The sequence below is a fragment of the Ranitomeya variabilis genome, chromosome 1, assembly GCF_051348905.1.
Source record: "Ranitomeya variabilis isolate aRanVar5 chromosome 1, aRanVar5.hap1, whole genome shotgun sequence".
Classification (NCBI taxonomy): Eukaryota; Metazoa; Chordata; class Amphibia; order Anura; family Dendrobatidae; genus Ranitomeya; species Ranitomeya variabilis.
The window spans coordinates 322,587,518-322,648,465 of NC_135232.1; the positions used below are offsets into that span (position 1 = coordinate 322,587,518).

The 60,948-nt window shown below is 44.4% G+C and overlaps 1 protein-coding gene across 1 annotated transcript; it reads right to left on the bottom strand.

Moving 5' to 3' along the window:
- Positions 1-15,708: 15,708 nt before the first annotated feature.
- LOC143817073 (protein KHNYN-like) lies at positions 15,709-52,621 on the bottom strand. The gene is made up of 8 exons (XM_077298172.1): positions 52,505-52,621; positions 50,729-50,992; positions 39,661-41,282; positions 25,775-25,905; positions 16,900-16,996; positions 16,559-16,666; positions 16,345-16,452; positions 15,709-16,269 (listed from the first exon to the last, which is right to left on the bottom strand). Exons 2-8 carry the CDS (start codon positions 50,969-50,971, stop codon positions 15,984-15,986), a joined length of 2,595 nt encoding a protein of 864 aa, XP_077154287.1. The 5' UTR covers positions 50,972-50,992; positions 52,505-52,621; the 3' UTR covers positions 15,709-15,983.
- Between the last annotated feature and the right edge of the window lie 8,327 nt (positions 52,622-60,948).

The window sequence follows — 60,948 nt, forward strand, 5'->3', positions numbered from 1 at the left end:
GCACTGCGGGGCTGGGATTCATGGTCATCGCGAACCGCACCGGCCGACATTAAATGATGTCAGGAGACGGGCAGCGCTAACAGCACAAGGCCAAGGGATAACACGACAGCGCAGACTCCTGTACAGCAAATAACAACGCTCAGGAGGCTGCGCCCAGTACCAAGGTGGGATTTTTGACATCTGTGCTGCATCTCATTACGAAGGGAACTCTCGCCTCCAACACAGTTTGACTGTATAAAGGGCTAAATGTTATACGTGTTTCATTCAGCGTGTGCAAGGAGAAAAATTAAAAGAGCAACCTTTGACTTGTGCAGCACTACTGCTGCATAAGGCGTGGCTCTTCTAGTTTGTAACCCCTGAGGGGGGGTTAAAGGTTACCTTTAAAATTGGTTCAATTAGGCTTCGGCCTACACTCTGCTCCCCTTGCAGATCCTGGGCTGTAACACCGCCAGTTGGTGCCCCGAAGTGCTGGCTGCACAGAGAAAAACACCTGGCCAATGTGTCAGTGGGGTTCAGCACCGCCAGCTGTTCCCCTGCTGTGTAGCCGGCAACGTGTCCTGCAACAGCCACGCAGACACAAAGCTGCCGCCAGTGCAGGCTTCGGCCTACACTCTGCTCCCTCTCCTCCTCCTGCTGACCCTGGGCTCTAACACCGCCAGTTGGTGCCCGGTACTGCTAGCTGCACAGAGAAAAACACCAGCCAATGTGTCAGTGGGGTTCAGCACCGCCAGCTGTTCCCCTGCTGTGTAGCCGGCATCGTGTCCTGCAAAAGCCACGCAGACACAAGAACTGTAATTGAAGGGATCCTGTCGCCCCACCCCCAGGTGTTTGTATGTTTTACAGCCACCTTGTACAGCAGTAATGCTGCATGTGTGCAAGGTGGCTCATACACTTATTCTCCTTGCACCCGTGGAACAGAACACGTCTACAATGTGTCCCCTGAGACCATTAAAACGTCCCTAAGGTGTGACTTTCCTTTGTAATGACACGCAACGACCCCCTTGGTAGCACAGCCCTTCTTCTGACATCATTGTTTGGCTGGCTGCGCCTCTGCGGCCGCCCTGCCCGACACAACGCCCCTCGGTGTCTTATTTATTTTGACTGCGAGGGTGTGATTGACGGGCATGAGCAGTGCATATCTTCGCCAGGCTGTCACTCAGCTCCTTCCGCCTTCTTCAGACGGTGCGGCTTCATGGCCGCGGCATGCGATAAGGGATCAGCTGACGCCGCACAGTCTATAGCAGGTGTAAGGACCCGAGCGAGAAGCGAACCTATGTACTGCGCCAGGCCATGAATCCCAGCCCCGCAGTGTGAAACACTGTAAAGACACTGCGGGGCTGGGATTCATGGGCATCGCGAACCGCACCAGCCGACATGAAATGATGTCAGAAGATGGGCAGCGCATGGCCAAGGGATAACGCAACAACGCAGACTCCTGTACATCAAAATGCGATGCTCAGGAGGCCGCGCCAAGAACCAAGGTGGTATTTTTGCCAGCTGTGCTGCGTCTCATTACGAAGGGAACTCCCGCCTCCAAGACAGATTGACTGTATAAGGGCCAAAATGTTGTACGTGTTTCATTCAGCTTGTGCAAGGAACAAAATTAAAAGAGCAACCTTTGACTTGTGCAGCACTACTGCTGCATAAGGCGTGGCTCTTCTAGTTTGTAACACCTGAGGGGGGGTTAAAGGTTACCTTTAAAATTGGTTCAATTAGGCTTCGGCCTACACTCTGCTCCCTCTCCTCCTGCTGACCCTGGGCTCTAACACCGCCAGTTGGGGCCCGGTACTGCTAGCTGCATAGAGAAAAACACCAGCCAATGTGTCAGTGGGGTTCAGCACCGCCAGCTGTTCCCCTGCTGTGTAGCCGGCAACGTGTCCTGCAAATGCCATGCAGACACAACAGACCTACAAATGCCTCCAGTGCAGGCTTCGGCCTACACTCTGCTCCCCCTGCTGACCCTTTGCTCCAACACCGCTAGTTGGGGCTCTAGGAAGACAAGCTTGAATAGGTCCCCATCCTGGTTCCAGCACCGTCAGCTGTTTCCGGGCAGAGCCTTTGGCTTAGGTGCCTCCCTCTGGGTATCCGAGTTCCACCAACTTCAGGTGGTCCTTGGTAGTGCTTTCAGGCACGGGTACCTCCTGCTTAGTAACCGGGTTCCAGTAACGTCAGCTGGTCCTCGGTAGTTCCATTGGCTCTTGGACCTTCGGCTACCCATCCGGGTTCCAGTACCGTCAGCTGGTTCTCGGCAGTGTCTTTTGCTCTTGTACCTTCTGCTCCCCATCCTGGTTCCAGTACTGTCAGCTGGTTCCGGGCAGAGCCTTTGGCTTAGGTGCCTCCCTCTGGGTATCTGAGTTCCACCAACGTCAGGTGGTCCTTGGTAGTGCTTTCAGCACGGGTACCTCCTGCTTAGTAACCGGGTTCCAGTAACGTCAGCTGGTCCTCGGTAGTTCCTTTGGCTCTTGGACCTTCGGCTACCCATCCGGGTTCCAGTACCGTCAGCTGGTTCTCAGCAGTGTCTTTTGCTCTTGTACCTTCTGCTCCCCATCCTGGTTCCAGTACCGTCAGCTGGTTCCGGGCAGAGCCTTTGGCTTAGGTGCCTCCCTCTGGGTATCTGAGTTCCACCAACGTCAGGTGGTCCTTGGTAGTGCTTTCAGCACGGGTACCTCCTGCTTAGTAACCGGGTTCCAGTAACGTCAGCTGGTCCTCGGTAGTTCCATTGGCTCTTGGACCTTCGGGTAGCCATCCGAGTTCCAGTTCCATCAGCTGTTTCTCGGCATTTTCTCAGCCTACTTGTACCTTCTGCTACATTTCCAAGTTCAAGACCCTAAAGACGACGACCCGGAAGACCACCCCTAAGATGACGACGACACCAGAGACGACAACCACTGAGATGATGACGACCCTGGAGACGATGACCCTGAAGACCACCCCGATGACGATGACCCCGGAGACGACGACCCTGGAGACGACGACGACCTGGAAGACCGAGAAGCAGAAGAACAAGAGGCTGCAGAACAAAGAGCAGAAGAACATTAAGCATAAGACTAAATATCAGAGCAAAAGATATTATCTAAATTATAAGCAGAAGAAGACTAAGCAGTGTATGGGGGTGAGTCCGTTCCTCCTCGTGGTGCCCCTGGATAAAGCCTGATGCTGCAGGCCAAACTGAACGCGGACAAATGTAACTGTTTTGTGACAGGCAGAACGGAAGGTGTAATCTTCAAACTTTTATAGATAACAACTACGGGAATGCCTGTCACAAATAAGAATATGATGAAGAAGTTGAATATGAAGAAGATAATAGTAAAATAAAAAGAATATGAACAATGTAACAAAAAAAATAATAGGTAGAAGATGAAGAAGATGAATAAGGTGAAGAAGTTGATGTCAAAGAAGCTGATGATGAGGATAATGAAGAAGAAAGTGTGGGAGAAGTTAAAAAGAAGGTGAAGGGCGTGGAAGTAGTGAAACATCAATATCTGACAAAAAAAAAAAAAAAAAAAATAACAGTCAAAATCTTTCTAACGCCGAACGTCATAAAAAAAAATAAAAATCCTGCTATTCTATTTGATTGGGCTAAACCTCTGTGCCTTTAATGTCTCCGCCACCTCCCCCAATACATCCTACATTATTCTTAGTTGTTTTCCTTCATGTAGAATTAACCTACAAGGAAAGAAAGGGTTTATTTTAATTCCAATATTTTCGTCCCATTGACTTGCATTGGGATCGGGTATCGGTATCGGATTAGATCCGATACTTTGACGGTATCGGCCGATACTTTCCGATACCGATACTTTCCGATATCGGAAGGTATCGCTCAACACTATTGACAGTGCCAAGATGTGACCGTCCAGGCTGAGAACCACTGGTGAATGAGCAGTGTCAGTGAATAGCGCTGATGTAGAGTGACTGGGCATGCTTCCAGCCATCGCTCGTAACTTAGTGAGTGATACAGTGAGTCATGACTGTAGTCATTCTATAGAGCTACTAGGTAAGCATGCACTATCTTTCAATTGGTGCAATGTGGTCACAATACTTGTCAGAGTATATGGCATAGGTTATAGCCAGTTAGGCTATGTTCACATATTGCGTTTTTTTGCTGCAATTTTTTTAATGCAAAGTTTAAAAGCTGCTTAGAAAAAAAACGGTTTTTCGTAGTTTTTGCAGCATTTTTTGCTTAGCATTTGCTGTGTTTTTGCTGTTTGTATTACATTTTTATCAGGATACATTTGTCTCTTGTGCATGCTGATAAAGTTTAGAGCATAAAAAAAATGATCTGATTCAACTTCATCAGGATTTGGCACCAAAAATGCAGCAAAACCTGATACCTGTGTTTTTTTGCACTAAAAACATGTGTGCATGAGATTTCTGAAATCTCATAAACTCTGCTGTTACAGTGAAACACAGCTGAAAATTTGCATTAAAAAATGCAGCAAAAAAACACTGCAAAAAGGCAACATGTGAACATAGCCTAAGGGAATAGACTGTGAAATGTGACTGATGCAGACCTAGTCGCATCAAGAGTTAGCTTCCAGGCAGGCTTGGACTGGCCCACAGAAGAACAGGAGAATCCTCCAGTGGGCCCCTGTCCGGGAGTGGGAAACCACCCTCTTATATGAGCAGTACTTGGCACAATACACTTAGATCATAATGTGTCAGTGTAGCTATCATTGTTGAGAGAACCATCATCCTCTTATTATGGTATCAAGGAAATTAATGCTGTGATCATCATGATGAATGGTAAAAGTCAAGATAGGTTAATATCATGTGTTAATGTCATAAAAGCATTGTCAAAGGGAGTCGGAATCACCCTGCCAAATAAGAAAAATGTCGTCGATATATCTTTTCAATGTAACCGCATGTTGTTTATATAGGAGATGGTTATAGATATAGATTCTTTCGAAACCGTCCATGAAAATATTGGCGTTGGATGATGCCACATTTTAGCCCATTGCAGTGCCCTTACTTTGCATGTAGAATTGGTCCTCAAATATGAAGTAATTTCTGGTAAGAATAAGTCCCAACCGATCTAGGTAAAAATATTTTTGTTCTAAAGAGATTGTTGTCCTATCATTAACTGTTCACATCCAAAGTAGCTAGCATGCTGCGTCGGGGGGATGGGTCCTATGAATCGTAAATGAGATTAAATATGACCAGCATCTTTGAGATAATAGGTAATCTGTCGTATCAGTATGGCTCAGAATGTAGCCATTGTGTGCACATCCCCATGACTGAAAACCAATGGTTCCTGGGAGGAAATAAATTAATTATCTCCCAGAAGCCGCAGTTTCAGTAAGGGTACCGTCACACAGTGCAATTTTGATCGCTACGACGGTACGATTCGTGACGTTCTAGCGATATCGTTACGATATCGCAGTGTCTGACACGCAGCAGCGATCAGGGATCCTGCTGAGAATCGTACGTCGTAGCAGATCGTTTGGAACTTTCTTTCGTCGCTTGATCACCCGCTGACATCGCTGGATCGTTGTGTGTGACAGCGATCCAGCGATGCGTTCGCTGGTAACCAGGGTAAACATCGGGTAACTAAGCGCAGGGCCGCGCTTAGTAACCCGATGTTTACCGTGGTTACCAGCGTAAAAGTAAAAAAAACCAAACCGTACATGCTCACCATCTGATGTCCGTCCGGTCCCTTGCCGTCCGCTTCCCGCTCTGACTGTCTGCCGGACGGAAAGTGAGAGCAGATCACAGCGGTGACGTCACCGCTGCACTCTGCTCCCACTGTACGGCCGGATCTGTCAGAGCAGGAAGCGGACGGCAAGGGACCGGACGGACATCAGATGGTGAGCATGTACGGTTTGTTTTTTTTTACTTTTACGCTGGTAACCACGGTAAACATCGGGTTACTAAGCGCGGCCCTGCGCTTAGTTACCCGATGTTTACCCTGGTTACCCGGGGACTTCGGCATCGCTCCAGCGCCGTGATTGCAACGTGTGACCGCAGTCTACGATGCTGGAGCGATACTCATACGATCGCTGCGACGTCACGGATCGTGCCGTCGTAGCGATCAAAATTGCACTGTGTGACGGTACCCTAAAGCAACTTGTCAGCACTGTAACGTTATTTACCTGTAGATTAACCCTTTATCTACAGGTAAATAGCATTTTCCGAGGTGATGCATTCCCTATAAGGCACCCCACAGAACAGACCTCGGGCAGTCCAAGGTGCGAGTTGACAGCAAAAATCTCTAATAGAGCGATTTAGGATAATGATTATACTTCAAACTCCTGCTCTATAATTGTTTTTTCTTTTGAAAGTAGATGTATGCTTCATTGTTGCAGGACTGGATATTTTGCCCTATCTCCTGTGTTTAAATGACCTAGACCACTACATGTAGAAAGTGATCACAGTTTCCCATAGAGATATTTTAGAACATTTCCTAGAACTGCACCTGTTTTATGACTTTCTGCCGAATGTGACCTTGGTAGAAAGATTCTGTAGGCAGCTGCAAAGGTTTTATCATTCCTGTATTCCGATACTCCTGTATATTGTAAGAGCCGACTTTGGGAAACCTTAATTATAGTGTCATTTTTGTTTTCAGATGCAATTTATTGTTTTTTTGTTCCCATTATATTACATATCACAGAATCAAAAGTATCAAAACCAACAATACCCTTTTATCCACTATCCCCTCCCCCACCCATCTTTTTCCTCATTCCTGTATACATAAAATCGTAGTTTATCATTTACATCTAGAAAAGTCATATATTAACATGGACAAGTAACATATCATGGTTCAAAATACAACTTCTCATAATACATGGTGCAATCTCTCATATACAAATCCAAGCACAGCACAGGAACATGATGCACCTCTAGTGATATATATAGTTGTGCAATAAAGAGGACTTGTCACTACGTCAGACGTAGACAGTTTTTGCTCTTTTTTTACTTCTGTTGCTACACTGAGTATCTTTTTTTTTTTATATCCACTATATCGTTATAGAGATATGGGCCTTTTTTAGTGCAAACTTTTCTGGTTTTACAAGGGGGCGTTGCTCAGAGGATATTCGGGGAGGGGGGTGTCTTTAATCTGCTCTACATTATTGCGCCGTGAGCACTGCCCCCTTGGTAAACATAATAAACATTAGCACTTGGCAACAAGGACCATATCTCTGAAACCATATGGCAGATTAAAAAAAAACCAACAACTCGGAATACTCAGTAGCAGAGAGAATTAAATAAGAGCTAAAACGGTCCACTTTTGACCCAGTCACAGGTCCTCTTCAAGAAGTATCGCAACTGGTTTAGCATCTATCTTGCAATAAATCTCTGGTAACTAAATCAAGTGCATCTAGCCACCATAACTACACTGTGTTCCAAATTATTATGCACAAAGAGTTTAGGAGTGATAAGGTTAGAATTTTGTTGTTTGTCATTTAAACTCATTGATGGTGATGTGTGTCAGGGCTCTTTATATCACTGAAAGCAATTGCAGATACCTGTGCAAATTAGTTTGGCAGGTGTGTCCAAATAAAGGCAAGACTACTTAAGAAGGCTGTTCCACATTATTAAGCAGCCTACATTTTTTGCCAAAATGGGAAAGAAAAAGGATGTGTCGGCTGCTGAGAAGCAACAAATTGTGGAGTATTTAGGTCAAGGCATGACTACAATCAACATTGCCAAGACACTTCATCGTGATCATCGCACAATCAAGAAGTATGTAGCTGATTCCCAGCACACACGTGTGCGTGCTGGTAAGGAAAAATTGAGGACTCTTTCCAACAGGCAATTGCGTAAGGTTAAAAGAGCAGCTGCAAAAATGCCTTGTCATAGCAGCAGACAAGTTTTTGAAGCTGCTGGTGGCTCCAACGTCCCCAGAACAACAAGATGCAGGGTCCTTCAGAGGTTTGCAGCCGTGCGTAAGCCATCCTGTCGACCACCTCTATCCACTGCAACAAGCAGAAACGGCTCCAGTGGGCCAAACGATACATGAAGACTGACTTCCAAACTGTTTTGTTCACCGATGAGTGCCGTGCAACGCTCGATGGTCCAGATGGATGGAGTGGAGGATGGATGGTTGATGGACACCCCATGAAAACACGGCTAAGGCGCCAACGAGGAGGTGGGGTAATGTTTTGGGCTGGAATCATGGGGAGAGATATTGTCAGCCCCTTTATGATCCCTGAAGGGGTAAAGATGAACTCCATAATCTATGTGGAGTTGCTAAAACAACACTTCCTGCCATGTTCAAGAGGAAGAACCATGATTTCTGCAGCAAGATCATTTTAATGCATGATAATGCACCATCTCATGCTGCAAAAACACATCTGCATCTCTGGCTGCTATGGGCATAAAAGAGGACAAACTTATGGTGTGGCCACCATCTTCCCCTGACCTCAACCCCATTGAGAACCTCTGGAGCATCATCAAAAGGAGTGTCTATGATGGCGGGAGGCAGTTCATATCCAAGCAACAGCTCTGGGAGGGTATTCTGTCCACATGCAAAACAATTGAAGCAGAAACCATCCAAAAACTGACAAATTCAATGGACGAGAGAGTTCAGAAGCTTCTTTCGAACAAGGGGTCCTATGTGCAAATGTAACATCACCTAGAATAAAGTTTTCACTTGAAAACTGTTTGAGTTCATTTTGTAATAAGCCGATAATGCTTATAACTTCACAATTGACTATTTTTTTTGTTCAAAATAAAAAAAAAAGGTTGAAAACTCTGCTGTGCATAATAATTTGGAACATGCATTTTGAGTGTATTTTTTTTTTAAAAAGATACTGTTTTCATAGGCAGTTTGTTCCAAAACATTGCAATTATACTAGAATAGTAGATGACTGGAAAATAACAATGACTGCAATTCAGATAGGTAATTTAGAGAAAATATGAGGAAATATTATTTACATAATAATTTGGAACACTGTGTAGTTTTTCATGGTTGGCATAGGCACCTCATTATCGATGATTAGCTCTTTCATATATAAGGTTTACCTCATCCACACACTCCCGCTTAGTAGGTGGACTCACTCAAATCCAGTGATATACTGTTAGGGTATGTGCACACGTTGTGAATTTCCTGCGGACCTGCAGCGTTTTTTGCGGTGCAGAAACGCTGCAGATCCGCAAGTGATTTACAGTACAATGTAAATCAATGTAAAAAAAAAAAAACGCTGTGCTGATGGTGCGGAAAATTCTGTGCGGAAACGCTGCGGATTAAAAAAATTAGCATGTAACTTCCTTTTTGCGGATCTGCAGCATTTTTGCACCCATTCCATTATAGAAATCTGCAGGGGTAAAAAAACGCAGTAAATCCGCAACAAAAGCACAAAATCTGCACAAAAAACGCGACAAATCCGCAACTGCGTTTTCTGCCAAGAGATGCAGAATCCACACCAGAAACTCCTAAGCCTAATCCGCAAAGTGTGCACATAGCCTCAATTTGCAAGCTACGTAAACAGGTAATAGTTAACCAAAAGTGTTTAAAGGGAACCTCTCAGGTCCCTGTGCCCCCCAACCCAGCAGCATTCACCTACGTGTGATTAATCTCCCTCCCTAACCAGTCCCGTTTAACGGAATAGTTACATAAATGCTGTAAAAAAGAATCTATATCCTCCGCTTTTGCTATGGTAATTAGGGCTTTGACTAGTTTATGGGGCGTTAGCTCTTTCCATGCTCCTTTCTGTTGGTGTGGGTGCAGTGAGCGGCCATTGTTGCTGTGGTTTTGTGCTGGTGGTGCGGCGGTCTGGAGTCATGGGGACTCAGCCTTGCAGCATGGGCGCTGTGAGGCACTAGGTCATCCGCCCTGCCGATGCATTGTTGCTGAGGTGGTGGTCGGCACATGGCTCCGCTCCATTAGGACGATAGGGACCCACTACGAGGTTTGCCGTGACGTGGCAGTGGGCATCATACAGTCTGATCAGAATGTTAAACTAAGAACCTCATGTTCAGTTATATATTTTTTTGCCTATCTGCATTAGATCAATGTGTGATTTTTGGAGGTGCGGTTCATTCTCTTTTTCAGCATATGATATTGTTGTGCGTGGCGGGGCCTAAAAAACAATTTCACTCTGCAGTCGTCTTTTTGAGAGTAGTGTGCCTAAAAATAATTTCACTCTTGACTCTCTGTCTGTGCCATTTGTGGGCCTAAAAAATAACTTTATCGCTGTGCCTGTACAAGTTGTGGCTGGGCATAAAAAATAATTTTACTCTTCTGCCATCTCTGTGCAAGCAGTGTGGCTAAAATAATTTCCATAAATGAGGAGAGCATGAAACAGTAGACGTGATGATGCTTGTGTAGCTGCTGGTGATGTAGCGGCTGCAGGGAGAGGACGTGGTCGTTCTATGCCTGTTAACGTTCCTAAATGAAATACCTTTCTCTGGTGCATACAGGCGACAAGATGTTCAGCGTAATTTCGTAGGGCCGAGTACTGCTACACAAATGGTGACGCCACAAGATTTTGAAAAGGTGTTATGGTTGCGTACTCCTACTCCGCTTCCTTCTCATCTCTAGGTGTAAGATCTGCACAACCAATGTCAACGCAAGCAGGGGGAAATGACAGCAGGCTGTTCAGAAACTCATCTGGGGGATAAATCTCAAAACACACAGGAGCTGTCAATGAGGATCACGCAGTCGACCGAAGAGTTGTTGGTGCCAGTGAACTTCAAGTCCGGCCTGGTGGTGTGCGATAACGGGCAATTCTGGGCCTAGCCAGCTTGACGAACATCCCTTGCTTGGTACATGTGCTGAACTTGGTGCAGAGCTTCCTGAAAAACTAAGCACATGTCAGAGCTATTGCTGAAAGTTCGGGCAGTGTGTGTGTGCTTTTGGCATTCTCATCCTGCTGTTGCTCCTTTGTCTGCGCTGCACTTTAGCCTTTCCGCTCACTGCCTCATAGGCGATATACCAACAAGGTGGAACTCCACCTTGCAAATGCTGGAGAGACTGTGCGAACCGCAGCAGGAAATAGTGGAGTTTCAGCTGCAGCACGCACGGCTGAGCCGCGCTGCAGAACACCAGCACATCACCATCAACGATTGGGCCTCCATGCATGAGGTGTGTGCTATTTTGCACTGCTTAGAATACTCAACTAATATGGTCAGCGCTAATGACACCATCATCAGTGTTATTATACTACTTATCAGCCTGCTGGAAAAAAAAAACTAGTTCAAACTACTAACACTGATCTACAAAGCCATCCGCAATCTGTCCCCTCCCTATATCTCTGAACTAATCTCCCACTATCTTCCCTCACATAATCTTTGATCCTCCCAACCATCCATCCATCCTCCTACTCTCCTCCACACTTATTCGTTCCTCACACAACTGCCTCCAAGATTTCTCCCGAATATCCCCATCCTCTGGAATTCTACGCCTCAACATGTCCGATTATCCACCACCCTCGGATCCATCAGACGGAACCGGAAAACCCATCTCTTCAGGAAAGCCTACAGCCTGCAATAACCATTCTGCCGCCACACCAACCACCCGAGCTGCCGCCTCACCACTACCAGTGCTGCAGCACACCGACCTCCTGTATCTTCCCCATTATCCTGAAGAATGTAAGTCCGCAAGGACAGGGTCCTCTCCCCTCTGTACCAGTCTGTCATTGTAAATTTGTTTACTGTTAACAATATCTATAACCCTGTATGTAACCCCTTTTTCAAATGTATGGCACCATGGAATTAATGGTGCTACAGTTGTGGCCAAAAGTATTGACACCCCTGCAGTTCTGTCAGATAATACTCAGTTTCTTCCTGAAAATGATTGCAAACACAAATTCTTTTGTATTATTATCTTCATATAATTTGTCTTAAATGAAAAAACACAAAAGATAATGAAGCAAAAAGCAAAACATTGATCATTTCACACAAAACTCCAAAAATGGGCCAGACAAAAGTATTGGCACCCTCAGCCTAATACTTGGTTGCACAACCTTTAGCCAAAATAACTGCGACCAGGGGAGAGGGAGACCCAGCTTTCTCACACTGGGCCCTACATTATGCTGAAAAATTTGTTGGTAGTCTTCAGACTTCATAATGCCATGCACACGGTCAAGCAGTCCAGTGCCAGAAAAGCAACCCCAAAACATCAGGGAACCTCCACCATGTTTGACTGTAGGGACCGTGTTCTTTTCCTTGAATGCCTCTTTTTTTCCTCCTGTAAACTCTATGTTGATGCCTTTGCCCAAAAAGCTATACTTTTGTCTCATCTGACCAGAGAACATTCTTCCAAAACGGGGTAAGAAGTGGGGTCTTCCTGGGTCTCCTACCATACAGTCCCTTTTCATTCAGACGCCGACGGATAGTACGGGTTGACACTGTTGTACCCTCGGACTGCAGGGCAGCTTGAACTTGTTTGGATGTTAGTCGAGGTTCTTTATCCAACATCCGCACAATCTTGTGTTGAAATCTCTTGTCAATTTTTCTTTTCCGTCCACATCTAGGGAGGTTAGCCATAGTGTCATGGGCTTTAAACTTCTTGATGACACTGCGCACGGTAGACACAGGAACATTCAGGTCTTTGGAGATGGACTTGTAGCCTTGAGATTGCTCATGCTTCCTCACAATTTGGTTTCTCAAGTCCTCAGACAGTTCTTTGGTCTTCTTTCTTTTCTCCATGCTCAATGTGGTACACACAAGGACAGAGGTTGAGTCAACTTTAATCCATGTCAACTGGCTGCAAGTGTGATTAAGTTATTGCCAACACCTGTTAGGTGCCACAGGTAAGTTACAGGTGCTGTTAATTACACAAATTAGAGAAGCATCACATGATTTTTCGAACAGTGCCAATACTTTTGTCCACCCACTTTTTTATGTTTGGTGTGGAATTATATCCAATTTGGCTTACCGTATTTTCCGGCGTATAAGACGACTGGGCGTATAAGACGACCCCCCAACTTTACCAGTTAAAAAATAAAATCTTCTTAAAAGTCGGGGGTCTTCTTATACACCCTATGTCGTCTTATAGGGCCGGTGAATATGTGCCTTTTGGGGGGGGGGGGGGGGGGAGTGATCCTGATGACGACGAGGGGGCGTCTCACAGGAAAGTGAGTATCCCCCATTACCTTATCATAGCGCTGCAGCGTGGGGTCTCTGTGCTGGGAGCGGCGGCTGCTGTGCTGTGGTGCGGCGGCTCCTCTTCTGCAGTGTGGGGCCTCTGTACTGTGGGGTGGCGGCGGCGGCTTATCTTCATGCAGTCGGGGCTCCTCCGGCATCGCAAAGCTCGGAAGCCCCGCTGGCAGCTCCATCGGTACAATGCGGTGGCCTCCGGGAAAATGGCCGCTGCTCAGATTCAGATCTCGTCCCGAGATCTCGGGAGACGAGATCTGAATCTGAGCAGCGGCCATTTTCCCGGAGGCAGCTCAATAGGTGCGATGCGGTGGCCCGGCCTGCTGGGGGCTGCGCATGCTCAGATTCAGATCTCGTCCCGAAATCTCGGGACACGAGATCTGAATCTAAGCAGCGGCCATTTTCCCGGAGGCCACCGCATTACACCGATGGAGTTGCCGGCGGGGCTTGCAGGCTTTGAGATGCCGGAGGAGCCCCGACTGCATGAAGATACGCCGCCGCCACCGCCCCACAGCACCAGAGGCCCCACACTGCAGAAGAGGAGCCGCCGCACCACACACAGCAGCCGCCGCTCCCAGCACAGAGACCCCACGCTGCAGCGCTACGATAAGGTAATGGGGGATACTCACTTTCCTGTGAGACGCCCCCTTGTCGTCATCAGGACCACTCCCCCCCCCCACCCACCATATACACCCGGCGTACAAGGCGATTCCCGGCGTACAAGACGACCCCCGACTTTTAAGAAGATTTTCAGGGGTTAAAAAGTCGTCTTGTACGCCGGAAAATACGGTAATTCTTTTTGTGTTTTTTTCATTTAAGACAAATTAAATGAAGATAATAATACCAAAGAATTTGTGTGTGCAATAATTTTCAGGAAGAAACTGGGTATTATCTGACAGAATTGCAGGGGTTTCGATACTTTTGGCCACAACTGTATATAAATAAATAATAATAACCTATGTTGGCTACCTCCTCCTCTGCATCTTCCACCTATACTGCCACATCCACCTCATCCTCCAGTTGGACCTATGCCCACTGGTTGTAGCTTGATGGTTTATGTTGGGTTGATTCTATGTAAAAAAAAAAAAAAGACAGTGCTGGATTACTCTTTCCTTGCCTCTTACACCTACAGAGACACATCCAACAATTTCTCTACTTACGTCTCCAGGTTTTAGATTGCTAGTTTTATTTTTGATAATTCTAGGTTGTTTTAAGTCAGTTCCATAAAAAGAAACACTAAAAAAAATGAAAAAACAACAAAAACAGTGTTGGATTACGCCTCTTTCGACTACGTCGCCACCTCCTCCTCCACTTGGACCTACATCTCCTGGCTCTAGATTGCCATTTTTAGTTTTGTTAATAATAACTGGTTTTAAGTCAGTTCCATAAAGAAAAAGGAAATAAAAAAAAAACTAAAAAGGAGAAAAAAAAAAGCAAAAACAGTGTTTGATTATTCATCCCTTGACTCTTCCACCTCCACCTACTGCACTTGGACCTCTTCCTCCTGGTTGAAGATTATTCTTATTTATTTATTTCTGCTCTGCTTAGCTTAGGGACAGGACGCAGCTGTAATGATGGACAGTAGTAGGTTTTGTGTGTACACAGTTTTCCAAAAATGCTCTACATGTAGCCATGTCTGTGATAGTGTTGTCGTACCCAAGTTTTTCTACAACCATCTGTGGGAGTGCATCAAAACTAATTTTCTACTCTTATGCACCTGTGTCTGTGATAGTACTGTGCGTACCCAAAAGATTTTGCAATCTGCAACAGTGTCTTTGGGAGTCATGTGTGTCAAAACAAATTTTTCGACTTTTGTGCACCCATGTCTGTGATAGTACTGTGCTTAAAAGACAACAGTATGTCAATTTATCTTGTGGAGACTCATACATACAATGTATTGGACGCGGTTCAGTGAACACATGCGGATTCACCTGTGTTCAATAGACGGCAGCGCTTTGGACGCCGCGAACAAGTGCTGTGTCCAAAGCGCTGCTACTTCTGGATTGTGTGCACTTAGCCTTATAACTGGAGTTGCAGGTTAGATTGTTTCACTTAAAAAAAAATTTGGCACATGTTCTTGTGGGTAAACCACTTTACTACTGGATATAATTCTACTACTTATTAGATAAAATTTAGATTAGTAGGGCAGCACGGTGGCGCAGTGGTTAGCACAGCAGCCTTGCAGCGCTGGAGTCCTGGGTTCTAATCCCACCTTGGACAACATCTGCAAAGAGTTTGTATGTTCTCTCCGTGTTTGCGTGGGTTTCCTCCGGGCACTCCGGTTTCCTCCCACATTCCAAAGACATACTGATAGGGAATTTAGATTGTGAGCCCCATTGGGGACAGCGATGATAATGTGTGCAACCTGTAAAGCGCTGCGTAATATGTTAGCGCTATATAAAAATAAAGATTATTATTATTATTATTATTATTATTAGTAGTGGTCCAAGTGAACTTACCTTTTTTGAGAAAACATTTTGCAGCTTCAGCTGTGGCTGGCAACACAATTTAAAAATAGATTTTTTATTCTGATATGAAAATGTACAAAAAAAGTACAAGTCACAAAGACAGGATATGGAAATGATATCTGTACATTTTTTATATTATTCCAAACATAGATAAAAAGGAAGAAGATGAGCAACTCATTCACCTTGAGACGTCCACTGCACCCACGTTACACAGTTCATTATTTATTGATTTTTGGAAACATACAGCATCAATTGTACATTTTGTTTAATTTTTTCACATCTGACATTGTTACAAAATTATTAACATTTCTGGCCTCAAAAGCTCTTTTTGGAAGGAACGCGCTGAAAGGTCAATAAGTTTTTCATACCGTAAACATCAATAGCTGAGGTCTTTTAAAGAGTAATAAATAACCAAGAACAGATGTTCTTAGTGGCTGTCGGTCAAGGTTAAGCTGTGTCAATTTTTGTGTCTGTATTTCAAAACTTGAGATTTATTAAGAGTTCTGATAGCTTGTTCAGATCATTCAGACATGGCTCCTTTTGGAGTATAAAATCCACTTTTATGTCCTGAAGAGGAAATATACTTAAAAGCTCACATCTTAGTCTTTCAGTTTCTATGTGGGAACGAACCCCACTATCTTCTCTCTCCTTATATCCAACTGGTTTTCTGTCTCGAAGGTTGAGGACCTCTGTCTGAGAAGATGGTTTTGGTTGAACATAAGGAGCTCTTCGCCCAGCGAATGAATGACCTTTAGATTTGGTCCTACATAAGTAAAATATTGTTAGCACAAAAGTACCCAGCACAAAGTACCACAAGCTGCTGAAAATAATAACTTACTTAGGTAAAGAATTCTTTGTAAGGAACTTGTCCAAAGGTGGTCCATTTCTGCCTAGAGGGTCATCTGGAATCATAAAGATGTCTCCAGCAAAGGTGTACTGGAGCAATCTGGAGATTTCCAAAATATTAAATCATAAAGAATAGAATGTAAATACAATGGAATATACACAGGAATATTTCTTTGGAGAAAACTTTGAGTTGTCTTTATATGTACCTGAACTTTATGATATTTTGCCAAGCATGAGACTCAGCAAAAATGTCCCGTAGAAAATCATTTGTCACTATGACGCCATCTGTCTCCTCTGCCAGTTTCAGCATAAACCTTTGTCGGATTAGAAAGTAAACGCATCGGTTTATTTTTTTTACCCAAAAAACATCAAGTAAGTTAAACATGAATAATAATAATAATAATAATAATAATAATAATAAATGATCAACATTTAAGGCTCTGTACACATCATGTTTAGGCCATACATTTGAGGTCTACAGGAAAACCCTTAACCTCTGGTTTATATTGACTATACTGATTTATTAGGCTGCAGAATTCAGAGTTACCTGTCATCATAAGATGTAATTCTTTTGCCTTCGACTGTTCTTGATGGGGTAAAGGAGAGAAGTCCAAGTTCATCCAGCTCAGTGAGGAAGTCTTGCTCTATGAGGAGACTCAGGGTTAGTTGTGCATGAATACATATTAAAGTGAAATTCACACAAATTGTATTTAAAGGGCCACTGTCACCCCCCTCCAGCCGTTATAAACTAAAAGAACCACCTTGTGCAGCAGTAATGCTGCATTCTAACAAGGTGGCTCTTTTAGTTTTAGGTTCAAGTATACCCAAAATAAAGCGTTTTGATACTTAGCCACAATACAGGTCTCTAGCCAGGGAGGCGGGTCCTCACTCCCCAGCTTGAACCGCTTCTCTGCCGTCACTCCAATCTTCATGGTCTTTCGGCGCCGCCCCCTCAGCGCTGTTTACGTTTCAAAACCGCGCTGTGTACTACTGTGCTGCGCAGGCGCAGTCTGCAAGCCTGGCTGGGACGTGACGGCCAGAGCTTACTGCGCCTGCGCAGCACAGTAGTACACAGCGCAGGCGCCGGTTTTGAAACTTAAACAGCGCTGAGGGGGCGGCGCCGAAAGACCATGAAGATTGGAGTGACGGCAGAGTAGCGGTTCAAGCTGGGGAGTGAGGACCCGCCTCCCTGGCTAAAGACTGGTATTGTGGCTAAGTATCAAAACGTTCTATTTTGGGTATACTTGAACCTAAAACTAAAAGAGCCACCTTGTTAGAATGCAGCATTACTGCTGCACAAGGTGGCTCTTTTAGTTTATAGTGGCTGGAGGGGGGTGACAGTGGCCCTTTAACAAAGCACAGTATAACTATTGTTAATATAAAAAGAAGTCTAATATTACATATCTTACTACTTGTACCCTTATGTTCTGTTTTATCTGCTTCTCCCCTATTTTCTATCCTGCTCCACAGAGGTGAATGGGCAGGTCTTGTTTTCTAAAACTGAATTTCCTAGCAGTACCCTGCTTCTCCTCGGTGCTGCAGTGCCACCCTCTGTATCGGTTACTCTAGAACAATAAGTGGTAGCAGTAGCTCAATCATTGTGTGTATCTATTAATAGTATATTGAGCATTATTGTACTTCAGAGTGTATGAATAGGTATAATGAGATAAAATGACATAACCCATCTCTTCAACCTATCACTAACAACTGGTGTTTTCCCCTCAAGCTTTAAAGGGAACCTATCACCCCGTTTTTTAAAAATTAGATAAAAATAGTGTGAAATAGGGGCAGAGCTGGGCTTTACATTACTGCCTTTTTGGTGCCTTTACACCCCCGTTAGGCTGCCGAAATACCTTTGTGAAGTGGCCGTTTTCTGCTGTCACTCAAGTTGGTCAGGTCGGATGGGCGTGGTCACAGCGCTGTTTCTCCCCCAGATCAGGCTCATCATTACGTTGGTGGCGTAGTGGTGTGCGCATGTCCAAAGAGAAGATCCACTGCCCAGGAGATTCAAAACAGCGCGGTCTTCGCTATTCGCCGTTTACCGGTGGGCGCGGCCATCTTTCCTGTGGCGGCGCGTGCGCAGATGGAGCGCTCTGCTGCCCAGGGCTTCAGGAAAATGGCCGCCGCGATCTCCATCTGCGCACGCGCGGAATCCCGCGGCCATTTTCCTGAAGCCCCGGGCAGCAGAGCGCTCCATCTGCGCACGCGCGGCCACAGGAAAGATGGCCGCGCCCACCGGTAAACGGCGAATAGCGAAGACCGCGCTGTTTTGAATCTCCTGGGCAGTGGATCTTCTCTTTGGACATGCGCACACCACTACGCCACCAACGTAATGATGAGCCTGATCTGGGGGAGAAACAGCGCTGTGACCACGCCCATCCGACCTGACCAACTTGAGTGACAGCAGAAAACGGCCACTTCACAAAGGTATTTCGGCAGCCTAACGGGGGTGTAAAGGCACCAAAAAGGCAGTAATGTAAAGCCCAGCTCTGCCCCTATTTCACACTATTTTTATCTAATCTTTAAAAAACGGGGTGATAGGTTCCCTTTAAACATGCCTCCATCACACCTATCCTCAAAAAGCCTTCTCTTGACCCATCCTCTGTATCTCGCTATCGCCCTATATCACTTCTCCCCTATGCCTCTAAACTACTGGAACAACACGTTTACCTTGAACTGTCCTCCCATCTCTCTTCTTGCTCCCTCTTTGACCGCTTACATTCTGGCTTCCGACAACACCATTCCACTGAAACTGCCCTAACTAAGGTCACCAATGACCTCTTAACCGCCAAGAGCAAGCGACACTACTCTGTCCTCCTCGACCTGTCGGCTGCCTTTGACACAGTCAACCATTCCCTATTATTACAGACCCTCTCATCCCTTGGCATCACAGATTTGGCCCTATCCTGGATCTCATCATACCTAACTGACCGAACATTTAGCGTCTCCCACTCACACACCACCTCCTCACCTCGCCCCCTATCTGTCGGAGTCCCACAAGGTTCAGTCCTAGGGCCCCTGGTCTTCTCCATTTACACCTTTGGCCTGGGACAGCTCATACAATCCCATGGCTTTCAGTATCACCTCTATGCTGATGACACACAGATCTACATCTCTGGACCAGATATCACCTCCCTACTAACCAGAATCCCTCTATGTCTGTCCACTATTTCATCCTTCTTCTCAGCTAGATTTCTGAAACTTAACATGGACAAAACAGAATTCATCATCTTTCCCCCATCTCACGCGACCCCCCCAACGAACCTATCCATTACAGTAAATGGCTGCCCACTCTCCCCAGTCCCACAAGCTCGCTGCCTCGGGGTAATCCTTGACGCTGATCTCTCCTTGAAACCACATATCCAAGCCCTTTCCACTTCCTGCTGACTTCAACTAAAAAATATTTCACGATTCCGTACATTCCTCAACCAAGAATCTGCAAAAACCCTAGTCCATGCCCTCATCATCTCTCGCCTTGACTACTGCAACCTCCTGCTCTGCTCTGTGGCCTCCCGTCTAACACTCTTGCACCCCTCCAATCTATTCTAAACTCTGCTGCCCGACTAATCCACCTGTCCCCCCAGCTATTCCCCGGCCTCTCCCCTCTGTCAATCCCTTCACTGGCTCCCCATTGCCCAGAGACTCCAGTACAAAACCCTAACCATGACGTACAAAGCCATCCACAACCTGTCTCCTCCATACATCTGTGACCTCGTCTCCCGGTACTTACCTGCACGCAACGTCCGATCCTCACAAGATCTCCTTCTCTACTCCCCTCTTATCTCCTCTTCCCACAATCGTATACAAGATTTCTCTCACGTATCACCCCTACTCTGGAACTCTCTACCACAACGCATCAGACTCTCACCTACCATCGAAACCTTCAAAAAGATCCTGAAGACTCACCTCTTCCGGCAAGCCTACAACCTGCAGTAACCAACGATCTACCAAACCGCTGCATGACTAGCTCTATCCTCACCTACTGTATTCTAACCCATCCCTTGTAGATTGTGAGCCTTCGTGGGCAGGGTCCTCTCTCCTCCTGTACCAGTTATGACTTGTATTGTTTAAGATTATTGTACTTGTTTTTATTATGCATACCCCTCCTTACATGTAAAGCGCCATGGAATAAATGGCGCTATAACAATAAATAATAATAATAATAATTGCCTTAGTACAGTATTATACACCTAACATACCATCAGATATAGTGTAAGATAGATTACTGGTGTTACAATGCTGAACATAATATCCTCTTCAGCACTGTTTTGCTGTATTCTGAGCGGAGTGAACACCGTTCCATTGGCAGCGTGCTGGAAAAACACAATCTTTGGCCTCATTCACATGCCGTGTTTAAACATATACATGAAAAAAAGGTAACCGTGTCATCAGTGTTGTGCATCAGTGTGTCAGTGTTTTTCTTGGATGGATAAAGAAATAAAGTCTTGGAGAGGTTCATCATTAGGGGGCAATTACTGCTAAACTTTGAAGATTTTCAATATACTTATATTGAAACATTTTAATAAAAAAAGTTGAACACTTGTATGAAACCTATATAAGAAATCGGAAATAACCCTTTAAAGCATGCGGCCCCTGAGGCTATATCATTCGAGCCACAGGCACAGGAGCTCCCACTGATGATCGCGACTCAGTCCAGGAGCCGCTGATGCCAGTGTTTTGCTTCAGCTGAATGGCATCCTTGGATGCACATTCAACTGAAATGTATTGTGGTGTAGAGGCAAGCTCTCTGCACTGCAATACCAAAAGCAGCCAAAAGCCAATCAGAGGCCAGCAGCTGATGTTGGCGTGCCATCGTAGGCAGCGTATAATGTCACAGCCATGGTCTGCCCCGGCTGAGAAGGATGAAGACGTCGCTGTTCACCGAGGGAGTGAGGTCAGGTGAGAAGGATTTGGTTTTTTATGGGTATGTAAAGAGCGGCAACATTGGGGACATTTGCTACGAAAGGGTGCTCAGGATGGGAACGTTTGCTACGAGAGCGTGACCAGGATGCGGACATTTGCTATGAGAAGGTGACCAGGATGGGGACATTTCCTACATGAAGGTGACCCGGAGGGGACATTTGCTAAAACAAGGTGACCAAGATGGGGACATTTGCTATAAGAAGGTAACCAGGATGGGGACATGCAGAAGTATTCAATCCCCTATTGGCATTTTTTCGTATTTTGCTACATCACAACCAGGATGGGGACATTTGCTACAACAAGGTGACAATGATGGGGACATTGCTACATGAAGGTGACCAGGATGGGGATATTGTTACATGATGGTGACCAGGAAGGGGATATTGTAATATGAAGGTGACCAGATAGAAAATTGTACGATAACCTATACAATGATGAATGGCATTTAAAGAAAACATCAAAAACTACACTTGCCACATGATGGTAACAAAGATGAGGACATTTGCTACAACAAGGTGACCAGGATGGGGACATTGACGCACAAAGAGGACTTAAAAATCCTCCAGAAAATTGACAAAAAAAAAATCACATAGAAAAAAGCAGAGATGGTTACCTGCTGAAGCCTCCAAACAAATGCACCAGCAGGGCGTATCGGACCCGATTAATGATGGCAAAAACACAGGTGCAAAAAATACCGATGAAACAACCACTTTCAATCCAGTGTTGGCTGTTTGGCATTAGTGCACAAAAAGATAAGAGATAATAGTCTGTATATGGCATTGACACACGTAGACACATTAAAATCAATGTGTCTCTGCACATGTCATTGATTTTTTGAGGACCGTGTGTCCGTGTGCAAAACACGGAGACATGTCAGTGTTCGTGGGAGCGCACAGATCACACGGACCCATTAAAGTCAAAGGGTCCGTGTAAAACACGTACCGCACACGGATGCTGATGCCCTATGGGAGGTGGAGCCGCATATTCATCACTGTAATGGGCGGCACCACGTGACCGCTCATACAGGAGAAGCTGCGGCGCGGAGAAGACGCTTTGAGGGAGCCGGGTGAGTATTTTATTTCCAGGGGCGGGCCACAGGGGGTGGGAGGGGGGTGGTGACAGGAATCTTTATTTTAAACACAAAAAAAAAAATAAAAAAAAGATTTTTCATATCTTCCCTCCAGCGAACGCTGCTGGAGAGAAGAAATGAATGGCGGCTTCAGCACCAGATGCAGGGGACAGCGCTTATCTCTAGCGCTGTCTCCTGCACGGTTCGTGTGGTACCCAGTCGGCACACGGCTGCCGCACGTGTTCCACACTGATGTACCACGTGAGCACACGGACACGGATAACTCCGGTACCGATTTTTCCGGTACCGGAATTATCTGGATGTGTGGGACAGGCCTTACGCGTTTCAAACCGACTTGTTCTTAATCATAGTTCACAGTGTTTCGTGTATTCACCCCCTTGGCATTTTTTCATATTTTACTACCTCACAAACTATAATTTCAGGGCTTTTTTAGGGTTTGCATCAGTTCCTGTAAAAAACATGCCTACAACTGTGAATATTTGGTTTTCTTTTTATTGTGAAGTAAACAACAAATAGGACAAAATAACTGAAAACTATTCACCTCCCTAAAGTCAGTACTTTGAAGAGGCTCATTTTGTGGCAATTACAGCTGCAAGTCGTTTTTGATAAGTCTCTATGAGCTTTCCACATCTTGCCACTGGGATTTTTGCCCATTCCTCAAAGCAAAACTTCTCCAGCTCCTTCAAATTACCGTATATGCTCGTGTATAAGCCGAGGTTTTTAATACATTTTTTGTGCTGGAAATGCCCCCTCGGCTTATATACAAGTCAATTGACCCAGAAAGCCATCGGGGGAGGGGGAGCGGTGGAACAGCAGGTGACAGAGGCAGGAGCCGGCGGATGCGGCTATAACTGTGCCCGCTGCTAAAGAGAAATGAATATTCATTTCTCTTATAACGCGCACAGTGACAATGGCAACCGCCGACTTCCAGAAGACATCCTGCTCACCTCCCTGCGCACCCTGCATCTTGTTGGTTCCGGCTTCCAGCAGCTCTTCCTGTGCCGAGCAATCACGTGGTCCCACTCATTAAGGTAATGAATATGCACACGTCTCCACACCCATAGTTGTGGAGACGCGCGCATATTCATTACCTTAATGAGCGGGGCCACGTGATCGCTCGGCACAGGAAGAGCTGCTGGAAGCGGGAGCCAACGAGATGCAGGGCGCGCAGGGAGGTGAGTAGGATGTTTTGCGTGTTTTTTTTTTTAATAGGAGACATACATACAAGGACGGGAGGGGGGAGCCATGCATACCAGGATGGGAGGGGGAAGCCATACATACCAGGAAGGGAAGGGGGAGCCATACATACCAGGACAGCGACGGGGGAGCCATGCATACCAGGACAGTGACGGGGGGAGCCATGCATACCAGGATAGCGACAGGGGGAGCCATGCATACCAGGACAGCGATGCGATAGCCATGAATACAAGGATAGGGATGGGGAGCCACGCATACCAGGACAGGGATGAGGGAACAATGCAATCCCGGCTTAAACTCGAGTCAATAAGCTTACCCAGTTTTTCGTGGCAAAATTAGGTGCCTCGGCTTATACTCAAGTATATACAGTAGATGGTTTCCTTTGGTGAAGAGCAATCTTCAAGTCTGACCAAAAATTCTCAATTAGATTAAAGTCTGGGCTTTGACTAGGCCACTCCAAAACACGTTTCCCCTTAAACCAGTCAAGTATTTCTCTAGCGGTATGCTTTGGTCATTATCTTGTTGGAAGGTGAACATCTGTCCCAGTCTCAAATCACTGACAGACTAAAACAGATTTTGATCAAGAATATCCCTGTATTTTACACCATCCATCTTCTCCTCGACTGACCCATTTTCCCGGTCCCTGCTGCCAAAAGACATCCCCACAGTATGATGCTGCCACCAGTATGTTTCACTGTGGGAATGGTGTTCTTGGGGTGATGAGCTGTGTTGGTTTGGCGCCAGACAGAGTTCACCTTGGTGGCCAAAAAGTTAAATTTTGGTCTCATCTGACCACAGCACCTTCCCTCATAAATTTAGAGAGTCTTACACATGTCTTTTGGCAAACTCATAACAAGCCTTACAATTTGTGTAAGTAAAGGTTTTTTTCTGCCCACTTTTCCATAATGGCCACCTCTATGGGGTATACGGCTTATTGTGGTCGTATGGACAGATACTCCAGTCTCGGCTTGGGAACTCTGCAGCTTTTTCAGGGTTGCCTTTGGTCTCTGAGCTGCCTCTCTGATTAATGCCATCCTTGCTTGGGCTGAGAGTTTTGTTGGGCGGCCCTCTCGGCAGGTTTGGTGTGGTACCATGTTCTTTCCATTTGATGATAATGGATTTGATGGTGCTCCAGGGAATCCTCACATTGGGATTTTTTTTATATATTTTTTCATGGTGTTATTTCGTTAGTGCTGCCTCTTACTTGATGGTGTTGCAGCCTCTGTGGCCTTTCAGAAAAGGCGTGTATATACTAACAGACCATGTGACACTTAGATTGCATAAGGTGGACTTCCTTTTACTAATGATGTGACTTATGAAGGTAATTGCTTGCACAATAAATTTTTAGGGTCTTGAAAGCAAAAGGGTGAATACATATTCACATGCCCATTTTTAGTTTTTTGATCTCAAATTTAATTTTTGCCTTTATTATTCTCACTTCACCAACTTAGACTATTTAGTGCTGATGTATCACGCACAAAAAGGACTACAAAAATATTTAACCACACATAATGTAACAAAAGAGGTTAAAAAGCCAAGAGGGGTGAATAGTTTTGCAAACCACTGTATGTGGCATGAGTGTGGAAATTGTCAGCTGCTATACTTTGGAACAATTCCGGGAGACTAGGCCTGGGTCCTCAGAAAACACAATACTGACAGCACTTGGTTTTGGAGGTAAAGCATGATCATCAGAATCTCAAGTTTTCACTGTAGACTTTGACTTCTAAACAGCAGCTAGGTACTTCTAAATGACTGCAAACTGGTCCGTCCCTGTATAAGATAACCATGACAGCCCATTCAGCCGTGGCCGAGTTGTACCACTAATGAAAAACTAAGAAAAACTTAATAAGCCACTCTACAAATAGAAAAATGCAGCATGCACAGGGAATAATGAAACAATTCACTGCTACAGAGTATGAAAATGATCAGGTTGCCAGCCTATTCTTTGTGGTTTCTTCAGATCAAAAAAAACCTCATCCAAAAACTACCACAATAACCACAGTGGGGTATATCCAAATTCCGTGAGTGAAATAAGCCCAGGTAGCTACCCCAAGTCTAATGGCACCATATACACATGTGTAAAATCCATTTATGGGGGATGACGGGCAAGTGTTATGGGCAGGGAGAGTTATACACATAATACTCGAGTCTAGATCAACGTAGCAAAAAAGGCTTGTTCCATGAAATCTGAACGATTCCCTTAGATACTTACCAGTAATGTCGCTATCCTTCTTCAGCCTCCACTGGGGCACAAAAACAGTGATGTTGCGATGCCCTCTGTCCCAGAAGTACTGTACAGCTAGTGCAATGCCACGGCAGGAGAAGTAACGGTGGAGGCCATGTCTACAAAGAAAGCAATGAAATGTCATCCTTGTCATTGGCACGCCCTACGCCTTAGTTTACCAAGTTACACATGATTCCTGATCAGAATCGATAACAGCACAGGAAAACAAAAATGAAAGCAGTGGCTGATGTGAGTGAAATGAAAATGAAATAATAGTAGCTATTGCACTCACATGACACAACTATGGGATAGGCCATTTGGAAAGTCTGTGTCACTATGTGCCAAACATGATCAGCACAACGAGTGATGGGGGAAGTGGGCAGGATTGAATTGTGGCAAATCAAGGAAAAATGGTGGCATTTAGTTTGGTGGCATTTTTAGGGCTTGTATTATGTTCTTGGAACCTCAAGGTTTTTTTTGTCATAAAGTGGCTGCTCCAGGGTATGGAAGATCATCTTTTATTCAAATTAGTAGCTTTCGATCTGCAGTATCCACTAAATGGTGTGATGGGTCTGTGATGTTCCGCTCCGTACGCTCTTTACATCCAGCCACCGGCGATAAGTAGGAGTGCTGGTGTCAGATTCCAATTGATCTGATATTGAGGATCTATCCTAAGGCTGTGTGCACACGATGCGGATTTTCTGCGGATCCGCAGCATTTTTTTCTGTGCAGAAACGCTGCAGATCCGCAAAGTGATTTACAATGTAAATCTATAGGAAAAAAAAATGCTGTGCTAATGGTGCAGAAAATTCCACATGAAAAAGCGCAGCGGATTAAAAGAAGGAGCATGTCACTTCTTTTGTGCGGATCTGCAGCGTTTTTGCACCCTTCCATTATAGAAATCCGCAGGGGTAAAAAACGCAAGAAATCCGCACAAAATCCGCATAAAAAACGCGTCAAATCTGCACCTGCGTTTTCTGCCAGGAGATGCGGATTTTGTGCGGAAAATTCTGCACCCCAATCCGCAACGTGTGCACATAGCCTTAATGTAGTTTCACGCGGCCTTCAGAAAATATAAAAAAAAAAAAAAAAAAATCGATCAGAGTTGCAGCCAGAAAAGTGGGACGATTTTTTTTTCTCACTTGTCACCCATGTGCAATCCATTTTTTACGCAGCAGCTATTAACCATTTACACATTCTTATGTTATAGAATTGCAATGTATCTGTAAAAATTGGATGCTATTCTGTGGTTCCATAAGGAATCTGGGTTTTTCTCACAACAATAGTCTTGAATGGATGAGTCTCATCTGATTTTTTTCACATGCAGATTCAGTCAGTGAAAAAAATTGTTCATCTACACTGCTCCTTTGAATAACATTGGCGCGAGTGCGATTCATAGCACTTGGACCAAAAGCAGTGTCGTATGCGCGAGCCCTGAGGAAAGGTCAGCAGTGTTACTGTAGGGGACAACTACTTTGAGTAAGAAAATCACTGTATTGTGAGCAGCACATATTGTCATGTACAGTACATTAGTATCAGATGAACACGCGCTATAGGTAATAAGTTGTTGAATGAGTCATGGAAAGTATCGGGTTGACAATTCAATGCGAATACAAGAAAGTGAGAGGAACAATGGGCAAAAGCAGAAATCACCGGTTATTTAAATGAGAGTATTTAAAAATATATTTAGAAATGTTGCTTGTACTATTTAGACAAAGCTCCTACAATTGAACTGATATCCTACTACTACTGTACTAGTAATTACCAATAGTGAAAGATCATTGTCACAAAGAGTTAAAGGGGAAATCCAAGGTAACCATCTTTAGATACAACATGTCAGATATCAGCCCGCTACTGATTCCCATAGCCCTAGATATGATCGCTCAAGTCTCTTCAACCATAGACAAATATGTATGGAACTGGAAATTTCCGACCGAGTACAGACTCATCTGCTCCATTGATTTTAATTGAGATTAATCATGAGAATCCTGTTTGACATGAACAGTCACAACATCCTGCACTGAATAGTGTTGCAGAATTCTGGCACCTAAATATTTGTCAGACTCAGATGATTGCTGTATGTGTAATGTAATAAATCAGACAAGTGAATTAACAGATCATGTTCATCCAACGTTTCCACCAGTTTGGTCTTTGTCAAGGTCATAGGTACAATGATAGTAACTGTGACCCAACAAGTGACAGGCAGGAGATAAGATCTGGGGACAAACTAGTCCATCCAAGGCACGATCATCAGGTGTAGACATGGCACATAGTAATAAATACATGTAGTATTCCTATAAAGTAAACGTAACAGTAATAAGTTGTAATAAACTGTAACGCCCAGATTAGGGACAAGGGTGGCTCCCGGGAGAGAGCAGTAAGGGCAATAGGAAACATGGAGTTTAGGTGTAAAGGTAATGACCAAGTGGTGGAATCACCAGATCTGAAGGACAGCCCTGAATATGAACAGACTCCTTGTGGCCTGAACCTTCATACCTTCGCCATAGACTGTGTTTGATGCATACAATACTGGTTGTTTTTTTCAGCATAAAGCTTCCTGTTCCTCAGATCTGGTATTTCTATCATTTTCTCTGATTACTTGCATTCAGATAGGTCCGTAACTGTATCCTTATCAATTTACCAATGCCATAATTACACAACCCTTGCTTTGGCTATACTCTGGTAGTATCCAAGAGAGACTCCTTTCAGTCCTCCATCCTATATCTAGTCTTCTTTCTCTGGCTTCTTCTCTTCTTGACTGTATTTTTTTTTACTTTTTGTCCAATATCTTGGACTTCCATTATCTCACGTACTGACTTATTTGCAGTGAGCTTAGCCGTGCTCAATAGAAATGGATTGAGAGAGGCCGCACACGTCTAGTCAGAATGTGGCCTGGTGTATGCAGAACATATACTTGTGATAACATGACCACTCGGTCTCGAATGTAGAGCGACTGTAGACTTTAGTGAACAACCTGGACAACTTCTTTAAACCCTCCTCAGCATGAAAGACAGTTTACGTGTCACAGTTATGATTGATATATTGTTATCATTGTACAGACAACCTTAACAAAGACACGACTACTAGAAACATTGGATGACCATTATATCTGTTAATTTAATTGTCGAATTTATTAAAACACACTTGAGGAAGAAATCATTTGAGTCTTACAACACTTATCTAGACAATACAAAATTCTACCCTGTAATGCTTAGCATTGGCATGACACAGTGCAATAAATGGAGTCATAGGAGCATCATGTGCTTTTGTACTGAGACTTTATACTGCACCGTACCTGGTACCTATGGCACCTGATGGAGAATAAGGGCATATTCTATGGCTCTGTACATTAGGGCCTCTTAGACTGCTATGGATGCCATATTACAGCTCTATATAACGCGGGGTTGTACAGAGCTGTAAGAAGTTCAAGCCTTCAATCATTTTTTCCATATCTCATGATGCCTGGGAAAAAAGTGAAGCTAACCTCTTTGCTCTTCAAACTCTTTGCTGGTGTATAGTAACATATATGTATCAAAAGTTGCAAAATGTTTTCATATTACAGCAATAAAAACTATTTGACTATTGCTCATAGGTCGGCTCGGTTCACATATTTAATTTCAATGATGTCTAACAGCCACAGCGGCTGACACAGATAGAGGGAGCAGGAGGGTTTTTCCTCTGATGACTCTTCTATGAAGGCCATATTTGTGCAGGAGTCTATGAACAGTAGAACAATGTACCACAACTCCACAGTCTGTTAAATCTTTCTGAAGGTCTTTTGCAGTCAAGTGGGAGGTACTGATTTGCCTCTCCAGCAATCCTACGAGCAGCTCTCACTGAAACTTTGCATGGTCTTCCAGACCTTATCTTTACCTCTACTGTTCCTGTTAATTGCTATTTCTTAATTACATTTTTAATGGAGGAAAGGGCAACTTGAAAATGCTTTGCCATCTTCTTATAGCCTTCTCCTGCTTTATGGACCTCCACCATTTTCAGAGTGCTATGAAGCTGCTTAGAAGAACCCATGGCTGCTGTGTTTTTGTCACAAGTTTAGAAGAGGCTGGGTTTTTATAAAGTTGGGAATTTTGCATCACCTGGCCTTTCCTAACGATGATGGTGAACAAGCCATACCCCTAACAGTCTAATTAAGGTCTGAAACCTTGGTCAAAGTTATCACAAATATCAAAGGGTGCCCAGACTTTTGCATCAGCCCATTTTCCTGTTTGTAATTTTTTAAATGTAACAGATGAATATATATGTGTAAGTAAATGTGCCATCTTTAACTTTTGACTTTTAGAGATCACTTCATCTTCAACTTGCTTAAATGTTCACAATAATTTTGACCAGGGGTGCACAAACTTTTGCATGTCACTGTATGAACATTAATTAAAACATTAGATTACAACAATTTGCTTCTGTGGATTTGAGTTTAATATATAAATTCTGATTATTTATTGACTAGAAAGCTATACTTTATCACAGGCATTTGCTGCCAGCTATACAGAATTGTGCCTATTGTTTGAGTGCTTTATTCAGGAATTCATGAATACTTTCTTTGGTTTCAACTGATAAAAAGCATTATTGTGTGATTTATAAGTTTTGAAAATAACATTTTCGAATACATTTAAGAATTGTTAGAGCAGTCCTCATAGCTTTCCATTACAAATGCATTGGTTGCTTGGACAGGTCTCTAGGAAAACACAAACATTCAGCTTTACACCCGGTGACAGATCATGTTTAGGTGTACTCTATGTGAAGAGTTGAGTAACTCTGTAAATACACTGCATTAGCTTGTAATGACCTAAAGATACAATCTGTAGTATAGGCCACAGCTCTATATACATGCTTGTTGTCAGGCACAGGCTTTAAGATTTTCATTAAGTTTCTGTAATGCAATGAGACAGATTTTTTTTGCATTGTATTCTGAACAAAGACTATACACCAGATTTATCATTTAGGGTTTTTTAAAGTCTCTTTTCGTTGTGGCATTCACTGTCGTTTTTACACCAAATTTATCAAAAAGGCGCACGCTTCTTGAAAATTTAAAAAAATGGTCTTTATTCTTGTCTATAACCTTTTTTGTGACTTTTTAGAGCAAAAAAGGGCACTGAACAGTGGTGACATCAGTAACCACACCACTCAACAGAGTCGTCGAGTAACGCTGTCCTCGATGAGACTCAGCGAATCTGATGAGCAGTGTAGTTCCTGACTTCACCACTGTTCAGAGCCGCCGGGTCGTGTGGGAACCGCCAACCTTTATTTCAAAGCCACCAGGTTGCATGGGAGCCGCCAACTTTGATTCCGCACTGCAACCATAGGTCACTCCCAGCCATGGCTTGTGAAACATAACTAGCAGTGACCTATGAAGACTAGTTCTCAGAACGAGGCGCCATAGGTTGCAGTACAGAAACGGCAGACTTTGTGGGAGCGTCAGGGATTACGTCAGACTGGCGGAGATTATTTTTTAATAATAAATTGGTGAATGAGGGAGTGTTTCTTGTTTCTATTTCTTTACCGCCCTCTTTTTATGTCTTTCAGGTTTTCATTTGAGGACTACTACGGATTCCCACAAATATGTTAGATTCCACGGACTGGATGTTTAATTTTTTCTTTTTTTTTTTAAATAAATTGATTTATCAGGGGTAGGGTCGGAGGTGTTTCTTTTTAATTTTATCTTACACTTACTGGGTTAGTCTGATAGACACCTCTCCACTACTAACCCCAGGGGTTGATTCAAGCGGACATTACACAACTGATATCAACCCCATAAACCATTACCCCGATTACCACTGCACCAGGGCAAATTGGGAAGAGCAAAGCCTAATGTGATGTAACAATTCTGGGGTGCGTGCGGGCTGAAATTTTTAGGCTTGGAAGGGTCCAATAACCAGGGACCTCCCCAGCCTGATAATATAAGCCCACATCTGTCTGCTTTACCTTGGCTGGTTATCAAATATAAGGGATTCCAAGTTGTTGTTTTTTAAAATATTTATAATATAGATGCATTTTTTGCGCTGTGTAAACACACTTTACAATGCATGTCCTTCTTTTAACTGCAGATTTTCAGCATCTAAGGGTATGTGTCCACGGGCCGTATTACATCCGGGATAGCAGCGGATTGAACTCTGCGTGGAGCCGCAGCGTTCAATCCGCAGCGTCCAGATGTTACAGCATAGTGGAGGGGATTTTATGAAATCCCGTCTCCACTATGCGTGGTGACACGCATCCGCGGCCCTGCGATTCCGGACATGTGGCGCGTCTTTTTAGAAAGCAGCATGTCCGTTTACCTTGCGGCGCCGCTGCAAGGTAAAACACAGGGGTGCGATGATTCCAGAAGTGTGCAATAAACACATCCGGCATCATCGCATCTACAGAAGGGGGCGGAGCGAGTTTTCCGCTCTGTCCAAAGCGCCGGCCATCCTGAACGTGGACACATACCATAATGCAAGTCTATGGGGAAATTTCAAACAGAAGACTGAAAATTCCCGCAAGAGAAATTGACATGCTGCTGCTCAGGAACCTGCACCGCAGGTGAGTTTACGCAGCGTAAAAAAGAAGCACAGTGGGCATGGGATTTCTATTAATTCCATCCACGGTGCTTGTACTGAACATCGCAGCGTTTTGGATGTGCAGCTAAACTACGCTGTGTACAAAGCGCTATATTCCTGATCTTGGGCATGCAGTCTTTTCAGAGTCAGTTTTGCTAGCTATAGTGGCCTGTCCAGAAGTTAGAAACATTTAGGTGGTGCGGTAAATCGGCTTTCTTGACTGCACAAGGAGGTAGTCACGAGAACACTGCATCTTTACGGATGCGCTTGGTTTATTAGTTACAGCATAAACCAAGTTTTACGCAAAAACAAACATGGCCCTCTGGGTAAAAACAGCAAACTGGTAGCGCTAAGTGCAGTCCTTGCATTAGTGGGGGTCAGCAATATCCTTTAACAGGAACCATGTACACAAACACTATCCTGGAGTCTTCTTCTCCTGGTACTCACCAACCCAGACTGCCCCTGGAGTTCAGCCATTTAAGCCAGGACCATGTGACTCCTCTATCATGTGACTGATCACATGATTATAACATCACAGGTCCTGTAAGGACTCTGTAGGTGGAGATAAGGTGTACATTCTCCCACCCGCCTTATGAATGTCTACATAAAACCAGACCATTTATCCAACTTTAGTTTAAGCCACACAACACTTAAGTGTGATGGAGGAAATTACTCTGGCTTTATATCACTGATGCCATTAAGCATAGTGACACATATCTCCCCTCCAGTACTTTACCAGTGATTTTGTCACAGTGGTAAAAACAACATTTGTCTTTTCTGTCATGCATTAATTCCTAAAAGCACCTGAAGGGTTAATAAACTAACTGAAAGCAGTTTTGAATATGTTGAGGGGTGAGGTTCTTAAAATGGTATCACTTTTTGGGGTTTTTCCAATATATAAGTCCCCAAAGTTACTTAAAAACTGAATAGGGCCCTAAAAAATAAAGTTTATCTTAAAGGGCCACTGTCACCCCCTCCAGCCGTTATAAACTAAAAGAGCCACCTTGTGCAGCAGTAATGCTGCATTCTAACAAGGTGGCTCTTTTAGTTTTTGATTCAATTAATCCCTCAATAAAGCGTTTTAAAGTTTGCCACAAATACCTGACTTTGTACCTGGAGGCGGTCCGAAGCCTCTTCTATGAATCTCCCAACTGCCGTCACTCTTCTCTTCAGGGGCGATGGTTGCCGCCCCCTTCGCGCTGTTTCTGCTTAAATCCGGCGCCTGCACTGTGCGTGCCTGCCTGGGGCAGGCGCAGTCTTCATTGTCAGTCACAGCTCAGATGCCGGGTGCCTGACTGCGCCTGTGCGGGCAGTGCGGCCACCCTGTTGCTGAATCCCCGCCCCGCACTGTGATATTCATTATGCACAGTGCGGGGCTGGGGTTCCTGGGCATGCGCACTGCGCTGTTCAGACGCTCCCCCGGTCCCCCGCCTTCCAGCGTTGCCGCAATATACACTAATCCTCACCAGCGTTTGTAATGAGGCAGCCGCAAATAACAATGCTGGAAGGCGGAGGAGCTGGGGGAGCGTCCGAGATGGGGGAGCATCTGAACAGCGCAGTGCGCATGCCCAGGAACCCCAGCCCCGCACTGTGCATAATGAATAACACAGTGCGGGGCGGGGATTCAGTAACAGGGTGGCCGCACTGCCCGCACAGGCGCAGTCAGGCACCCTGCATCTGAGCTGTGACTGACAATGAAGACTGCGCCTGTCACAGGCAGGCACGCACAGCGCAGGCGCCGGATTTAAGCAGAAACAGCGCTCAGGGGGCGGCGACCATCGCCCCAGAAGAGAAGAGTGACGGCCGTTGGGAGATTCACAGAGGAGGCTTCGGACCGCCTCCAGGTACAAAGTCAGGTATTTAGGGCAAACTTTAAAATGCTTTATTGAGGGATTAATTGAATCAAAAACTAAAAGAGCCACCTTGTTAGAATGCAGCATTACTGCTGCACAAGGTGGCTCTTTTAGTTTATAACGGCTGGAGGGGGTGACAGTGGCCCTTTAAAAAAAAAACAAAACGTGAAAAAACAAAAAAATTACTACTCTAGTTTTAAAGCTTTTGACATCCTAACAAAATAAAAAACATGTTACAGATGGTGCTGATGTAAAGCAGACATGAGCTAGATGTTATTTAATAACTATTCTGTGTGGTCTGACAATCTGGATTAAAGGGATAATCACTCAAAGTTTGAAAATTGCTAATTTTTAGACATTTTGATCAAACTTCTGATATATTTTTATAAATAAAAGCAAAACATATTGACCAAAATTTACCAGTGTCATGAAAAAACAGTATAAAATTCACCAGGATATGATGAAACAGTCCAGAGTTATTGCCAAACAGTGACAGGGCAGCACGGTGGCGCAGTGGTTAGCACAGCAGCGCTGGAGTCCTGGGTTCAAACCCCACCAAGGACAACATCTGCAAAGAGTTTGTATGTTCTCTCCGTGTTTGCATGGGTTTCCTCCGGGCACTCCGGTTTCCTCCCACATTCCAAAGACATACTGATAAGGAATTTAGATTGTGAGCCCCAACGGGGACAGCGATGATAATGTGTGTAAAGCGCTGCGGAATATGTTAGCACTATATAAAAATAAAGATTATTATTATTACTACTACATGTCAGATTTCAAAAATTTGGCCTGATCACTAAGGTGCTAGGCAAGGTGACAGGACAGAGGAACTAATGTGAATGGTTTATGCATTGTGCTAGAAGTTTGGTCACTTAGAAACCTATGGGATCTCTCTGTTGACTGATTTAGTCATGACATTTCATGAAATAAATAATCGTAAACGTTGTAGGGGTTGTCCAATCTGAAGATATAGATGACAAATCTTTGTGATAGGTCATAAGTATCAGATCAGTGGTGATCCGACACCCGGCAACCCTACCAGTTAACCTGTTCTAAACTTCGACGGTGGCCGGAGATAGGTCAAATATTTTTAGACCAAACAACCACTACAGAAAAATATCAGAAACCTATAAAACTTATTGCATATTTCTTATGACTTCTGTCTAGGAGATATGGCTGAATGGACATTGTTGTATCTGTTCTTGGTATGTACGCAGTGCGATACATCGCTAAATAGATATGGGGTAGATGGATACTAAATAGATATCTATGAGATATACAATTAGTGCCTTGCGTGTAGCTTACTGTACATTAACAGTCCGTCCGTCAGGCTCTTTCACCTGCAAAACTAATCTACCACCTCCACACTGGACTTTAAGATGGCTTTGATGTCATCTCCTACCATGGAATAAAGTAACACATCAGCAAAGATAGGGCGAGTGCTCCAATTCTTTCAGTTCTTGTAATGCTTGTATTTATGCATGTGACACTCATACTTATATCCAATGGTGTTTCCATTTTCTCTTCATTTGCATATCATTTACAGTGAAGGAAATAATTATTTGATCTCTTGCTGATTTTGTAAGTTTGCCCACTGACAAAGACATGAACAGTCTTTAATTTTAAGGGTAGGTGAATTTTAACATTTAGAAACAGGATATCAAAAATAAAATCCAGAAAATCTCATTGTATAAATTATATAAATTTATTTGCATACTGCAGTGAGAAATAAGTATTTGATCCCCAACCAACCATTAAGAGTTCTGGCTCCTACAGACCAGTTATACATTCCTAACCAACTCGTTACCTGCATTAAAGACAGCTGTCTTACATAGTCACCTTTATAAAAAAAACTCCTGTCCATAGACTCAATCAGCCAGAACTTGGGCAAGACCAAGAGCTTTATAAGAATGTCAAGGACAAGATCATAGACCTGCACAAAGCTGGAATTGGCTACAAAATCATAAGTAAGATGCTGGGTGAGAAGGAGACAACTATTGGTGCAATAGTAAGAAAATGGAAGAAATACAAAATGACTGTCAATCAACATCGATCTGGGGCACCATGCAAAATCTCTCCTCGTGGGGTATCCTTGATCATGAGGAAGGTGAGAGATCAGCCTAAAACTACACAGGGGGGAACTTGCTAATGACCTCAAGGCAGCTGGGACCACAGTCACGAACAAAACCATTGCTAACACATTACGCCGTAAAGGTATAAAATCCTGCAGTGCCCGCAAGCCCCCCTGCTCCAGAAGGCACATGTGCACGCCCGTCTGAAGTTTGCCAATGAACACCTGGATGATTCTGTGAGCGATTGGGAGAAGGTGCGGCGGACAGATGAGCCATAAATTGAGCTCTTTGGCATTAACTCAACTCGCCATGTTTGGCGGAAGAGAAATGTTGCCTATGACCCAAAGAACACCATCCCCACTGTCAAGCATGGAGGTGGAAACATTATGTTTTGGGGGTGTTTCTTTTCTAAGGGCACAGGAATACTGTACCGCATCAATGGGAGATTGGATGGAGCCATGTACTGTAAAATCCTGAGTGACAACTTCCTTCCCTCTGCCAGGACATTAAAAATGGGTCGTGGCTGGTTCTTCCAGCAAGACAATGACCCAAAACATAGAGCCAAGGCAACAAAGGGGTGGCTCAAGAAGAAGCACATTAAGGTCATGGAGTAGCCTAGCCAGTCTCCAGACCTTAATCCCATAGAAAACTTATGGAGGGAGATGAAGCTCCAAGTTGCCAAGAGACAGCCTCAAAATCTTAATGATTTAGAGATGATCTACAAAGAGGAGTGAACCAAAATTCCTCCTGACATGTGTGCAAACCTCATCATCAACTATAAAAAAAAAGTATGACTGCTGTGCTTGTAAACAAGGGTTTTGCCACCAAGTTAATATCTTGTTAGGGATCAAATACTTATTTCTCACTGCAAAACGCAAATAAATGTATATAATTTATACAATGTGATTTTCTGGATTTTATTTTTGATATTCTATCTCTCAATATTAAAATTAACCTACCCTTAAAATTATAGACTGTTCATGTCTGTCAGTGGGCAAACTTACAAAATCAACAAGGGGTCAAATACTTATTTCCTTCACTGTATACACAGTATCTATTGCTCCTGTGATTTCCATAATTCCACAACTTTTCCATCTTGCTGTAATTTCAATGCTGAAGAGTGTATGTAAAAAAAAACATTAGTGGCAAGCATTATATTTAATAGGTGTTGAGAGTATGGAATCACTCAGCAATTGCAGATCTGAGTTTGTGTTCAATTTTTAGATCTCGCACCACTAGTTGGTCAGTGGTTTCTTGTCCAGTTTTTTTTTTTACTGGTTACACTAGTGCTGCAGTGATTTGTTGCTGCAGTGGTGAACGCAAAGACCGGAGAGGGGCATCAGGACACTGTTGGCACAGAAGCCTCTGGTAGTATAAAAGGTAAGTACGGCTTAGTTTTGAAAATAAAACTTTTCGCGGTCTGGGGAAACACTTTGGTGGGAAATAGCAAAAATCCTACTTGCTCTCATAGCTGAATTCATATTCATTTTACCTTCCATGATTGGGCCACAATGTCTTACATGAGTTTGTTAGTTCAGGTCAGGAGAGATCGGGGTTTGCAGCTCGAACACAGAGCACACAATACACACACATATGAATGTACCCCAAAACAGAGGTTAAGTCAATTTTGAAATGCCTATTTTGGTAGTAGAGTCCCCAAGACTGAACAATGGTAATAATGTGACCTATGAATCCAGCATTATTGTAATAACTAACCTTTCAGGAAATGTTGGGTAACCATGTTACTGTCACAAGGCCAAGCAAGACATGAATAAGCCAAGTCCTCCCAAGCGAGAGGCTATTTGTATCTGCTCTCCACTAAGACGACAAACTGGATCTTCAACAATTGAAGGGAAACTATGGGGAGCTTTAGGGTCACCAAACTAATTACACTCCTGCTTGGGCTAGTAAAGGACAAATCCTGACAGATCCTTCTGGCCGCAAACTGATATTAAATTACACTGCAAGTGCGCCGAGGCCAGATTGAGTCATGGCTAGCACATCTATTCTCAGAATTACTCCACGCCTATTACCACCTCCATGGGTTTGACTGACAACTCTTCAGATAACAACTAAGTTGTATGCTGCATAGAAGGCACATCAATCAAGCCCATAGGGGTGGCAACTGCCGAAACAATGCAGGGCATTAATGCACTAGCCGGGAATCAGCACGTCCGTGTTGTGTATCATTTACAGGGAACCTGTCAGCAGGATTGTGCACAGTAACCTACAGGCAGTGTCAGGTCAGCGCCGTTATACTGATTACAATGATACATTGGCTGATAAAATCCATCATGTGGTTGTTGTTTAATCTTTATTTTCAGTTAATGTGAGTCTCGTGCTCCGGGGCGGCCTGTGGGGGTCTTTATGTGGTGTTCTGCTTACTTATGCACCTGTATGGCTTCTGACAAGTCACCGATCTCTCAGTGACCTGCCCCCTATTTTACATACTGACTATAATATATATATATATATATATATATATATATATATATATATATATATATATATATATATATATATATATATATTAAAAAAATAAAAAATTCCCATTCAGCAGGCAGGAGCCGGTGGTAGCGCTTGCGCTGCAGCATGATCGCACCTATGATATACATTAAATTATATTTATTAATATATGTTTATTCTGGAGAAAAAAAAAAAGGTCTCAAAATGGAGCTGGCGATCCGATAGCTGCTACTCTACTGTGCAGGCATCACCGGCGCCAATTTGCTAGAGGAAAGAAAAAAAAAATGATGGCACCTGCACAGTATCATCTATCGGATCGCCGATAGATGCTACTGCACGGGCGGCGCCATTTTAAGACAGAATTTTTATTTTGTTTGCAGAATAAATGTATATGACTAAATAAAATAACAATGCATATTATAGATGCGATCCTGCCTGCTGAATGTGATTTTCTCTTTTTTTCCAATACATATTGTATTAAGAATGTAAAATAGGGAGCAGGTAAGTGAGAGATCAGTGACCAGTCACAAGCCATCAGTATCAATACCTAAGCAGAGCTCCACATGAAGACCCCCCACAGGCCGCCTTGGAGCAGATGCATTTTATCAACCAAGGTATGATTTTAATCAGTATAACGACGCCAACCTGACAGTGTCTGTAGGTTACTCGGCACAATCCTGCTGACAGGTTCCCAGTTACTAAAGGTTTTAATTTGACTTTTTTCATTGATGGAATATCTATTTGCACCCATGAAAGTATGCCAACTGTCCTACCCAGCAATATAATTAAATTTGATTAATTTTAAACTACAAACAAGGACATTGAATATCTTCCTTAATTTCAGATAACCCCTCTAAAGAGATATTTTACTAAGGTAGATTTTATTTTACAAGCAGTCATAATATGTACTATGAACTCAGAACATTGTTACTTACATTTTTGCAACATTACTTCCATCTATAATAATATGCCTTAGTTGGTCATTTCCTTTTTTATTTCTCAAATTTAGAGTAAAAGGCTTCTTCTGTATTGCTTCTTTGAATCTCTGTGCTCCCGTCACCACAGGGACATTGTGTTTTTCTTCATCCTCTCTTTTTATTTCCTCTCCTATAATTTCAGGTACTTCTTGGGCTCCACCATTAAAAACATCATCCTCCGGAAAGTTACTCTTAAAAGTTTTGTGTTTTCCAGCATTTAACGGTACCATTGTAGGGTCTGAAATGATTAATGCAGGATGTGATTGAGCAGCAGCGTTTTGCTGAAGCCACAAGTCCTCTTCTTCTTGCTCTTTCCCTTGAGCTTTAGTAGTAATCGGAAAATCCCCTGAATTTGTTTTTTCATTTAATTTCCTAAGCAGTCCTGTCACAGAACCATCCCCAATGTCTACAATTTCACTGGGAGAATAGCCACAATTCTTGGCTGCCGACTTCATTACTTCTAGAAGGTAACTGTCATCATTAGAGCTGGAAACAGAATGTGATATTCCTCTTAATGTTGAAGGCCTGTTTTTTTGACCCAAGGTCTGATCATGGCTAGACTGCTCCATGTTAACTTTGTCAAGTATCTCTGATGGTTCCTGGATCCCATTCTCATGCAGAACTTTAAGAACAACAGATTCCTGATAACCCATTGTCTTAAAAAAGTCCAAGAGCATTTTAAACTCCTTTTGAGTTCCCAAAGAAAACTGAGTTTGAGATCCTGGTTCTCGCTCATCCTTCCCCATTATGGTATCAAGCAATCCAGAAATCTGCTTAAACTCATCTTCTTCCTCCTCATCATCTGATGGCTCCACCTTTTTACTCGCTGTAGGCTTCTCTTCATGTTTACTAGAGGTGTAATGCAGATTTCCCTCCACTGTGGGTATTTTATTGTAACTTCGGTTCATTGGCTGTCTGCTGTTGTCCCATGCTTCAGTACTAGAGGTGTAATGCAGGTTTTCCTCTACTGTGGGTCTCTTGTTGTAACATAGGTGCATGGATTGTCTACTGTTGTCCCATGCTTCAGTAATAAGATCACGTGGCTCAGAGGCTCTATGGCGCAAAACTCCGTTAGGGGACTTTGATTTGGATATTGTCATTGGCTGAGATGTTGTAGGTGCAGTAAAGAAAGGCTGATTGCTCATTGCTGTGCCAGAAGCTTGCATAGGTTGCCCCTCCTGGATAATTGGGTGTTTCACCTGAAGATCTTCGTCTTCTTCTACTAGGAATAATAACTGTTCCTTTATGGAAGTTGGGAGAATCAGAAGATCTAGGGAGTGCTGATCATTATGTTTCTCCACCAAATCCTTAAAATTCCTTTTGATGGATGCTTCTTGGTCATCCACTTTGGATATTTTTTCATCTAAAAAAGTATGAATCCGACTCTGGGCCATAACTACTCCTTCTACTAGGCCTGATATTTTGATACGACCAGGAGTTTGGGGTTTCACACATGCTGAAGTTGCTCGAATTAAGCAGTCAAGAAAAAGACCTCTTGCTCCTTCAAAAATGCAATGCATCTCACGTGGGTAGTCTAAATCTTCAATTAACTCTGGGGTACAGAGTCCTTTAATATAATCCTGAAGGAAGAAAGCAAAGAATATTCAGTTTTCTTATAAGGCCCATGCACATATATCATTGATTGAAATTAAATATTAACTATAAAAAGTCTGTGACTAATAATTCTATTATTATTATAGTGCCATTTATTCCATGGCTCTTTACATGTGTGGAGGGGTATACATAAGAAAAACAAATTAATACAGGCTTATAAAGTTTTCAGGGAAAAAACGTCTATTTCTAGAACATAAGTACACACGTTCTCAAGTGATGTAATGAGGCCAGACGATATATTGCAATGTGTAAAGAAAATGCAAATCTTTATTTAGTTTATAAAAAATGAAAACAAAACAGGATTAAAAATATATCAAGCTTATGGAACATGATGAGACACATGAGCATGGGAGTAAATCATAAAAAGTAATTATGCTGGCATGCACAAATAATATTCCATTATAAGTTCTAATGAAAGTGCGCAGGCGCCGGGAAAGGTCAGAGAGGCTCAGCAGCTGCACACTGCAGTACTTTGCTCTGCCCTCAACAGGACAAAGTACACCTGTGCCGGAGCCGCAGCATGAAGACAAGAAGAGGACGTCATCGTGAGAAGATGGGAGGCCCTGGACCGCGACGCCCATCGCACCGGAGCCGCAGCATGAAGACAAGAGGACGTCATCGTGAGAAGATGGGAGGCCCTGGACCGCGACGCCCATCGGACCGGACTGCAGCGGGACCGCCCCTGGGTGAGTATAATCCTACCTCTTTTCCTCAAATTTCAGGATACATCGGGGGCTTATCTACAGCATTACAGAATGCTGTAGATAAGCCCCTGATGCTGGTGGGCTTAGCTCATCTTCAATTTTGGGGGTGACAGGTTCCCTTTAATGCTATCTGAATATGCATGTAGAGGGCTATTCATCCACAATGAAATATAAAGTGCATACTGCAGGTGTTTCAATGTGGATTCATGAATTGCCATTGTGAACATCACAGGATTTTGCAGAGTCAAATGCTCAGAAATTGACTGGTGCATTACAAAAGTGATCAGTGCAAATCCTTACAAAAGATGTTGTTCAAAATAAACATGAGATTTATGAAGTTTGATCAAAGTTTAGAGATGGTACTTACAAAGTGTAAGTGTCATGTGCATAACTCCCGGCTCCTCCGTGCTCCTACCCCAACAGCGCCGTTTTGCGAAAGAGCTTCTTCCAATGGGGGCACCAGTCACTTTCTGAGCATTTGACAATGGCAATTCATGAATCCACATTGAAACACCTGCACTATGCACTTTATATTTCATTGTGGATGAATAGCCCTCTACATGCATATTCAGATAGCATTAACATCACTGGATTGCTTTATTTGAGTGCTAAAACAAATCTTTCATTAGAACTTAAAATGGCATATTATTTGTGAAATACTAGCATAATTACTTTTTATGATTTACTCCCATGCTCATGTGTCTCTTCATGTTCCATAAGCTTTATATATTTTTAATCCTGTTTTGTTTTTATTTTTTATAAACTAAAAGATTTGTATTTAATCTTTATACATTGCAATATATTGTCTGGCCTCATTACAGGAGGCGAGAGAACCCTGCCCATGAGGGCTCACAATCTACAAATTAAGATACATCAGAGAAAGGCAGATGACAATCAACATCACACAGATACTTCAAACTTCTACACAAAAAAAAATCTGCATCCGTTAAGGGTTATTCTTATCATAAGCATTTAACACTGATTCAAGTGATGCTGTATCAGTGGGGGGTTCAATCATGAAGTCTACACATTAGGCTACTTTCACATTAGTCTGTCGGTACGGGCCGTCGCAAACAGTCGGCCCGACGTACAGTGTGTTAAAGTAGCACAACGTGGGCAGCGGTTGCAGTTTTACAACGCATCCGCTTCCCCATTGTGAGTTCCGGGGAGGAGGGGGTGGAGTTTCGGCCGCGCATGTGCGGTCGAAAATGGCGGACTCAACGCACAAAAAAACGTTACATGGAACTTTTTTTGTGCCGACAATTTACATGTTGCTCAAGAATATACCTATAAAGAGAAAAATCAGACAAACTGAACATTTTGCAGTGGTCTCTTAATTTTTGCCCGAGCTGTAGAGCCATGCACACGTCCAATTTTTTCCTTGGATAGAGTTTGTCCAAGAAAAAAAATTGCTGCATGCCTGAATTTGATCCGATATTCAGATCGCACTCAGCCATGCAAGTCAATGAGTGCGTGGAAAATATGGGACTGTACTCAGATGACACCTTAGTGCAGTCTGATTTCTGCACACTGACAACAGAGAAGACGGAGAAATTTTGCTTTCTCATCCGAGAGAATGGGATCACACTAAGGGTACCGTCACACAGTACCATTTTAATCGCTACGACGGCACGATCCGTGACGTCGCAGCGATCGTATGATTATCGCTCCAGCGTCGTAGACTGCGGTCACACGTTGCAATCACGGCGCTGGAGCGATGCCGAAGTCCCCGGTAACCAGGGTAAACATCGGGTAACTAAGCGCAGGGCCGCGCTTAGTAACCCGATGTTTACCCTGGTTACCAGCGTAAACGTAAAAAAACCAAACAGTACATACTTACATTCTGGTGTCTGTCCCCGGCGTTCTGCTTCTCTCCACTGTGTAAGCGCCATAGCCGGAAAGCACAGCGGTGACGTCAGACGTCACCGCTCTGCTCGCTTTCCGGCTGGCAGACGCTCACACAGTGCAGAGAAGCTGAGACGCCGGAGGACAGACACCGGAATGTAAGTATGTACTGTTTGTTTTTTTTTACGTTTACGCTGGTAACCAGGGTAAACATCGGGTTACTAAGCGCGGCCCTGCGCTTAGTTACCCGATGTTTACCCTGGTTACAAGCGAACACATCGCTGGATCGCTGTCACACACAACGATCCAGCGATGTCAGCGGGTGATCAAGCGACGAAAGAAAGTTCCATATGATCTGCTACGACGTACGATTCTCAGCAGGATCCCTGATCGCTGCTGTGTGTCAGACACTGCGATATCGTAACGATATCGCTAGAACGTCACGAATCGTACCGTCGTAGCGATCAAAATGGTACTGTGTGACGGTACCCTAAGCTGACAGTCTGATTAGTTTGCAAAATCGTCTGGATTCTCTTGGACGAGATAATTTACCTCTGTCTGCATGAGCCCTAAGGATAAGTCATCAATTTCTAAGTAGCCAAGTCTGCCCAGTGCATCATATAAGTGTATAGTAGTGTGTGGCACTATGAATTAAACCAGAAGGAAACTGAAGATAACTGGATAGTCACTATAAACAATGTTTCTGTTTGTTTTCACTCTCACCACTATAATCCTTCATTTTCTACTATCCCCCTAATCCCTGCACCTAGTTATGAACTGGTTATCTCTCCCTCCATCATCTCACATGCTCCTCAGAACTTTTCCTCAACATACAAATCCTAGTCTCCAAACACAGACAGCCCCCTCATATCCTCTCCTGGTCCCACCTACTATCACTTTTTCTGCTCCTCACTGCCGGTGATATTTCTCCAAATTCTGGCCCTCCTCACCACATCCCGACAGTCATTTCTACCTCCCTTCCATGCTCTATCACAACTTTACGTAACCTCTCTAGCCTTATACCCATCCGCCCAGCCCCCGCTTTCACAGTCCAACTAACAGGAGATCTATGGAACGATCGCTCGGACTTTTCATTACTAACAAACTTTCCTTCCTCGCTATCACTGAAACCTGGCTCACCCCCTCTGACACAGCCTCTGCAGCTGCACTTTAGTATGGTGTATTCCACCTTTCCCACACATGCCGCCCCAGCAGCAAGCATGGTGGAGGAGTTGGTTTTCTCTTGTCAGATAACTGCTCCTTCACCCATATCCCACTGCCACCCTGTTACCCTCCCTTCCTTTGAGGTGCACTCTCTGCACATCTACTCCCCCACCAACCTCCAACTGGCTGTTATTTACTGCCCCTCGGGGCCAGCCACCACCTTCTTCGACCACTTCACCACCTGGCTACTTCATTTCCTCTCTGCTGACATCCCCACTATCATCATGGGTGACTTCAACATCCCCATTGACACATCCCACTCAGTCGTCACTAAACTTCTATCTCTCACTTCCTCCTTTAGCCTCGCTCAATGGTCTTCTGCAGGCAATCACAAAGATGGCCACACATTGGACCTCATCTTCACCCGCCTCTGCTCCCTATCTATCCTCTCTAACTCACCACCACCTCTTTCTGACCACAACCTACTTACATTCTCTTCCCTTTCCTCTCCAGGTCCACAATCACCACCCCACAAACTTGCACAACCTCGCAGAAATCTCAAAACCCTTGATTTACACTCCCTCTTACAGACATAAGTTCCCTACACAATGTGGATGCCGCTGCCGCTTTATATACCACCACAATAGCTGCAACTCTTGAATCGGTAGCCCCTCTCACACATACCAAACCAAAAAAAATACTCACAAAATCAACAGACAAACCTGGCACACCAGCCTGCCCAAAGAACTGAGGCGGGCTTCCAGGGATGCTGAGTAGCGATGGAAAAGATTACATTTCAACGAGGACCTCATCGAATTCAAACAGTCTCTCACCACTTTCAAGGCCACACTCACTACAGCAAAACAAACCTACTTTTCATCTCTCATATCCCCCCGTCTCACAACCCTAAACAGCTATTCAACACTTCCAATTCTCTCCTCCGTCCCCCAGCGCCTCCGCCCTCTTCACTCATCTCAGCTGAAGACTTTGTCTCATTCTTCAAGCAGAAGATTGATAACATCAGAGAAAACTTTGGCCTACAACCCCCAGAGTCCCTCCTCCTAACTGCTCAGCCCTCCTCCTCCAAAACCAGCTTCTCCACCATTACAGAAGACCAGCTTTCCTCCCTACTCTCAAGATCACATCTCACCACCTGTGCACTTGACCCGATCCCATCCCATTTCATCCTAAACCACACCAGTCTTCATCCCAACCCTAACCCATATATCTTCAACCTATCACTAACAACTGGTGTTTTCCCCTCAAGCTTCAAACATGCCTCAATCACACCCATCCTCAAAAAGGACTTGTTTGACCCATCCTCTGTATCTAGCTATTGCCCCATATCACTTCTCCCCTATGCCTCAAAACTCCTGGAACAACATGTCCATTTCGAACTATCCTCCCACCTCTCTTCCTGCTCCATTTGACCACTTACAATCTGGCTTCTAACGGCATCACTCCACTGAAACTACCCTAACTAAAGACACCAATGAACTACTGACTGCCAAAGCCAAGCGACACTACTTTGTCCTCCTCCTGGACCTTTCCTCTGCCTTTGACACAGTGGACCACTCCCCATTATTACAGACCCTCTCATCTCTTGGCATCACAGACTTGGCCCTATCTTGGATTGCATCATACCTAACAGACTGGACATTCAGTGTCTCCCACTCACACACCATCTCCTCACCTTGCCCCCTTTCTGTCGGAATTCCGCAAGGTTCAGTCTTAGGGTATGTGCACACGTTGCGGATTTTGCTGCTGATCCGCAGCGTTTCTGCAGCTGCGGGTCCGCAGCAGTTTCCCATGAGTTTACAGTTCAATGTAAACCTATGGGAAACCGAAAACGCTGTGCACTTGCTGCGGAAAAAACCGCGCGGGAACGCAGCGGTTTACAATCCGCAGCATGTCACTTCTTTGTGCGGAATCCCGGCGATTCTGCACACATAGGAATGCATTGATCCGCTTAAGTAAGCGGATCATGTGCGGATGGTACCCTGGGTGGAGGAGAGGAGACTCTCCTCCAGGCCCTAGGAACCATATTTGTGTAAAAAAAAAAAAGAATTAAAATAAAAAATAATGATATACTCACCTCTCAGCACTGCATGCGGCCATCCGGTCACAGTGTTGCTATGCGAGCAGGACCTGCGATGACGTCGCGGTCACATGACCGTTACGTCACGAAGGTCCTTCTTGCGTAGCATCTTTGGAACCGGACCGCCGTGTGCAGCGCCGAGGAGATCGGGACGTCGGAGGGTGAGTATAACCATTTTTTTATTATTTTTAACATTACTATTGATGCTGCATATGCAAAACAGTGCAGGAGTAAACCCGCAGCGTAAACAGCAAGACAAACCGTGATAAATCTGCAGGGATAACCGCAGCGGTTTTGCCCTGCAGATTTATCAAATCCGCTGCGGGAGAACCCGCAGAGGACCCTTCCTACGTGTGCACATAGGCTTAGGGCCCCTGCTCTTCTCCATTTACACCTTCGGCCTGGAACAGCTCATACAATCTCACGGCTTGCAGCATTACCTCTATGCTGATGACACACAGATCTACCTCCATGGACCAGATATCACCTCCCTACTAAAATCCCACAACGTCTGTCTGCCATTTCATCCTTCTTCTCTGCTAGATTTCTAAAACTTAACATGGACAAAACAGAATTAATCATCTTTGCCCCATCTCACGTGACTCCCCCAACAGACCTATCCAATTAAGTAAATGGCTGCCCACTCTCCCCAGTCCCACAAGCTCGCTGCCTCGGGGTAATCCTTGACTCTGATCTCTCCTTCAAACCACATATCCAAGCCCTTTCCACTTCCTGCCAACTTCATCTCAAAAATATTTCCCAAATCTGTACATTCCTCAACCTAGAATCTGCAAAGACCCTATTCCATGCCCTCATAATTTCCCGCCTTTAAGCCGGTTTTATTGTGTTTTTGTATTGTTTTCATTTGTTTTCCAAATGCATTTTAATTGTTATGTATAGCTGCTGCACATGTGTTCAAGCACCGGGGTGAGTTTAGCTGCCTCCCTCTGTTAAGAGGTGATGTCAGTCTCCCTTACCTGTGTGACCAGTAGAAGCGCCACTGCAGCGCAAAACGGCTGTCGGCCATTCCACTCCTGCTCCCATCCTCCCGATGCCGATGTTTTAAAGTATTGGAATAACAAAGTTTTTTTAACCGGTGAGTGCCATCCGTTCCTTTCAATTTTTGTATCCATTGTGGCTATTTTATTTGGAGTGGCACCCCGGCTCACGGAGCACTAAGGGTACTGTCACACAGTGGCACTTTGGTCGCTACGACGATACGATCCGTGACGTTCCAGCGATATCCATACGATATCGCAGTGTCTGACACGCTACTGCGATCAGGGACCCCGCTGAGAATCGTACGTCGTAGCAGATCGTTTGAAACTTTATTTCGTCGCTGGATCTCCCGCTGTCATCGCTGGATCGTTGTGTGTGACAGCGATCCAGCGATGCGTTCGCTTGTAACCAGGGTAAACATCGGGTTACTAAGTGCAGGGCCGCGCTTAGTAACCCGATGTTTACCGTGGTTACCAGCGTAAAAGGAAAAAAAAAACAATCCGTACATACTCACATTCCGGTGTCCTTCAGGTCCCTTGCCGTCTGCTTCCCGCTCTGACTGACTGCCGGCCGGAAAGTAAGAGCAGATCACAGCGGTGACGTCACCGCTGTGATCTGCTTTCACTTTACGGCGGCACTCAGTCAGAGCGGGAAGCAGACGGCAAGGGACCTGAAGGACACCGGAATGTGAGTATGTACGGATTGTTTTTTTTTTTAACTTTTACGCTGGTAACCAGGGTAAACATCGGGTTACTAAGCACGGCCCTGCGCTTAGTAACCCGATGTTTACCCTGGTTACCCGGGACCTCGGCATCGTTGGCCGCTGGAGAGCGGTCTGTGTGACAGCTCTCCAGCGACCACACAACAACTTTCCAACGATCACGGCCAGGTCGTATCGCTGGTCGTGATCGTTGGAAAGTTGCAGAGTGTGACAGTACCCTTACTGCTGTATGTATGCTTGCAGCATCAGTTCATGCAATTACCTGTGCACTGAGTGTGCTTCCCCGCTGTGCGGATTAACACTTTGTTGGAATACTAACAACTATTTCAACACTCATCCACAGCACAGTCCCATCAACTTGGAATAAAGTTGAAAGCTGAACAGCCGCATGACCAGCCCTACCCTCTCCTAGTGTATCCACACCCATCCCCTGTAGACTGTGAGCCCTCGCGGGCCTTCTGTACTTGTGGGTGCCTTGTATTGCTCACGTTTATTGTACTTGTCCATGTATGTCCCTTTTCACATGTAAGGCGCCATGCAATAAATGGCGTTATAATAATGAATAATAATAAGCTGCAGCGCACATAAAGTTTTGATTCTCAGGACGCCATCCAATCTAATCTCAAAGCATGTGCAATGAACCCTTAAGGTTTTTCACATGTTATAAGATTGCTGCATTAAGTAGAAAGGCCGTTAAAAAAATCTGGAAAGATAACTTTTTTTTTTTTTTTTAAATGGCTACTTTTTGGAATAGTCCTTTGCAGCCCTATCAGATTTGATGGGAAGAATGGCACTCAGTATATCAATATTTTACCCATATCTAATAAATAAACATTGCAGTCTAACGCTATAGCATAAAAACATGAAATATATGAAATTAGAATTGCATTACTGCTCTATAAAATAAGTAAAAATGAAGATACCAATTCATAGGTGCCCAGAAGCCATGACATCACCCGATCATGATTTTAATCACAGCAGCATACTACTTAGGCTAGTTTCACACTAGCGCTTCGAGCTGCGGACTTCCTCCGTGAAGCCCCGCCCTCGACCGCTAGCTCCGCCTACTTCTGCATGCGGCCTGCATACCTATCTTTAACATTAGGTACGCAGGTCGTGCAGCTGTATGCGGATGCTTCCGCATGCGTCGTTTTGACGATGCGGAGAAAAAAAAAAAATTGCTACAAGCTGCGTCCTACGCTGGTCGCCGCATCGTCAAAACAACGCATGCGGAAGCATCCGCATACAGCGGCACGACCTGCGTACCTAATGTTAAAGATAGGCACGCAGGCCGCATGCAGAGGTAGGCGGAGCTAGCGGCGGAGGTGCAGCCGAGGGCGGAGCTTCACGGAGGAAGTCCGCAGCTCCTCAAAACGCTAATGTGAAACCGGCCTTACCCATATAATTGTAGGCTATTCAGCCCAGGAGAGGTATCACATTACGTTAGGTTCCCAGCAAAGATCGCCTTGTCGTTGGCGGCTGGGTATTCATGAATTGGCCATTTTATGCGCTAAGTATCTTTGTTTTTTTCCTATTTTCTAGAGCAGTAATGTAATTCCAATTTCATGTTTTCATGCTATAGCATTACAGAGTGCAACTTTGCTGTATGTGGAGATGGCTACTCTTAGTATGCACCTATTCACAAACCAGTTTTCTGTTTGGAAGTGACCGTCTGTCTTTAATATTAATATTTTACCCATAAAAATCCCCGTTAATTAAAGGGTTTCCTTTGTGCACTGATGGTATTCGTCATTACATTGCAGGTTCTGTTACAAACAGGTTAAATGTAAAGTAAGCTTTAGCTGAATTTTTTTTTTTTTTGGAAAATACTTTTAAAATTCAGTTTGGAAGTCCACATGGGAGTAACCTGTCCATTCTTACCTTAGCCTTTGCAATGTTCCTTTTGTCACCTTGAAGCTGAACCCACATCTGCTGCTCTGCACTTGATTGGAGGGATAATTGATCTTGAGCAAGAACTCCCAAAATATTAATTGTGATTCCAAATATTCTTTCGATGTTGGAATGTTGGTCTCGAAGCTTTTTTTCCGGTCCTCGAGGCACAGCAAATTCGTCCATGCTGCCGCTGTCATGTGCTGCCTCATATTCCCCTACAGCCATCAGCATTATACGTTGCACAGCTTACGCCTGTGTGAATTATACAATAATTAAAGGGCTGAAAAATTACCCTATACAATTGGCATCCTCTTTTTGGATTCTGATGTGATCATGAATGTAATAGTGCAGTGACTCGCTGACCGTACCCTAGGAGCAGCTTCATCTGCAGCAATCTTAGAACATTACACAGACACTAGGTACTTCCTGGTAGAACTAGATGTGAATGGTGTTTTCTATTTTCTCCCTGGAATGTTTTGCACTGGTAGCTCCTTCCTCATTCTGTAATGTCCCTGACACCTCCTCCCCTTACCTCCGCCCATGTCCTCTGAAGGATCTTGCTGCTTGTACTGGACACTTATTGTATACGCACGTTCTCCTTCTATCACTAACCATTCATTATGTGCAGATTCACAATAGCTCTTTAACAGCATACCCTGTACTAGCACTGGCAATAACCAGGACTCCTACCCTAGCACTGGCAATAACCAGGACTCCTACCCTAGCACTGGCAATAACCAGGACTCCTACCCAAGCATTGGCAATAACCAGGACTCCTACCCTAGCACTGGCAATAACCAGCACTCCTACCCAAGCATTGGCAATAACCAGGACTCCTACCCTAGCACTGGCAATAACCAGCACTCCTACCCAAGCATTGGCAATAACCAGGACTCCTACCCCCCAGCACTGGCAATAACCAGGACTCCTACCCCCCAGCACTGGCAATAACCACGACTCCTACCCCAGCACTGGCAATAACCAGCACTCCTACCCTAGCACTGGCAATAACCAGGACTCCTACCCTAGCACTGGCAATAACCAGGACTCCTACCCTAGCACTGGCAATAACCAGCACTCCTACCCAAGCATTGGCAATAACCAGGACTCCTACCCTAGCACTGGCAATAACCAGCACTCCTACCCAAGCATTGGCAATAACCAGGACTCCTACCCTAGCACTGGCAATAACCAGCACTCCTACCCAAGCATTGGCAATAACCAGGACTCCTACCCCCCAGCACTGGCAATAACCAGGACTCCTACCCCCCAGCACTGGCAATAACCACGACTCCTACCCCAGCACTGGCAATAACCAGCACTCCTACCCTAGCACTGGCAATAACCAGGACTCCTACCCTAGCACTGGCAATAACCAGGACTCCTACCCTAGCACTGGCAATAACCAGCACTCCTACCCAAGCATTGGCAATAACCAGGACTCCTACCCCCCAGCACTGGCAATAACCAGCACTCCTACCCTAGCACTGGCAATAACCAGGACTCCTACCCTAGCACTGGCAATAACCAGGACTCCTACCCTAGCACTGGCAATAACCAGCACTCCTACCCAAGCATTGGCAATAACCAGCACTCCTACCCCAGCACTGGCAATAACCAGGACTCCTACCCCCCAGCACTGGCAATAACCACGACTCCTACCCCAGCACTGGCAATAACCAGCACTCCTACCCTAGCACTGGCAATAACCAGCACTCCTACCCCAGCACTGGCAATAACCAGCACTCCTACCCCTGTACCTACCATTAGGATATTTCTGGCTTGCTCTGTAGAAACTTCCTGACCCTGTCTCCACCTCCCCATCATGGTGACTGATGGGAAGTTCCTATATGTCAGTCTGGGGAATTCCACTTTTAGATCACACGGTGGGAGGAGTAAAGTCAATGTGGTGTCTGCTTTAGTCAGAAGAGCTCAGACCTGTTTTGCTTCCTCTGTCTGCAAGCGAAGAACCATGCTTGCAGAGACTGAACGTGCTACAGGCGGACTCTGCTGGTTATTTGCATGAAAAGCAAAACAAAACCATTCCAGCAACCAGAATACAAGAGCTCCCCCTGTTGCCATCTTACTCTTACTACAACAATATGTTGAGACGCAAATCGTAGGAAACTGGATTTTAGCTATTTCCATATAATAACCATTTATCCTGCCTCGTTGCTCAAGTCCTCGTGCACACGGTCAAAGGTTTCAAATTTTACACTCAAAGATAAGAAACCAAAAACAGCCGCAGGCTCGTTACAATAATCAGCTCTATATTCGGTCTGGCTATGTACAGGGTCACGGGGTAAAGGAACGATTGACATGTATCCAAATATGATTAATGTGCCTCTTGCTGTAAATTGTGGAAAATCTGCTGATCTTGTTATGACATCACATTTGTGGAGATGATTTTTAATAACTGACACGTATTTACAGCGATAAAAAAAACAAAACATTGCAAATATTTTAGCGAGCAATGAAATGTACCTGGCGGAAGATATACACTACTGTTCAAATGTTTAGGGTCACCCAGACAATTTTGTGTTTTCCATGAAAACTCATACTTTTATTAATCAAATGAGTTGCAAAATGAACTGAAAATCTAGTCCAGACCTTGACAAAGTTCAAAAAAAAGATTTGTATTTGAAATACGAAAGCTACTTACCGGTAGCGGTGTTTTTTTAGGAGCCAATGACAGCATCATTAGAGGATCTGCCCTTCAGGGACAGGAAACCTACAGACATAAAAGGGCACCTCTCTCCCACATCAGTTGGATTACAAAGCATGAGAGGACCTCCCTGGTTAGTAGCACATAATTAACTTTAAACATAGTATACTTTACCATGTGACTAAATTTAAAGCTCCAAAGAAACAAAAGGTGTTAACTCATACGAGAAAAAGAGGGAATATAAGGGTGCGGTCATGGGCTCCTGAAAAACACTGCTACCGGTAAGTAACTTTCGTATTTATTCAGTCGCCATGACAGCACCACAAGAGATTTACAGAGAAGCGAAAGAGTCTAGGGAGGGACCACTGCCTCAAGCACCCTTCTTCCAAACGTGAGATCGGAGGAGCCACCCAGATCCAGTCTATAATGTTTAAAGAAAGTAGACAAAGAGGACCATATGGCCGCCTTACATATGTCCTCAATCGACACCTCCGACCTCTCTGCCCAGGATGTTGCTATGGCTCGAGTGGAGTGAGCCTTTATACCTTCCGGGATTTCCATGCCAACTGTTGTATAAGCTAAAGAAATTGCCTCCCTGATCCATCTGGCTAAGGTGTTTTTGGATACCAAGTCCTTTCCTAACCCCCTGAAAGGATATAAATAAGGAATTATCTTTTTTCCAAGATTCTGTTGTTGAAATATACCTAAGAAGACACCTTCTTACATCTAAAGAATGGAGTTCATGTTCCTTTTGATAAGTGGGTTTAGGGCAGAAAGAAGGGAGAACTACTTCTTGCAATCTATGAAATTTTGAAGCTACTTTTGGAAGGTAAAGAGGATCAGGCTTTAGAATCACTCTATCATCTCTAAACTGGATGTACGGGGGTTGTCTAGAGAGAGTTTGTAGGTCACTAACCCTCCTTGCAGGTGTGATCGCAACTAAAAAGGCTGTTTTGAATGACAGGATTCTTATCGGGGCAAAGTCAATTGGCTCAAACGGAGCTTCCATTAATGCTGAAAGTACAAATTTTAGATCCCATGGAACTAATTTTTGTTTAATAATGGGTCTGGACCTGGTTGCTGCCTTAATGAACCTAGCTATCCAGTAATTGCTGGATAATTACTATTGTACAGTGCTCCTAGAGCTGACACTTGAACCTTGAAAGTGCTTCTGGCTAGACCAATTTTTAATCCTCTCTGCAGAAATTCCAAACCTTGGTTAATACAGACCCTTTGGCCAATCTCTGCTCCCGAAACTGTCAAATGTTTTTTCCAAATTCGGACATAAATATTTGTTGTAGAAATCTTTCTGCTCTTTAGTAAGGTGTTAAAAAGTTCCCGAGAAAACCCTTTCCCTCTTAGTAGTGCCCTTTCAAATTCCACGCCGCCAGATGTAAATTGGACACTCGTGGATGGAGAATCGGACCCTGGGAGAGGAGATCTGGAAGTTCCGGAAGAATCCAAGGCTGGGAAATGGACATCTTCCTCAGCCAGCGAAACCATGGTCTCCTTGGCCAGAATGGGGCTCCAGGATTACCCGGGCTGTCCTCCCGTATCTTCCTCAGAACTATCGGGATTAGGTTTAGTGGGGGAAAGGCATAAGCGTGATCGAAGTGCCATTAAATTAGGAGAGCGCCCACTGCATACGTATTCTCTCTGGGATTCAAGGAGCAAAACCGGTGCAGCTTTCTGTTTTCTTTGTTGGCAAAAAGGTCTATCTGGGGACCCCCACAATTGCACGATCTGATTGAAGATGGCCTGATTTAGCACCCAATCTCCTTGTTTGAGTTTGTTGCAGCTTAGGTAGTTTGCCATGATATTGAGTTTTCCTTTTATATGAAGAGCTGTGACAGTAGATGAACCTCGGCTATCTGAAAGATATGATCTGCGACTTCCATTAGCGAACTGGACTGAGTCCCCCCATGATGGTTAATGTAGGCTACAGTTACCTGGTTGTCTGAAAATAGCCTGATGTGCCGGCCCTGTAGGGATATAAGGAAACTACTTACAGCCCGTTCTACTGCTAACAATTCTTTTAGGTTGGATGATAAGCTTTGTTCAGATTGAGACTATAACCCCTGGACCCACTTACTATTCAAGATATACGATTTATCCAAGGAACACCTCTACGTAGGTTTGGTATGTGTAACCACCAAAGTAAGGACTGTATAGAATCAGTGGACAAGGAAAATCTACCTTCAAGGTGAGCTTCTAGGCGACGGGCATTGTACAGTACATCCCACTGTAGTATCCTGGTGTGATATTGGGTCCAGAGAACCGCCGGAATACATGACATGAGTGAGCCTAACAGTGACATTAACCCTCTTACAGTGACTGACGGATTATTAGTCACCCTGAGCATTTGTCATCGAATACTATCCACCTTTGATTCTGGTAGGCAACATTCCTGCGTTCTGGAGTCTAGGATGAGACCCAGGAACTCCTGCACCTCTAAGGGTTGTAATCGAGATTTTTTTTAAATTAATAATCCACCCCAATTTCTGTAAGGCTACTTTCACACTAGCGTTAACTGCAATACGTCGCAAATGCGTCGTTTTGCCGAAAAAACGCATCCTGCAAAAGTGCGTGCAGGATGCGTTTTTTCAGCATTGACTAACATTAGCGACGCGTTGCCACACGTCGCAACCGTCGTGCGACGGTTGCGCCGTGTTGTGGCGGACCGTCGGGACCAAAAAAGTTACATGTAACTCCGCCCCCACCTCCCTGCACTTCCCCGCACCTCACAATGGGGCAGCGGATGCGCTGGAAAAATGCATCCGCTGCACCCGTTGTGCGGCAGAGACAACGCTAGCGTCGGTGACCTCGGCCCGACGCACTGCGACGGACCGAGCCCGACGCTAGTGTGAAAGAAGCCTAAGGCCTATGTTACTTTCCCCAATTGAGCCATGCAGTGTGATTCTGAGTGCCCCACAATTAATAGGTCATCCAGGTAGGGAATGATTAATACGTTCTGCTCATGCAGATGTGCCATGACTTCTATCATTATTTTAGTGAAAACTCGGGGAGCAACAGCAACCCCAAAGGGGAGCGCTCGGAATTGGAAGTGTTCTACTGTACCATTCAGTGAAACTGCTACTCTTAGAAACTGTTGGTTGTCTGTGTGTTTTGGGGCATGATAGTTGTAATAATTATATGGGTACTACGGAATCTGATAGCATGGGATAAAGCCAGTCTGAGAACAAAGTTGCAGCAAAAGATGTATTTACTCTAAAACAGAAATGTAAACAGGACACATATTTCTGCAATTGTAACGAGGTTCTCAGCTCTATATAGAAAATAGCCAACAGGATAGCGAATAAAACATGGTACAGATATTCCTGCAATAGTAACGAGGTCCTCAGCTCTATATAGAAAATCACAGCAAACTGAGTAGCGGGGGTGACCGCTAATGTGAACCAGTCCAGCAAGGAAATGATGTGGAGCAATGATGGTCACCTTATTGAGCTCCCGATAGTCGATACATGGTCTAAGAGTTCCATCCTTCTTTTTAACAAAAAAGATGGGTGCTCCTGCCGGTGATGAGGAGGGGCGAATAAAACCCTTAGCCAAATTCTCATCGATGTATTCCTTTAAAGCCTTCAGCTCCGGAGCTGGAAGTGGGTAGACATTCTTAAAAGGAATAGCGGCCCCCGGAAGCAGCTCAATGGGACAAACATACGGTCTGTGAGGAGGAAGCTGGTCTGCCATCTTCTCACAAATGTCCGAAAATTCACTATACACAGATGGTAAAGTAGATACCTCAGTGGCACATTTCATATCTCGAAGACTCACTTGGCCTGTTACCGGTGTCTCCTTTGATGGGAAAGTGATTTCCTTGGTCTCCCAGTTGATAATAGGATTTTGTGACTGCAGCCATGAAACCCCTAAAATTAAAGGGAAATGTGGTGAAGAGATCAACATAAATGACAGCATTTCCTGATGATCAGGGTCTATGAAGACTTCCAGAAGTACAGTCTCTTGATCTACTGGTCCATAGACTAGAGGGGAGCCATCCACCGTTTCCATAATTACCGGGGTGGCTCTCTGCTGTGTCCGTATGCCATGTTCCCGAGCAAATGTTAAATTCCAAAAAATTTCCTCCTGCCCCTGAATCCACCATAGCTGCACAGGGAATCCATTGGCCTGACGACCGGATCTTAATAGGAAGGGAGCAATGTGTGTCCTTACGCTCCAGCATCTTGGGAGAGGCAGTCAGAGAGTGAAAAATGGCATTCACAGAAAAACTAGACTAAGATGTAATGGATTCAGCATCCTGATTATCAAATTCACAAACCGTGACTAGTATCTTGCGAGGCCGCTTGGGACAATTAATAAGAAAGTGATCTGACTGACCACAGTAAAAGCACAGACTTTCCCGGAAACGATGCTCCCTGCGCTCGTTACTGTCAGGACTCTGAACATTTTTTATTACCTTTTGTGCATTACTGCCCTTTTCCAAGATGGCGTCTTTGGTCTCATGTGCACTGTGTCTTCCTGCTATAAAACTCCACCCCAGCCTTCAGTCTGTGCTAGAGTACTCTGCCTTGCATCCAGCTCCTGACCTCTAATTACTCCCTGGCTATATACCTGCTCCTGTGAACCTGTGTGGTGATCCTGCTACTCTGCTCCGAGTTCCTGCTGCATACACCAGTTCCAGTAATCCTCCTTCATCTGCTGCTCATGTTTACTTCCATCTGCATTTGCTGGACATGTAAGCTGTTTTCTGCTCTGCAAAAACCTGAGACTATTAACCAGGCCTCCCTGGTTGAGCTAAGATATGATTTGAACTGCCTTATAAGCTTATCTGTGTTTGGACTAAGACAAGGATTTATTCGTGTCAAGTATCCTCAAGAATAATTGTGCTTCATAGACTTTCTGCTTGATTGCATTTTCCTCTGAAGTTTCCTATAGACTTCTAAGCTGCGTTTAATATTTACACCAAGTGTTGTGAACTTGAGTTTCTCTCTGCACCTGTTTGAATCACAGTGTGATAATATAGACTTTACCACTTATAAAACTGTGTCCTGTAGTTGTCTTGTTCCACGCAAAGAGTCTCCTGAGTTATCCCCTATAATTATTACAGTTACTCTCGCGCCGCTGTAGTGCATCCACCTGCATGGGAACTGGTTCAGCCTTCCAAGAGGATTTGCCTGACTGTTCTTTAGAAGAAAGAGGGAAGTTAGTGACATGACTAGAGGCTGCAAATCTCTCCTGTCTATGCTCAGTAACACGTATATCTATGCGTACACAATGCTGTATAAAAGCGTCTAACTGTTCTGGAGCATCTGCATAAGCTAGTTCATCCTTTAACACATTAGACAATCCCCTCTTAAAAGGTAATTGGGCATAACTGTCCCAAATCATATCCACTGCCAGCCGTCTAAACTCAGTAGCGTATCCAATGACAGGACGCTCACCCTAACGTAGTGATAAGGCGGTTTCCGCTGTAATGCGACGATTAGGGTCATCAAACATCATAGGCAAGAAAATCATCTAGGTTATTCAGTCGAGGGTCATGAGTCTCCATAAGCGGATTTACCCATGCAAAAGCTCTGGAAGTGAACAACATGATAATACATAAAGCCTTAGATCGATCAGTGAGGAAATGGGTGGCATGTACATCAAAATACAACAGGCATTGGTTTACAAATAGAGGAGAAAATCCAGCTTCCAAAAATATCAAAATTTATTGAAGATAAAATCCAAGATCCAAAAACATGGTTCACAGGAGAAGAAGTGGCAGCATGCTACATGTTTCGAACAATAAGTTCTTTTTCAGCTTTGAAAAAGAACTTATTGTTCGAAACATGTAGCATGCTGCCACTTCTTCTCCTGTGAACCATGTTTTTGGATCTTGGATTTTATCTTCAATAAATTTTGATATTTTTGGAAGCTGGATTTTCTCCTCTATTTGTTCCACTGCCTTACGTGAAGACTGCACGTCATCCGGGCTTCCCCACAACAAATGCCTAGTAGGTGAGCTGGTTTTGTCACATTTTTTTTTTTTTTCATTGGTTTACAAACCCACGAAACTTGTAACGGTCCCCACTGAACCTAAATGGTGGTAACTTTGGAGGAGTAATTGGCTGTGGCTGTACTGGGGTGGAGGTGCCCGTGCAGTCATCTGCCCAGCCACCTGATTACTTAAGTCCTGAAGAGCCTGCCCAAAATGAGCCTCCCAGTTAGCAACCTTGTTTTGCAGTGCCTCAATATCCCCCTGTAAAGAGTGGATCATAGAGAACAACTAATCCATCTTTGTCTCAGTCGACATTATCCCAGCAGATTCCTTTAATGGCCTGAGTATCCTGTAATAATTATATGGGTACTACGGAATCTGATAGCATGGGAAAAAGCCAGTCTGAGAACAAAGTTGCAGCAAAAGATGTATTTACTCTGAAACAGAAATGTAAACAGAACACACATAGATATTTCTGCAATTGTAACGAGGTTCTCAACTCTATAGAAAATAGCCAACAGGATAGCAAACAAAACATAGTACAGATATTCCTGCAATAGTAACGAGGTCCTCAGCGCTATATTGAAAATCACGGGCATGACAGCTAATGTGAACCAGTCCAGCAAGGAAATGATGTGGAGCCAAAAGACACTTAAACGAGAAAGTCCAATAAGGTTATTAGTGCGAATGCACACAGTACTTAAATGAGGAAATCCAGCAAAACTTGCTCACACGTGCACACAGTACTTGTTAGTAGGAGTCCAATAGTTTACAGATGGTGCGTTATGTGAATGACGTCCTGGAAAAGAGAGGAAGAGGGGAGAAAGAGGGAGAGCGCTATCTAAGCGTAGATGAGTAGATCTTTCTTGGAGAGAAAAGCACAGCTTGAATCTTGCTCACCTGGTGTGGTTGTGCAAAGAGGCACAACACTGGGAAAAGTTTTGTAAAAACTGCCCGTCGCTGGTGTGCTGCCCGTCGCAGCAGTTCCAGAGGCGAGAGGTAGCTGAATGGGGTGAGGCAGACCACCGAGTAGTGAGTAGCAGAAGCAGGGAGTTAAAGAGCAAACAGGCAGATGCTCAGGAGCCAGCAGCACAAAATACTCAGGCACAGGTGAACACAAGACCCGGACTTAAATAATCAGGACAGACAGAAAGTTCCATGACAGGGTGAGATCCAAGACTCCATCTTGGATTAGGCTGCTTTCACACTAGCGTCGGTATGGGGCTGTCGCCATGCGTCGGCCCGACGTACCGACGCACGTTGTGAAAATAATGAACAACGGGGGCAGTGGATGCAGTTTTTCAATGCATCTGCTGCCCCATTGTAATGTCTGGGGAGGAGGGGGCGGAGTTCCGGCCGCGCATGCACGGTCGGTAATGGCGGACACAACGCACAAAAAAAGTTACATGTAACTTTTTTTGTGCCGACGGTCCGCCAAAACACGACACATCCGTCGCATGATGGATGCGACGTGTGGCCATACGTCGCAATGCGTCGCTAATGCAAGCCTATGGAGAAAAAACGCATTCTGCGGGCAACTTTGCAGGATGCGTTTTTTCTCCAGAACGACGCATTGCGACGGACAGC

What these genes read in the sequence shown, in the direction of transcription:
- LOC143817073 (XM_077298172.1), bottom strand. Translation starts at nt 50,971, where the DNA reads ATGCTGATGGCTGTAGGGGAATATGAGGCAGCACATGACAGCGGCAGC. An exon ending in GGAAGTAATGTTGCAAAAAT is followed by an intron (nt 25,906 to 39,660) that starts GTAAGTAACAAT and finishes CTTTCTTTGTAG; the next exon opens with ACATGGCCTCCACCGTTACT. An exon ending in GAAGGATAGCGACATTACTG is followed by an intron (nt 16,997 to 25,774) that starts GTAAGTATCTAA and finishes GTCTCCTCATAG; the next exon opens with AGCAAGACTTCCTCACTGAG.